Source organism: Mauremys mutica, chromosome 1 (genome assembly GCF_020497125.1).
Source record: "Mauremys mutica isolate MM-2020 ecotype Southern chromosome 1, ASM2049712v1, whole genome shotgun sequence".
NCBI lineage: Eukaryota > Metazoa > Chordata > Testudines > Geoemydidae > Mauremys > Mauremys mutica.
In genome coordinates this window covers 189,137,263-189,209,351 of record NC_059072.1, presented here as the reverse complement: position 1 = coordinate 189,209,351, position 72,089 = coordinate 189,137,263, and the positions used below count along the sequence as shown (strand labels likewise).

At 42.1% G+C, this 72,089-nt stretch overlaps 1 protein-coding gene and 1 long non-coding RNA gene across 7 annotated transcripts in view; both read left to right on the top strand.

The window, feature by feature from the left end:
- LOC123366955 overlaps window positions 1-9,623 on the top strand; it is a 19,345-nt gene extending 9,722 nt beyond the window's left edge. Inside the window, exons 2-5 of the long non-coding RNA XR_006578234.1 lie at window positions 78-183; window positions 2,794-2,823; window positions 3,402-3,497; window positions 9,396-9,623. This is a non-coding gene — a long non-coding RNA (uncharacterized LOC123366955). The remainder of the gene's footprint in view (window positions 1-77; window positions 184-2,793; window positions 2,824-3,401; window positions 3,498-9,395) is intronic.
- Window positions 9,624-31,103: 21,480 nt separating this feature from the next.
- On the top strand, window positions 31,104-67,677 carry C1H21orf91 (chromosome 1 C21orf91 homolog). 6 transcript variants are annotated; one of them, XM_045002403.1, is made up of 7 exons: window positions 31,104-31,125; window positions 32,113-32,276; window positions 35,042-35,250; window positions 44,070-44,200; window positions 59,671-60,204; window positions 66,780-66,842; window positions 67,380-67,677. In XM_045002403.1, exons 4-7 carry the CDS (start codon window positions 44,077-44,079, stop codon window positions 67,538-67,540), a joined length of 882 nt encoding a protein of 293 aa, XP_044858338.1. In that variant the 5' UTR covers window positions 31,104-31,125; window positions 32,113-32,276; window positions 35,042-35,250; window positions 44,070-44,076; the 3' UTR covers window positions 67,541-67,677. The 6 variants fall into 6 exon arrangements, with proteins under 6 accessions (XP_044858338.1, XP_044858334.1, XP_044858335.1 ...); XM_045002399.1 differs by having other exon boundaries at window positions 31,113-31,265; XM_045002400.1 differs by lacking the exon at window positions 32,113-32,276 and having other exon boundaries at window positions 31,113-31,265.
- Window positions 67,678-72,089: the final 4,412 nt, after the last annotated feature.

Sequence of the window (72,089 nt, the reverse complement as noted above, 5' to 3'; positions counted from 1 at the left end):
AACCTCTTTTTATCATTTTTATGTCCCTTGCTATGTGTAACTCAATTTGTGTCTTAACCTTTCTGATTCTGTCTCAGCTTGAAAACTATTGACTGCATCTGGTATCCTAACAGAGGAAGACAACTCACTTGTGAGGACTGAGGCTTGAGGGAAAAATGCTATTTCAAGGAAAGAAGTTAGCTGGTAAGAAATACACCTTTCTAAATCAGAAACAGAACCCAGTAACATTTCTAATACAGCTGAAGGTGACTCAAGTTTTTTTTACAAATGTAAGTTCTGTGATGTGAGAGCTCAAAGGATCAATGAGCCCCTAATATCTTAAGGGAATGGCATAGGGCAGCCCATAAGAACACACTGCCATGTAGCATCACAGGTGTATATTCTTCTGTGCTGGCCACCATCAGTGGAAGTTAACTGGCATGCCTTTGGAAAGTGTAAGTTTCCACATGCACCAAAAAAAGGAATGAGAGCACATTGATAGCTATCACCAAGGATTATTATTGATCATTTCTACGACTTGTCTCATACTTTACAACTTCAAAAAGCTAAATAAATGATAATTAAACTGAACCCATGTGTTAAAAATGCTATCTACTGTGTAATGGCAGTGAGTTATGGTAAATGAATTAAAAAACAGTTAGATGTTGCAGAGCAAGATGTAGTAGCACTGTCTGCTTAGAACAGCTTGGGGAATATGTTTTAACTGCAAATGAGCAGAGGTTGAGTTGTTTGCTTTTTTTGCTGTCTTTGTCCTTCATACAACCACAACAAAGGGCAGAATGGGTGAAGGAGTGTAAAAAACAAAGAAAGTAAAAGTAAAAGATTGTAAATATTTTCTTGCCTTCCTCTGTAGCGTGGGGCACGGGTCACTTGCTGGAGGATTCTTTGCACCTTGAGGTCTTTAAACCATGATTTGAGGACTTCAGTAACTCAGACATGGGTTAGGGGTTTGTTACAGGAGTGGGTGGGTGAGATTCTGTGGCCTGCGTTGTGCAGGAGGTCAGACTAGATGATCATAATGGTCCCTTCTGACCTTAAAGTCTATGAGCTAAAAGCACTGAGTTGAATTCACTATGACTGTCAGAGTAATCTATAGGTGATGGTGTGTGAACAGCCACTGAGTATTAGTGAAAATGTTCCATGAATCCCAAAAGCTAGTACCAGTAGTAGCACCAACTGAGACCCCATTGTGCTGGGCACTGTTCAAACACACCGTGAGAAACAGTCCCTGCTGCAAAGAGCTTGGAAGTTAAGGGAGAGATTTTCAAAGACATGAATGGCAGTGAGACGCCTAACTGCTGTTTGTGCCTTTATCTATCTAAGATACCCCCCATTACCATAGTGTAGCAGCACCTCACAATTTTTTTTTTAATATAGTCATCCTCACAACACTCCTCTGAGGTCAGGAGACAGAACTGAAGCACAGAAAGAGTAAATGATTTCACAAGGAAGTTTGTGGCAGAGCAAGAAATTGAACCTGCATCTCCAAGATCCCAGGCTAGGTCCCCAACTGCTTGGCCATTCTTCCACTAAATGGTCTTTGAAATCTCCCCCTAACTAGGCAAGACAGGGAGCAAGGAAATATTACTATTCACATTTTATAATTGAGGAACTGAGTCAGAGAGAGATTAAGGGTCAGCTTCAGACTTTTACTTATCCAGGATAACACCTTCCTCCACAAGTAGTCCCATTAACTTTAATGAAACTATTCTTGGAGTTAGGGACTATTCCGCACAAATAAGGGGCTTAGAATCTCATACTGAGTGATTTGCCCAGGTCACCAATGAAGTCTGTGGTGGAACTGTGACTTAATCCAGATAGCCTGAGGGCTTGTCTATACTCAGTGGGTTTTCTACTGGTTTAGTTAAATTGGTGCAAAACTTACTGTAAAGCACTCCTGAATCTCAGTCCAGTGCGTTGTCCACGAGATCCTCCTTCCTCCCCTATTCTTATGAAAAATTGTAGTAAAAATGTTTGAAAATTCTTACCTGAAGGAAAATAGGAAGTAGGAATAATCTGAGTTGTGAAGAAGTAGATATGATACTGGTGATCATTCATAGAATACACATAATAAATAGTAGAACCAAGGCCTTTATGAAAAATCTAATGGCTGAAAATTAATTTTTGAAGCTTGTTTTTAGAATACTTAGAAATAACTGATATTTGCAGAATCAAGATTGGTTTGAGAAAAATATGTCTAAATTCATAAGGAATATTATTTAGAGTTGGTCAGAAAATGAAATTTCCATCCTAAGGGAATTTCTGACACGTCAATCATTTCCTTTCTTCTGGAATCAGGACAAAAATTAGAAATTTCAGAATTGCAGGTGGAACAGAAATTCCAAAATATTTATTTTCAGAATTATCAAAACAACTTTATCAAAATGAAACATTTTGATAACATCAAAATATATGAAAGATTAAACAAATATTAATGTAATAAAATAATTATTTTCTATTTTAAAAAGTCAAAATAAAACAAAAGAGTTGAAAAAAAAATTCTGTTTTGGTTTGAGGATCATTTCAAAAATTTTCCATTGAAATGGACATGTTCCTTTGAAAGGTTTCAATTTTGATGAAATAGCATTTTCCAACAGAAAACTCATCTGCTGAAATCTTTTGACCAGCTAATATTATTCAAAATGTATGCGCGCGCTCTCTCTCTCCCTCTCTCTCACTTACATGCAAAATCTTGAAGCTAAACTTGAATCTGAATCTGAACTGAACTTTTCTGAAGTTGATAAAATATTGATTGACATATTTGATTAATTTTCATTTTTCTGCACCTCCCAGGCCTTCAGTGAGGATAGTCGTAACATCAAAGTGAGTATGATTTGCTCTTTGGGCATTACTGTTGATGTGGCTATTTATATAGACAGGCACTGTTGTTTATGGTCTAATGTTATTTCACACAATTTGCTGCTTATGTAAGTAATGACATGGTACAAATTCAACCATGGTGACCTCTGTGGACCTCCTTTTACCAGAAGTGAATTATTCTTTCTTGGTGTGCAGCCAAATGCCTTCAAGGCCCCAGCTAGTGTGGGTACCAACTCTAATTGAGCTTCCTGAAATTTGTTAAAGCTTTTGGGTCACATATTTTCAAAAGAAAGATAGTACCCTGGCTATTTTTTCAAATGTTGGGATATTTGTTGGCAAATAGAGGCAAGTACTAACATAGATATTTAGATACAAGTAGATGTGAAATATATAGAAAATTATCTCTGATAACTATTCAGTTATGCAGAAAATCAGAAGTTGTGACAATAACACTCCAAGTTGTTAAGAGGGCTCTCTGGATAATGGATTTTCTGGTTATGAGGCATATATATCAGACTCAGTTTAAAAAACAAAGGATGATCGGGTAGCAAGACTATATATTTATTTTTTTAATATTCTAGGGCAGTATGTTTCCTCAGTGTAAGGCAGTCCCATACTTAATTGAACCAGGTACGCATGGAAAGTGAGATTCAGCCAGTGAAGATGGTCAGCACAAGGTAAATCCACCACATAAATCCTATGTGAGCCTTTAAAATGGGGTTTAGTAGGACTAACATGTTTCACAGACAAGATGGAGAAATGGGGATGGGAATAAAGAAAAGAGAAATGGGAATGGAAGGTATTTAAAAGTCTTGGCAACTCTTGTCAATAAAACTATTGAGTAATGAGTAAATGGGTTAATTATTTTGTAATAGATAAAGTTAGACCATGCCAGCAAAGGGATGTATTTAGAGATATCGGGCATTTATGACTGTTTCATAGAGATTAAAGTTACACTGGTTTAATGGGAGCTATTTCAAATTGATCTAGTTATACCAGTGCAACCCCTAATGCAGGTGCATTTAAACTGGTTTCATCCTTGCTTGATTGAGCTAGCATGCTAAAAATAGGATGTAGATACAGCAGTGCAAGCAATGGGTGGGGCTATCTGCCCAGAATACAATCGCGTCTGAAACCATAGATATGTACTTGGGGCCACTAGCCTCTCCTGGCACTCATGCTGCTGCATCTATATTCTGTTTTTACTACACTAGCTTGATCAGGTATGTCTCCTCGAGCTGAGAATCACACCCTCAGCTTGAAGTGTAGACAAAACCTAAAAATATGTCGATACCAGTGTGTATTTTTCCCCTAAAAAAAGTCCCTAACTTGCTTACACCAGAGTAGCTGTACCATATCATCAAACTTTACAGAGAACAAGTCTCTACCTGATGGTTCCCTATCATCTCTGGAACAGGACCCTTCCAGGCTCTCTCATCACACTAGGAGTGATCTTCTGAGATGCATTAGAACCTACCTGTTGTGTTATCCAGGGAGAAGCTGCAGACCATCCTAGGGACGTACTCCTTAACTGGGCCAAATGCATTAGTATAATGACCTCGATGGCCCTGTTCAGCACATACTTCAAGTCAAGATCAGAGAACACCAAACATCCCTTTCTCACCACATGTGGCTGTCCTTGCACAGAGCATCTAATGGAAACATTGAAAAGCAATGAAGATGTTTCTCACTTCATGCCATATTAAAAGGCAATAATACACTTTTAAAAGTTCATTGGTTCCTATATTTTATTTGATATCTTAATTTCAAATGTGAGCAGCAGTAAGCTATTACTTTAACTTCAAACCCAGGCTCTATAAAATACTGTATAATAATAGAAAGCATAGCCAATATGGAAGGAAGGAAGGAAAGAATAAAAGTAATATTGGTAAGTTCCTTAAATTAAACTACATTCTAAGCTTTCCAGATAGAAACAGGAGAGTAATTCTCACCTGGTCATTATTTTCACCTGTTCCATTGAAAAAAGCATGAAAAACAATTTTGTATTTCTACAGTCTCATGGGCTGAAATGAAATAGGTACATAATTCTTACATGTTGGCAAGCAATCCTTTTCTTTTTCTACTGTTCTGTCTGATTGAAACATCTTTAGGTTAAAGAACAGCAAACCATTGTCCATCAGGGAAATAGAGGGGACTCACAAATAGTCTTTTATAATGTAATTGTAAATAGAAGCCTGTTGCTTTTCACATAGATCCTCCAGAGCAATATGGACTGTATTCACCATCTATAACTTTAAAATATCTGTCTGCCAGCCCCTTTCTTTTCTCACCCAATCAGGTGAAAAGGCGATGGAAAATTGCTGCAGTAGATTTTGCCTCTCTCTGATTGAAACTTAATAGTACATTCTGTAAGAAAAGAAAACCAACAAATATTTCTCACAATTGACAGACAACTCAGATTAATTATATTAGTTCAGAATTTTCCACTGTAGTTTAAAAACAACAATAGCAACAAACAGACACTGTGAGAAGAGGTCACAACTTTATAACACCCAGCATGATGTATCCCAACATTCCTGTCCCTCTCTGAAGGACAGACTGAATTCCAAACAATGAAAAATGTAATGAAAGTATCTGCCAAAAGAAGGGGAAATTGCAACAGTAATGCAAGAAATGAAATTATTTTATTACTCAGGTCAATGGGAATTTTGTGTGTTAGGAGCTTGCAGGATGGGTTCCTTTATGGATATTCAGCAACGATTATTTTGTAAACAGATGTAATGTGCCAAATCCTGCCCCCTAGCAAGGACTCTCTGTGCCACTCTGATGATGCAAAGGGGCTTAAAGCTGTGCTAAGTGACCAAGTGAAGATTTCCTCAGCATGAGTATAGCTAGCCTTCTGCCACACTTCAACAGTCCCCAACTCTGGACTCCGTGAGCATGCTGAGGAAACAAAGAGACATTACAAGCCGCAGCAACTGAGAGTAGCCTTAGGGCTGTTATAAGTTGCACTGGGGACCAAAACAGTTCCCAGCTTCCCTGCTGATCAGGGAAGGGGGGTAGAAAGGTGTTGAAAGACTGCTTTTGCTCCCTATAGTGTGCATGGAGCCTTGCACTGGCTCCCTGAGCATTCAGTCCTGGGTGTTGTGGACTGCTTGTGCACCAGACTGAAGAAAGCCTGTCCTCTATGCTCATTTGAAGTAGGGTGAAGGAAGCCTCCTTTTAGAATGTGGCTGAAGAAAGCCTGGTCCTGAATTTATTCTCGGCCAGTATAGAAAAACATCTCCGTTTAGAAGTGCATACGACTTTTAAAGAGGTACGCTGCAGTACCTTTTCTATACATATCAGCTAAAGGTCTGGGCCATAGACAAGCTGTGGGTCAGAGAGGCTTCAGAATTCATTTCCCTCTCCCAACCCAGGACAGTACCAAATTGTACACAATTTACAGCTGCACTAGCAGAGACTGCCAGACTCCCGTGTAGGACCCCAAGATACCTTTCAGCGAAGAGGAACAGCTAGGGTTAATTATCTGGACTTTTTCTGTTAGAATTTTGAGTAGCCAGTTCCTAGTTCTTTCTTGCTTTGTCCATCCTTTACTAGCAAGTGTCCATTAAGGGCTTGCCTTTGTGCCCATTGAAGTCAATGGTAAAAGTCCCATTGACTTGAATGGGGCAAGATCAGGTACTAACTTCTTATTTTTTATAGCTACCACAGTTAAGTTGATAATCTAATACTGTAAAAAGGCAATGGAACACTGAGATAGTAGGGAAATTTTACAAAACAATTGCTGAAATGTTTATCAACAAGTAATGAATCAAATCACCATTGTATTTTTTCCATGAAAGCTCTCATTAAAATAAATGAATAGTAATGATATTCAATCAGAAACATAATTAGTATTAATCTTCAAGTCCTGTCTAACAATTACAGCCTGCTGCCTTCTAACTTGAACAATGAAAGTAATGTGGGATAAAACAAATCTTCATTGGTCAGATTCTCACAGATGTAAATTGGGTAGTTTCACTGAAGTCAGTGGACCTATGCCATTTTACACCAGCTAAAGGTCAGGCCCTATATTTCTAAACAGTTTCTCAGTAACCGGAAAATCCTGCTACAAAACAATAGCCTTGCTAGTGTAAAAGCATAAGATTTTTAAATATTTGCACAAATAGAGTTCTTGGTGAAAATGTGTTCACACATGAACATGCAAAGATCATGCACAAAACTATTACAAAACATGAATAGTAATGTTAAATATACTGCCACCATATAAATATCTCTCATGTTTTAAGATGTCACCATAAACCACTTGTCACCATTTACTACTTGTCCCTCTCAAGTACACACTTGTCTTCCTACATCTGGGAGGAACCCTATAGCCCAACCACTCTTAGACTGGTTCTCTGGGCCGTGGCCCTTAATTTACCAATAGCGTTTATTCAGCAGACCCAGCCACGTTTAACACTGGTAAGCCCTTTTCCTCTGCGGGGGGGCTGTGATAGAATAAATTGATGTCTACACTAGCACTTATGTTGGCAAAACTTTTGTTGTTCAAGGGTGTGAAAAATACCCCCTCTGAGCGAAATAAGTTTTCCTGGCATAAGTGCTCATGTGCATAGCGCTATTTCATGGGGAGACACTCTCCCACTAACATAGCGACCGCTACTCGCTGAGCTGGTTTTATTATGTCCATCGGTATAACGCGGCTACACAAGCACTCTTGTCAGCTTGTAAGTGAAGACAAGGCTTAAGTGGGCAGTAACACAGAAACAGCTTCTTCAGAACAAAGTATTATTTATTTGCCAAAGCAAACACAGCATTTAGGAAAAAGGGTTAAAATAACAGAGTCCTATATGCATTTTGCCTTTCCTAAGACACCTCCCTATCTATAGCTCAGGTAAGTCCAGCTTATTCCAGATATCCCCCACACATACACCTCATCCTGGACCCTATCTTAGTGTGAGGGATACTTTGCATCTCTGCAGACCCTGTCTCTGTGTTTCCTTCAGATTGTGTATCAGGCTCAGTCTACTGATAACTCATACTCCCCTTCCCTTTCTGCTGGGCATGGGCGGCGAGTTCCATAGCCACGTGGTGCTCGGGCACCAGCAATATTTAGAGCCCAGGGGCCCAGCTCCACCAATATTTGGGGCTGGGTGTCCTCCCCAGCCCCCTCTTGCCTTCCCCGGCTCTGGAGCATGGCTGCTACTGTGAAAATGACACGCTGTCTCTTCCCTGCAGCTCCATGTTGCCTCCCTGCAGCAACTGCTGCCGCTGGGTCCTAGTGCCCCCCTCCTCACGGCCAGGGCAAACTGACTCTGAGCCTGCCCTTCCCCCTCAGACCCTTCCCTTTTCCGGCAGGACCCTCCAGCAACACAGGTGTCGCCCCCCCCCCCCCCCGCCTGCAGTCACCGCTCCTGCCCCATGCTGGGCAAGGAGGCAGCCCCACCCCTCACCCTCCAGTGAAGCTACAGTCAAGGGCAACAGCAGGGAAGGAGGCACATGCAGCACCCCCCGGCACCCACCATGGGGGAGGCGAGGGATATTCCTGGACCTGAGAGGGGCCCTAGGAGCACATGCAGTGACCATGTGCTGCTGGGGGGGGAGGAAAGGGGGGCTCCTCCCCCAGAGCTTGTTGCTGCCGGCAGGGAAAGGGTTGGGGGGAGTCTCCTCTCTGGCCCCTGTCCCGGAGCAGCCTGCCTGCACCCCAAACTCATCCCCAGCCCTGCCCCACCCCAGAGCCCACACCCCCAATCAGAGCTTTCACCTCCCCACCACACCCTCATCCCTCTGTCCCTGCCCTGAGCCCCTCCAACACCCCAAACACCTCATCCCCAGTCCCAGCCAGAGCCCTCATCCCCCTGCACCTCAGCCCTCTGCCTGAGCCCCTCCAGTACCCCAAACACCTTATCCCCAATCCCAGCCAGAGCCCTCACCCCCCACACCCTAACCCTCTGCCCTAGCCCTGAGCCCCTCCCACACCCCAAACACCTTATCCTCAGTCCCAGTCAGAGCCTTCACCCCCCTGCACACCCCAAACATCTGATTCCCAGCCCCAGACAGAGCCCTCACCCCCTACACCCCAACCCTCTGCCCAAGACCTGAGCCTCTTCCAGACCCCAAACCTCTCATCTGCAGCCACACCCCACACCTCTGCACCCCATCCCATCCCATCTCCAAACTCCCTCCCAGAGCCTGCACCCTGCACCCCAATCCTCTACCCCAGCCTAGGGCCTGCACCCCAGACCTCCTCGCCCACCCAAACTCCCTCCCAGAGCCTTGGGCAGGTGGGGGGTCGGTTCTGGGCACCACCAAAATTTCTACAAACCTGCCACCCCTGCTTCTGGGTGAATCTTGTAACTTTTCAGTATCTTTTGCTCTTTCTCTTCTCAGCCCTGGGGAAAATAGCTGTATAACTTTGCTGGCACTGAGAAAATAGTTTCGTTACAACTAATAATGTGGCTATTATGTTGGACTGTTTGCTGGGATGATTCCGATCTAGGTGATTGTTTTGCCTTTTCAACAATCCCTTTTGATCTCACCTGATAGCAAGTCACCATAATGCAGCATATGTATGCACAATATTCATAAAAAATAATACAACTATTTTCCAGTGCTGCTGTGGAGAAGCAGTCATCTCCTGACTGAATTCCAGTGTGATCAGAGGAAGAGGAGCAGAGAGGCAAACCCAGCACTGAGTTCTGTTAACAGAGCAAGTGGGGGCTGAGGTAGGTTTGCTGTCCTGTCTTAGGCCAAGATCCTCAAAGGTGTTTAGGTACATAACTCCCTTTGAGGATCTGAGCCTGTGTCCTTCCAGAAGGAGAGTGAGAGAACAAGGGAGGAGTAGGGTAGGACAGAGCCTGCCCCAACTGATTAATCTGATACAAAACTTCCACTGTCCACACACTCCGGCTCTTGTCACCAACCCCTCCAAAACCTGGCCATGCCATAATGGGAATATTTTTCCTTGTTATTTAGATTGAGATTATTTAAATGAACAAGCAATGGGCTGAGAATAGAAATTACAGAATTTCAGAAATTCACTTGCCAGATCACTCATCCCATATGCAAACACCACTGTTTGTTAGATGTGACTTTTCCCTTTGTCCCAGGTGCACACACCTTTCATAGCCATTTGGACCAAGAATGCAGGTTGCCTGTGAAATATATCTTTTGCTCTGACACCATTTTCTATCTGTTATCTGAGACATTATGGAGACATTCATTTGCCACAGATCTTGTCTGTATGCCCTTACTTTTTTTGTCTTCTATTAAATTTATTCAGAGAGATGCCTTCTGGTTTTATTCCAAACTACAACTAATGCAATATCTTTTCCTACTCAAGGGGGAAACATCTCAAAGCCACGCTTTTTCTTTTATTTTCTTAGCCCATTTGACTTAGGAAGTACTCTAAGTCATCACAAATGGAATGTTATTTATCACCTGAACCTGTCAAAAAAAACCTGCCAGAAGAGCAACACAGTATTTTCAACAGCAGTGCTTTCATGGGAGTTGATGTAGGTGAGGTAACAGGGCACAGCTGAGTTATGTTCATGACATATTAACCAGCCGGTGTCATGAAACAAGTTTCCCATGCATTGTTGACTGTGGGAAAACATAAGCCAGTAGTGTGATTCTTTTCACTTCACTCATAACCATCCTGCATCCCCCATTTGCTTAAACACAATCTGATAGTTAGCATGGGATTTATGTTTATGATGTGTTTGCTCACAGAGGACTCTGGACAATGATCAATAGAAACTTGTTCCCATTTGACTATTCAACAAGGTCTGCATGTTTAACAGGTAAAGCCATGTCATCGGGATCTGTGTTTCTGGGGTTCATTGTGTGCCTGACAGATGAATCTTTTGAACTGTAGCCCAGTGGGCTAGCTTGCCTTTATTATATTCACTGCTTTGCATTATATTCAGCAGTAATGAAAGAAACTTACAGGCCTGTATCCTGTAAGACATTAGCTTCAGCAAGTTAGCATAAGGCTTGAGGCCTATGAACTTTCAACAGATAAACAGCCCCGTGGAAAATTCCAAGTATTTGGGGAGCTGAAAATAGAGTTTAAGGGAAAGTTCTCACCACAGGTACGTGATTCAACCACAGAAGTATCCTGGCAATGAACTGACGTACATTACAGGTACATGAGATACATCTAAGGCTCGCCTGCTTGCTTGCCTATATATTTTTTCTTATAAGCTTATTTTCTTATGGGTTTGATTATTTGTTTTGTTATAATAGGTTTATAGGTTTATATTAGAGTATATTTTGGCTGTCATGCAAGAGACCTACCGGTCACATCCTGTATGTTGAGCTAAGGCAAAGTTAGCATACATATGTTTGGGACCTTTCACCTAGATAGATGGTGATGATCCAAAGCATAAGGTCCATGTATGGCTGCAACCCATAACATAGAGGATGCTCTGAAGTAGGTTGGCATAGGAGGCTGCCTAAGTTCATATCCTTTTAAACTTAACAGGTCTACCACAACTTGGAACTTGGAAAGAAATGAAATAACTGGTTAGGACAGAAATAAAAAAAAGTGATACCTAATCACAAAAGTGCCAGGGTAACAAATTTATGTATATGATAATAAATTGAAATTATTGATATACTAACCTAGAACAAAGACACTCCAACATTAGTAAGGTGAGGAAATACAAATAAGGAAAAGAGGGAAAATGCCCTACTGAATATGCATCAAACATAATTGTGTCAGTGTAACATATAAAAATGGCATCTCAGCACAGAGGCAATAGGAGAAGGAGATGTATTCCTTGGGAGGTGCCAGAATGATGGCCACTGGTGATGATGGGGAAGGTGATGGTGGTGAGGAAGATGATGGCTCACATTTCAGGTTGTTCTACAGGAGAGGGTGAGAGTATGGATGTGCAGATGTACATTCTGTAGTATCTCTATCTACCGTACTAGTCCACTATCCTCTCTCTACGGGTATGTCTTTATTGCACAGTTAACCCAGGCTCTAACCCAGAGTTTAGCCCAACCCTATCCCCCCTCCTGCTCCCATCCCCAGTCCCACCATCACACAGGAAAACCACTCACCTGGGTTTGGAGCTGTTGAAGACGGAGCTGGGTTTGGAGGTGCTTGAAGCCTGAGCCAGTTTACCTGGCTGGGTACACAGGTTAGAACCCAGGCTCTGTTTTAACTCAGATGGAGCCCACCTCACTTTTGCAGTGAGGATACAACCAAAATCACTCAAGTGCTGACAGTCCTCCAGTCCTCTTCCCATGACTCCTCTCAAAGGACAGACAAGTTCTCCCGCACGTGACACAATTGATTGGGGAAAAATTGTAGAGCAGATCAGTACAAAGAACCATGGGATAATATGCCCATGGATACACATGGGCAAGTGCAGAAACAGTGAGGACACAGTAATGTGAGCAGAGCTTTGCAGTGCGGACACTCATACCTGGGCTAGGCTCACCTGGGTGTGGATCACCTGGCTTAACCCTGCAGTGAAGATATACCCCGACAGTGGCCAGAGGCTTCAGAGGAAGGTGTCAGAACTCTGCAGGAGGCAGATGTGGGATACTCTGCTCCCTATCCAGGTCTCAAGCTAGTCTATGCTAGTTTGTGATTGGCTGAAAATCTGAAGCATGAGATTTAATATCCCTTCCAAAATGTTTATCTTCATTGAGGGTTTCCCTTTCAAAGCATTCTTTTAAAACTAAAATAGCAATAACTTGGCATTGTTCTTAATTACAAGCTTTGCAGATAGTTAGGGCCAGATTTTCAGTTAAGTGTGTGCAATGCCTAATTTACATATGCAAATACCCAAGGTGTGCATGCAGATTAACTGCACGTATATGTATGTGCGCGCACACACACACACACACACACACACACACTGCCATTTAGGTGCCTAACTAACCTACCTCTCTCTCTAAGTACTCTATTGAGTTTCTGCATACATAAATTATACGTACACACCAAACTTTGAAAATGTACCTGCCCCATGAGTTTGGAATATAAAGGGCAAAATCCTCAGCGGGCGTACATTGACATATTTCTGTGGAGTCAATGAAAGTTGATTTAGACCAGCTAATGATCTGGCCCTAGATCATTAAATACACCTTTGATCCACTACAAATGACTGTGATTTTTAACAAGCTTTTGTAGCTAACTATGCAATCTTGCTACCCTCTTGTGGACAAATAGGCATTACTGCAGTACATCACTTATTTCAGCTCTATGAATTATTGCGTGGGCTTGGTAATACTCCACACAGAAGAAACAGAGGGATCTGCTTTCTGTATTGAAGTATCTTTTTTTCACATGGGATGTCACTTTTAAAAACACACAGATTTTCATATGGAAATTTTAGCACACATCAGCACAGAACAAACCTGTAGCCCCCTGTCTACACTGTAATTTTTCCATGCTTAAAATTTTACTATGCTCTGTTTTTCTATGATAGTGTTTTAGCTTGGTCCATTACTTAAGTTCATCTGGAAGCCACATTTTAATAGTATTCCTAGATTGTGAGAGAGCCCTGCAAATGTTTAAGGCTAACACGTGATTTGGGGACAGGATTAAAACACATCTTAATGATATTAGTAACAAAATTAATGTTAAACATTCTCCTGTAACTGGTATTGTTATCCTAATGGTGTCCTTTTAAATGACATGGTATCTGATTCTGCAGGCCTTGCTCAAGCAGAAGTTTCCCAGACTTCAGTAGGCATCTGGCCTGAATAGACTCCAGAGGCTGCCCCACAGGGTGGAAACCACATGCCCAGATATCTAATCCAATTACCACTGCGAAGATCCATGCCTTTAGCACTAAAAGGGGGAGAACTTGTTCGGATAAAGTAAGACTCAAACTTCAACATGGTTGGAGGCTCAGAAAAATTCCATTATTTTTCCTTTCAATGCTCATGTGTGTGAGCGGCTGCATTTGCCCCGTACTGGACTGGGAAGGGTTAACCCTACACTGTGGGCTGAGTAAGCCATGCCCCTCAAATCTACTGGGCATGCTCCAAATGCATCAGCATAAAAGGGAGCAGCTCAGCTCGGCTGGGGCTGACCGATGGAGAGGAAGGAGGTCTGCTGCTGGCTTTAGCCAAGAATCAGCCGAAGCCAGAGGCTGTGGGAGCCGGAGCTGCCATAACCCAGGCAGACACCAGGCTACCCACAGAGGTCCCGCAGAGTCCAGAGTCACTGGGGACAGTGCAGCCCGGGGAACCCAGAAACAGCTGAAACACCCAGACTGCAGCAGCAAGAAACACGATAGGAAGCAGCCCAGGGGAAACAAATAGTGGCCCAGTTAGTGAACTAGAATACTGAGTCAGTGTGTTTCAGTTAGACCCACACACACCCCCACACTGACTCAGTGGCATGTGCTCCTGCCACTACCAGGGCCCTGGGCTGAGGCCCGGTGGAAAGGGATGGCCTGGACCCCCCTACCCGGGCTGCTGCTACTCCCCTTTCTGGGTTTGGCCCCCTTCCCTGACTGAGGCCTCTTGGCCACAAGGCCTTATTGCTCTGCAAACAGGGGTGAATTCATTGACTGTGGCCAATGGGCCTTATTGCCCTGCGGACGGGGATGAATCCTTGGACTTTGATCACTAGTCCATACTGCCCTGCAAACTGGGCAGTTCTAATTGACTTTGGCCCTGAGGCCCTACTGCCCTCCGAAGAGGGGTGAACTTATTGACTCTGGCCACTGTGCCACACTGCCCTGCTAACAGGGATGAATACAGGACTTTAGTCCCCAGGTCTTGAGGCCCAGTGAACTGGGGCAAATCCATTGACCCTGGCCACTAGGCCTTACTGCCCTGCCAAGAAGAGGAATCTACTGACTCTGACCATTATGTCCATACTGCCCTGCTAAGCGGGGCTAATACATTGACTTTGGCAATTAGGCCTCATTGCCCTGCTAACAGAGGCCAGTATATTGACTCTGGTTATGGAGCTATAGATGCAGGTGACATATACTTTGCCCCTACACCCTAAGGGAGCCGAGGCGCATTTGCCCTGCACTGGACGAGGTCCCCTGCAACCCTGTCACAATGTGCCTCTGCATTTTCTGGCTCCATGCGGGACCCGGACTGAAATACTATGAGACACAGTTGTCTTGATAATCTTGAGCTGGGCAATACCATGCACCACTGGAAACCTCACAAGATAACTTTGTTCTCAGGAGACTTCCAGACCAAAGATGTCTGGATAAGCAATGAAACTGTTCCAAGCTTATCTGACCATTGAATCTCATGGAGTTATATCACCATAACTCTGGTGAATCAGACTCAGAAGCTCTAAAACTTTTGTGTATTTGGCAGTGAATGGACATTAGTTGGCTGGTTCCTGCTGTGATGCCTATCTAAAGTATGCTAATTAACAATAGCTTGAGGGCCATATGGGGTTAGTTGACACTCTCTCCATTTTTTTTTTTATAAAAGTTACAGATCTACAGAACTGATTCCATCCCTCTGCCCCACCTTTAGTATGCCACTTGATATGTAAGAGCCCAATTTCACAAACTCATGAGTAACTTTATGTACGTGAATTTATGGAAATAAGGCATATGTTTTTAATGGTGAGAGTAATTAACCATTGCAACAATTTACCAAGGGTTGTGATAGATTCTCCATCACCAACAAGTTTTAAATCAAGATCAGATTTTTTTTTAAAAAGATCTGCTCTAGGAATTATTTTGGGGGACGTTGTATGGTACATGTTATATAGGAGGTCAGACTAGATGATCACAATGGTTCCTTCTGGCTTTGGAATTGATGAATCTATGAATAGTCTCCTTTGGGCTAGAGAGGAAAGATGGTCCGCTGCCCCTCACTCCATGCCCCCTCCCCACCCCACTATCAGTCAGGCATGGGTCGCCTCTGGTCCGCTGATTAGGGGGATAATCTGGGACCTGAGTTCAATTCTTTGCTCTGCCACAGATTTCCTGTGTGAACTTGGTCAAGTCACTTGACCACTTAGCCTCTCTGTTCCTCATTTCCCCATCTGTAAAAGGAAATAACAATAATTCCGCACCTCACAGGGGTATTATGAGAATAACTATATTAGAAATTGTGAGGCAGTTAGATACAGTGGCAATGGGGGCCATATATGTATCTTAGCTAGATAAACTTACTCGCCTGTGTTTATTTGCAAGATTGGGCCCTTACACTTTAACGGCCAGGGACTGCGTGTTTGTCTTTGCCTAGCACATCAGGAACCCAATACTAAGTACAACTATAATAAAAATATTTAATATTCATCTGTCATTGACATCTAATGTCAAAAGGTTTCCTAAACTATTCTATTGATTGAATCAAATGGAATGCGCTTGGGTCAAATTTACAGAAAGCAAATTGCTATAGTACTTACAACTATTTGGAGATATATATACCGGGTATATATATTTTAGTCTAACTGGACTTGTTACCCATGCAACCACCAGAGGGCATAGCACAACTTGCAGAGCTAATGGTAGGGCTAAGAATGGCAATAACTGTGTGTGAGTACTGCATCATTTAGTTGCAGTCATTGTTCATTATTGAGGGTTTGGGACTCTTTATTCCTTATCTCATTCAGAATGTTATCCCTTTAATAACTACATGACATTCTTCTTTAGCTATTTACTGAGCTGCCAGATGTGTGCCTAAAATGAACACAATGGACTGAAATAAAGGATGGAAGCTATGTTATTTTAAATACCAGTGATTTGGTTGCAGAAATATTGATCAGATTAAATGGAGGATCACATTAAACAGTGAATTAATTTTAGTACAAGTGGTTGTATTAAACTGCTCAGTTGATCTTGTGTCTTTTTTTCTAATGTTCTTTTCTGATCAGCTGCACTTAATTTGTGGTCATATAGAATTACAGCAACAACAATGTATTTTTAAGAAATCCTTAGGACCAAAAACTTGCTTCTGTTTTTTTTGTTTTGTGTTTGTGTTTTTTTAGGAGAAGCAACACAGACCAATTAATAAACAAAAAATCTCTCCCAGAAAACCCAACAAACTCTGATGCAATACCTGACCTGAATTCTTTTGGACAGACATGAAATGAAGTAAGTTTTCCCTTATCTCTTATTTGCTGTAGTCTTCTATCTCAGCCTCCATGATCTCTTTGCATGTGCATGGTAATCTGTCTAGATCCCAATCCAACTCTCTCTGAAGTCAAAGGAAAACTCCTGAAGTCAGGAACCTTGTTTTCTTATCTGTCGCTAGGGTCTTGTCTACATAGTGTATTTGTCCATGCCAGTGGGGTGTGAATTCTAGTTTGCACTAGCATGTTGCGCACTCACTAGCTCTTGTGGATCCTGCTGGAGCACACAAGAAGTTCCCTAGTGCACGTTAACATAGTAATGTTTGGGACTATGGCAATGTGCACTACGAATTTTTAGTGCACATCTGCGGAATCCACATGGCCCAGTTAGTGCACAGCATGTGAGTGCCGACCAGAACTCACACCTGTGCTCACTAAGGCACTGTGTAGACAAGTCTTAAAATGCCATTCTCAGCATTGGCATTATATATAGTAATTTAGAAAATGTATACTGATACTATAACACCTTTCATCAGAGGGCCTCTAAACTCTTTAGAAAGATGAGTGCACTAAGTTTTGCAACTAGGAAAATAATACACAGCAATTAGCTTGATAAATTAATGGTCTACGTGCAGCATACTTTTTTCTTTAAAGGGTTCTTTATAGGATGGATCCTGTGAGGTACTGAATGCTCCAGCCCTGATCCAGCAAAGCTCTTAAACATGAGCTTAACTTTAAGCACCTGAGTAGTCCCTTTGCCTTAGGTGTCTTTTTGGGTGAAAGGCACTATATAAGATTATCGTCACATTGTTTTAGGCATGCAAATTAGCCAGAGAATGCATTTTGCTGCAAATCAGTATCTCTTATAAGAAATCTGTTTCATCTTCCTTTCAAAGTTCCATATGGTTATGGGACATGTGGGCTCCCAATTAAATATCTGACAAATTCCTGTAAGAATGGCATTTGATTTTAATACAGCATGAAAGTCTGAGATGATATTGACTAACCCATTTATGACTCTATTTTGCTCCACAGCATGTGAGTTCACTTATTTCTCACTTGAGAATATATTGTTGCTTGTGTAGGATTCGGAAGCCCACCATCAGAAAGAGAAGTGTCTTTATATGCTAGAAATGAGCTCAAGCCACAAACTTCAGACCTGAGCTTTTCTGGAATTCAAGTGTTTGGATCTGGAGCTATGGATCAACCCAATATAGTGCAAGGGACAAGTCAGTTTGTCTCCAGATTTTTTAAAGTTCAGATCAAGGCACAAATCTTGGCCCCATTGAAATCCATGATAAAATTCCCATGAACTTCAATGGGGCCCAAATTTCCCCTCAGAACTGTGCAGATCCTGGGCTTAGGGTCAGGCTCATCTCTGTTAAAAACAGATAATTAAACTTCTTGGGCCAGATCTTCAGCTAATATAAACTGATGTAGCTCCATGGTCTTCAATACAGGTACATCAACTTCCACCAGCTGAGAATCTGTCCCCTTTGAAGGAGATGTTCAAAAGTGCCCAACAGATTTAGGAGCACAAGTCCCATTGGCTTTTTAGCAGGACTTGTGCTCATAAGCCCCTTAGGCACTTTGAAACTATCCCTTATTATTCTGGGGGGGTCACAATTTTCAGAAAAACTCTTCTTAATTTCGTAAGTGCTGCCTTGTGTGGCGATGTGAGATACTGCGACAGATCATCCCACTTATGTGATACTCCTGTCTCATCACATAACACGGTACAATGTGATTGATGCTGCCTGTCATGATGTATCACGCTGAAAGGTGAGAAATAAATGTAGGGTTGTGGTTTTAGGGTAGGGGTCGGCAACCTTTCAGAAGTGGTGTGCCGAGACTTCATTTATTCACTCTAATTTAAGGTTTTGTATGCCGGTCATACATTTTAACCTTTTTAGAAGGTCTCTTTCTATAAGTCTATAATAGATAACTAAACTATTGTTGTATGTAAAGTAAATAAGGTTTCAAAATGTATAAGAAGCGTCATTTAAAATTAAATTAAAAGGCAGAGCCCCCTGGACCAGTGGCCAAGACCTGGGCAGTGTGAGTGCCACTAAAATCAGCTCATGTGCTGCCTTCAGCACACATGCCATAGGTTGCCTACCCCTGTTTTAGGGGCTTCACTGTTTACATAAAAACAGTCAATGGATTATTCACAGTAGGGATATGTTGTTTGTGGTAAACATTTTAACTGGGTTTGATTTTGCTGGGGGTTTTTTTTATTAGTTATGGCCCATAACTTTCAGCTTGCTTTCCTCTTTCATCCACTGGTGACAAGATGATGTGACAGGTGTTCTGAGCATCTTTCTGAGCTCCAGAGATCGCATGTGTGGGTATTTTTATTCACTCATCCATCCTCTGTCATGAAGGCAGCAAAGAAGAACTGAAAATAACTCCTACAGCATCCATCTGTGCTGCCCCCAAATGTACCTTAAAGGCATTCCCTTCATCCCAGAGCTTTATATGCTACCCCCTTCTAGCGTAGAAGCTAAGGCCCACCTCTTGTAGTGCAATGAGTTGTTACAAGACCACCAAATTGGCCCAACTTCCAGTTTTCACCATACAAATGCTTTGCTTTTCTATAGTGCTTTCCATCTGAGCATCTCAAAGTACATTATAAACATAACTTCACAACCACCCCTCTGAGCTACTTAACTATAATCTACATTTTACAGATGAGGTATGTGAGAGAGGTTAAAATGGTACGCCCAAGGTTCAACTTTTTTTGCAGAACAAGATTAGAACCTGAGCCCCCGACTATCAGTCCTGTAACTTAACTTCAAGACTTGCCTTTGGCTAGGACAGTAAAAAAAAAATATTTTTCAAGTTTTCTTGTTTTTTAAAGTATTTATTCATTTTATTTCCTCCCTCCCTCCCCTGAGGAGAGGCGGTGGGGCAGCATAAAGCATAAAATTAGAGAATGGATAAGTATATTTAAAATTGCAGATTGAGCTGGTAGAAAATCTAAAATTCCTTCCTGGGAAATCCCAGTTGTTTGATTTGTTTTCATCTCAAATCAGAGTGAACAGTATTGAAATTTTTTGCAGAATGGAAACATCTGAAAAATTTGGTCTGGAAATGTTGAAATATTCCATTTTGGCTTGGTTCAAAATTAATCTTTGTCCCTGTCACGGGGTCCTCTCACTGCTGGAGTGCCTCCTTCTGGCCATGTCTGGGGATTAGCTCTGCCAGCCTGATACCTTCTTCTTTCTCGACCTGTCGTCTCACTCTCTCGCCCTGCAGCCCCTCTCTTGTTCCTCAGTAGCTGCCACACCTCATCTTTGTGTATTAGCCCATCAGCTAATAGTCCATCCCTTCTGCAGTACTATCAAATTTTTCCACGCTGTCCCAGGCAGTCCTTAAGTCCACTGCCCTGACTGAGCCACTCAGTCAGTGACTAGAATGAATGGTCTCAAACAGTCTCCAAGTTCACTGCCCAGATTGTGCCACTCATTCAGTGGCTGGTAGGGGAACCCAGGAGCACCCGTACACTGGGTTCCAGTCCAGGGACCCTCAGTCTACCAGCTGCGGTCTGTACTACCATGTACCTTCCTGCCGCTCCCTGCTCCACTTGTCTATCCCATGCTCTCATTCGCCACCCTTCTGGCTAAACCCCTATTTCCTAGGTCTGCTAGACAAACCCTTCCTCTTGGTTACAAACTCTTTCTCTTCCTTGTCCCAGGGGGAGTGACTGCAGCCCACTTTCTGCTACTCACTGCCTGGTTTTATAGAAGCCCTGCCTGTTCCTGCACAGTCCAGCTTCCCTTAATTAGGGCTCTCCTCTCGGCCTAAATACCCCCAGTTTGTATCCTAATAGGTTAATTGGTCTATCTGACCTACTTTAACCCTTCCCAGGTGAGTGTGGGCAGCACACCCCATTACAGTCCCCCTGAGCAACCATCAGGACATAGGAATTGTAGTTCAGATGTCTCAGGCCCTCATTCTCTTCTATGGGCTGGGCATCTTGGCTACTTCTTCCATGATGCATCACCACAGGAGAGACTATGGTACATCATAGGAGATGTAGTGTAGCTAGGGAGCCTGGCCCACAGAGGATAATTGGGGCACAAGGCATCCAGACTATAACTTCCATGAGGCATTGCAGCAGCTCAAGCAAATGCAGCTTAATGTAAAATCAATCTAAATGAAATGTTTCAAATCAGGTGCAACAAATCAGGTGCTCACTCCCAAAAAACTAGTTTGATATAAATAGACCTTCTGTATACAGGAAATATACCAGATTTTATTCTTCATGTCAGTTTTTCTATCCTCTCTTCATCTCCCCCCCCCCCCCCCGCAATCTCTCCTAAGCAGAATGAGAACCCAGTAACCTTCAAGTATGAGTAAAATGTTTAAGCTCATAGAGCTTGATTCACCACATGCTCTAGGGCTGCTGTTCCAGCAGGGGCATTCACCCTGGTGAAAGCAGGCTACAGACAATAGTGTGGAGATTTTCCAGAGCATGTAAGGAATTTACAAGCGCAACTACTATTAAAAATCAATGGGAACTGGGTGTCTAACTCCTTTGAGGTCAGTTGAAAATCCCAGCATAAATTCTGAGCTGTTAGCATTTGCCTTACAACTCACTCATTATTTGTTAACACAGCTGAGAGTCATAAAGGTTTCATCTCTCCAGGATTATAGAATCTTCTACTAAAAATCCATATACTTAATCCCATGCCTGTCTAATATTTCTTATTTGTATGTGTTCAGTTCAAACTTCTAGTCATTGCCTAGTATATATAATTTTTGTTTTTATGTAGTATCATTTAATGGAAAAGTAGTTACAACACCATGTGGTAGCTGGGTTATGATGTGGTAGGCTGTTCCTTAGTATGGCAAGGTCAGCTTTCAAGCATTATTCTCTCTCATCCATATCAATGTATAAAGGAAACACACACTGTTATGTGCTTGTATGAACCCCACAGGCTTTAAAGTACTGAAATCCTCATGAGGAGACTGATACCGCAACATTTCAGCTAATTTGTCAACAGCTCATTTGTCAGGAAGTGTACAGTAAAACAAGTGCTAGAAGTGAAGTATTGTTCTGCATCAACAATATATTTCTAAAGTAAGTGTGGACTGGACTGGAATAGACACAGGAGCTGTAAAAAGGAGGAGCTGTGAGCTTTCACATGTCCATAGTTGCAATTCAGGACTCTGTTAGGTTGCAGTGTTTCAGTACAGTCCTGGACAGAATTTCTTCATCTTTATGGCAAACAGGGAAAGTCTCCAAGGTTTTTATGTGTGTTGCAGGTCCTTTATTTACCATTCTTACAGCCTATTCCGGCCTAGCACTGAAGTGCAGTACAGGCCTTAAAGTCACTTTCAAAGTGTCATGTCCAAAAGAGTAATAAATTCTGCAGAATTCCAGCCCTTTGATAATTCAGCTGTAAAATCATCCTTACTTTCAATCTGGAATATGGAGAACTCATCCACTCGTTAACAAGCTTCTTTGTTCACAAGTAGAAAGCCAGATTGGCTTTAGCTTTGGCTGACAGTTCAAGCATGGTAAAATGGTTCAGAAACAATCTATTAGTGATAATCCTTTAATAATTTTGCTTAGAACTATCAAGGCAGGGATTATGTGCATTGTTTCAATTAACGTGCCAATTATGCCTTCCTTATATTTTATGAAGCAGTCTTCCACTCAGACCAACACAAATCTTATTTTGATGGCAAAAATAATTCTTGATCCTCTAACATCAAAGATAATTTTTCTAACTACAGCATTTTTCAAAGGCTTCAGCAACATGCAAGAAAAAAGCTGAACTCTCTTTCATAATTCAGTATGCAGAGTCATCATCTAAGTTTCCCTTACTTATTTGTTTACTTACTTGTTTATATTATACTAACAAAGAGGACCCAGTGCATAGTTCAGGAGTATGAACACTGCTCAGGATTCATTTTGTAGCTGCTGATGCAGAAGTTCCACTTTGGCAGTCAAAGATTGTTGTTGGTGTGTGAAGTGTCCTGCAATTTGCTTTATTACCCTGCAGATTTGGTCCCATTGTAGGAATAGATTTCTATTTTTTTCAATGGCTCTGCACCATCACAACATAACCTTTGAGAAGGTTTTTTTGTTTGCCTGTGAACTAAAAGAAAACTAGCAGAGTATTAATTTCTAATGTATACTAACTGGTAGTGAGACACCCTTAATCCCAAACTTGCTGCAGGCAGCACATATCTCTTAGTTTGGACAACAACATTTCAAGGTACATTGACAGTGGAAAATGCAACAAGCTTAGCTTGAGGAGCACAGAGCCTTTTTAATTAGTCCATAAAGAAGTCAAAGATTGTTTGTCCAGTACTTGCTGTGCACTCTGGCATATCTGAAAGCTGATGCTTTCATCAAAACAGCCAACCAAAATCCCCACGGGCTTTATATCACAATGTCAGTGCATAGCTTCAGGTACATAGGAACTGCCATCCTAGATCAGATTAGTGTCCGTCTAGTATGATGACCTCTCTCTGACAGTGGTTGGTACCAGAGGCTTCAGAGGAATCCCTGTAATGGACAGTCATGAGTAACTTCTCCATAGGGGAGGTTTCTAACTCCAGGCAGTTAGTGGTCATTTATGCACTGAAGCATGAGCTTTTATATCCCATATAAAGAGGTGGTTTTTTTTCATCCTATCCAATGTAACTGTACATCTGCTAATTATTCATACAAATGTCTGTTCCTTTGTTGAATCCTGGTAAGCCCTTGGTCACAATTGTCTTATGGCAATGAGTTTCACAAGTTAGTTATGCACTCTGTGAGAGACCTATTTCCATCTAGCAGTTTTAAATTTCTTGCCTTTGCATGTAATTGACTGTACCCTCTTTCTTGAATTCTGAGAAGGGGAGATCCCTGTGCCTGATTTACTTTCTCTGAACCCTACACTATTATTTCATATCTCTCTTTTCTGACCTCTCATATTCATTTCCTCTGCATCTTGTTAGTGTCCCTTCATGCAGAGGTCATCATTCCTTTGATCATTTCTTTTGCCTTTCAGTACCTATCTCTGCTGTGTTGTTGAGTTTTTTTATGAGGTGACTAGCATTGACCACAGTATTCTGGGTGATATATGAAAATAGGCCAAAAATGACACAGCCAGGTGCACTCAGAGCTAATTTACAGCAGTGGGTAAACTTCCAAATGCATCTGAGTCAGTGCAAGCAAGAGCCTAAGCAGCCTGCATTGGTGTAATTACACTTGCTCCTGAACCGATAGTCACTTTTCTTCAACATTCCTCTGTCTCTGCTTCTGAGGTGCTACTGACATCATTGAAGTCAATGGGAGTTTTGCCATTCAGTAGGCCCAGGATTTCACCTCCAGTGTGCAGATGCTGCTGATCTCGATGGTATCAAAAAAGATGCATCCCTTTTCACCATCCTATGTCTGCCTTGCATATCTAGGTTTTAAACCCTTTGGGGAAGGTACAGTCTCCTATGTTTCTACAGCACCTATCACAACGGGACCTTAACCTTACTAGGGGTTTGTAGGCACAAGCGTAATAATACAAAGAAGTTCATTTTAAAATTAAATATCCAAAGAACACAATTAGATATAAATATAGCATAATTTTAGAACTGTTTCCTCTTGCCCATTTCTATCAGTAGTGCCACAAATTAATACTTATATAGGTACAGAAAATATTAGTCATGCCCAATGCAAATTGGGACCCTATGGGTTGTTTCATATCCCCTAGTTAGCAGTAACAAAGCCATTTGTTTTTAACAAGTGCACAGTCCGTAATGCCTTTTAGAGAGAGTGCACATTAATCCCCAAATTGTAGATATTTTAATTATTATTAGCTCCTACATATTACTGGATGACAGGCCACAGTGGATATATAAGGAACTTGAATAGCTGATATATGATTTAGTCCTATCAGCAGCAGGTGAACAACATTCCACCCTACAGAGCAGTAATACTATAAATACACTGCTTTATGTAAACGAATTCCATAGAGAGGAAAATCAGGTCCAATCTCTCATTTCCAGCAGTTTTGCAATGGTGTAACTTCTGATTTATACCAGTACAGGTAAGAGTAGAATCAGACCCCTTATTATTAAAAAAACAGATTAAGTTCGTGTATATATCATTAACCTTTCCCACACTAAAATATCATGGAGAAGTATTTATATTCATACAAAAACCTTTCTTGAATGAAAGATTATCCCTGTTGGAAACTAATGAAGCTGTGTGGCTGAGATAATGATAGAAATATCTATTTCTGCAGAGGGCCTATGAGCCTAGCCTGCTGCTATTGAAATCATTGGCTAAATCAGACCCATTACCCTGCCCTTGCAGGAGGTTATAAACTTGGGTCCTGATCCTGCAACTGACTTCTGATAGGTACCAATGCCCAAGATTTCTGTTAGGTGTCTTCCATTTCCATCTACTGTAGCATAAAGTTATACATGTTTCCAATGTCATTTCTAGTTTTGGAGCAAAATTCTCCCCTCAGATCCAAACTGTGGCTATGGGATCATGCTGCAGATGTAAGGAGAGAGTTTTATCCGTGCTCTGAGTTTTTCTCTCCCTGTTCCCACTTCAGTTTCAAAAGGGAAACAAATATTACAAAAATTATAGTAATTGGAGCACTCACCAGCACTTCAGAAAAAAAGTATTTTCTTCAACATCCTTGCTGCAATGTCTCATTAGTTGCCACTACATTATATTTAAGAATCACAGAACTATTTTCATATTTCAAAATAAAAAGACCCACCTCATACAAGCAATTAGGGCCTGATCCAGAGTCCACTGAAGTTATTGGAAAAGCTCCCATTGATTTCCATGGACTTTTGTCCTTAATGAAAATAGAGATGAATTTTCTATACACAATTTGATCCATGCAGTCTGTATTGTAAACAAAAAGGCTATCTTGTGATGATGAAATTTGAGCTTCTGCCTGCATAGAACCTGTTGCAAAGCCCACTGTAGTCAATGGGAAAACTCCCTTAACTTGAATGGGTTTTGAATCAGGCTCATAGACTGCATACAGTATGTAACCCCTGCAGGTTCCTATAAAAATAAAAATTAAAGGGAGGCAGAATTAAACACGTTTTGTGTGAATCACACTTTCTCTAACCACAGGTCCAAGATGATGCATTTTAAAAAAGTAATTTACAATAAGAGAATTGAATTAACACTAGTGTGGGTGGAAGGTTAGCTTGCGCCTAAAAACAAGTGTCTCTTCTATAATAAAAGAGAGCTAAGAGCTATGGTGATAAAACTTTGTGGCAAAGCATGAAGGATCACCGCAACCTATCTCATCCCTTATTTTTATTGGGCTAACAGGCCCCAGTCAGGATCACCTCCGCTGTACTATCCACTCCTGCCTGTTTGTGGATGTCCAGGCCCTTGGAGAGATCGCTGAACAGGCCACACAGCTGTAAGCCACTGATTTCTTACCCACCCTATTTCCACAAGTGGAGGAGAGAACAGTTACAGTCCTTAATAAAGATGTCATCCTAATGTTTTACAGAGTTTGACTGTTGTACAAACTCTTCATGTGGCTGGAATCTGGGGGATTGACTTAGGGGAGCTCTCTGGGGGCAGGGAAGCGGGAGAATAAAGAATATTTTTAGGTGGTTTATTTCATGCTCTAACAGGAGTGTATTTATGAGCTGAGAAATGGGAAATAAATGTAACTGTTAGAATAAAAAAAAAATTGACCATGCAACCATTTTAATTTGCTAAATATCCCAGACTGTGCTTTTCAGGGGCTTTTGTGAAATGTGAATAACCTTTTCTGATACTATATTACATTCAAAACAGGAGCTAGCTTCCCACGGACCATGACAATTTGGATTTTGGAAACTAATAAACGGCCAGTTAAAAGCAGCAGTAATGATATTGCCAGTCAAGAAGATATGACAGGTGTGTCTAAGTAATAAGCTCTTTCCTGTTTAAAAAAGAAAATGAAAAATGCCTTTGCTTTCAAGAAAGGGTTATCTGCATAAGACACGCCGAATAGCTTACCCAAGCTCCATGTTGAGCAGATGGAAGGAATAATAACACTGAAGCTATGAGGAGTCCCTACAGGGTGGGTCAGCTGGAAGGTCTAGTTCATTATCTGTTGAAATGTAAATTTTATGTTGCCATGGGGGAAGGGGAAAATGGATTACGCCTTTGTTTAAAAAGACAGGACTCCATGTTTCCTATACTTCAGCAGCAATGACGTTTGCTGAAGCCTTCACTCCCTACTACGGAATCAGGAATCAGCATCTAAGCTTTCATCAAAGAGAAATTAAATTTCTAGCCCTTCTGGCTCTGAAGAAAGATTCCAAAATGTGAGCCAAGTATTAACTGATTTAGTCTTGATTCTCCCTACTCTGAAAATGGACAGCTTGAAACAGTAGGCCTGATTTTGTTACATTGAAGCCTCTTTATGATGCTGTGGCAGTGTAAAGGAGACCCAAAGGGGGAGAAAATGGCCCCCATGCAAACCTTCCCACCCTGCATAGAGGACCTTCCTTGCCTATTTTGAACTGTCTTAAAGGTTCTATGATGCCCTAGTCTCAGCCCTCTGTGTAGGGAGCGGATTGGTAGTATCTCCAACATACCCTCAGAGTCCACTCCTTTGTACTTTGTCTATTCTCTGCTTCCAGGACTCCAAAAAGCCCTGCTTTACAGGTGAGGAAGGTGAGGTGGAGAGTGGTTCGATATCTTGCCCAAGGTCACACAATGAGTCAGAATAGGACTTTGGGCCTCCTGTGTCTCAATCCCAGTCCACTAAACCACACTCCCCCATTTAGAAGGAGAAATGTGGTGGGAATTGTTCCAGATGCTGCTGTGACTTACCGTATGATGTCTGATGGGTGCTCATGAACTGTAAATTAAAGACTGATTCTGAGTTGTACTGGGCAGCAAATCTGTTTTACTGAATCTATTTGCCTTTTTACTCATGCTATTTAGTATGAATTTATCCCTCGTGGCAAAAATCAGATTAATAAATAAATTTTATTGGTAGGATTAAACTTCAGCTCTGAATTTCCTTGAATTCTGAGGGTTTAAATTAAAGGTTATTTTAATAGAAGTTTTTTGGTCTAATCACTTGTGGCATTTCTGAGGCAATTAACTTTTTATTCTTCCAAGAATGCCACAACCATAAAGAATATTCATTATGTCCCTATGTCCTGCAGTATTTGGTGGAAGACGTAGGCTATGCCTACACTAGAAATACTACAGCAGTACAGTTGCAACATGTTATAGCACTGTACTGTAGACACTACAGCAATGGAAGAGGTTCTTCTGTCACAGTAGTAAATCTACTTCTCCCAGAGGTAGAAACTAGGTTGATGGAAGAATTCTTCCATTGACCTAGCATTGTGTATATTGGGGCTTAGATTGGTTTAATTACATTGCATAGATCATGAAAAATGTTTACAGCCCTGAGCAAAGCAATTAAAATGACCTAACATTGTAGTGTAGACCAGCCTAATGTGTGAATGACAGTAGAGTTGCAGAAAAATAAGATGAGGACAGTTAGCTGCATTCACAGAGAGAATTGTGTCTTAAGTCATTTGGGGTACACAAGGCCAGGTGCGGGGGACAAGAAGCCTTTCCTCCTCCCCAACCCTTGTGCAGGGTTTGAGCACCATCCTGATTGTTGTGCTTCCAAGACTTGACCTTACAAGGCACTGAGTGCTCAAATCACATTGAGGAAGTTGATCAGCACGTGAAAGAATGCTGAGTTCATTGCAGGAGCGTCCCTCCAGTGCAGAGCTCCCAAAAAGGAGAGGGGCTATATCTTGAGGAATGCAGAGGAAGCACACACTCTATCCGATAGCAGTGCCTCTGTTTTTCAGGCTCTTCCACTGTAAAATCAGTAAGTAGGTTTTGTAAAATTCACTTGCACTGCTGGAAAAATGCTTTGTGTGGAGGTCTCAAATATATCAAACCCAGTAGCTAATATGCCTTCCATGAAGTTGATGGAGCTCTTGTTTCACAGGAGATGGAGAAATTGCACTTAGGATAAACCAACAAGCCTGTTTGTAGGGACTTCTAAACCTGAAGAAATCAAAGGCCAGGCAGGAAAGAAATAAGTCAAGAAATGGTGGAAATAAATAAAAGGCTGCCTGCTGAGCAGGTTACAATAGTGCTGCTTTGTCAGTCTCCTGTGAAGGAATGTGTTTTCATGTCAGGTCAGGGGTGAAGGAGGCTGAAGTGTTGATCTGACTTTCTTCCCAGAAGGATCAATGTGTCACCTTGATTTAAAATTAACACCATTTGGGGAGATTAACTTCTAAGCTACACAGTGCTTTATACTAATCAAAATATGTGAAGAAAATTAACACAAAGTCTTTAGTTCTCCTCAAGGGAGACACTTTTTGGAGTTGTTTCCACTTGATTTAGTTTTTAAATGAGTATGGCTATAATTGGTAATTAAGCTGGCTGCATTTGGGGTATACAGATGAAGATGAAATGTGGAGTTGCTGCTTCTGAGGGGGAAAGAAGAGTAAACATATGGGAAGCAAATGAGGGTAATATGACACAACTCAGTTTCATTAACATTCAGTATTCAAGTCATGCAGCCTCTACTTCATGTTAACACTACATTTGCTGAACTTTGTGTTTAGATTATATCACAGTCAGTAACAAGGCTGTAGAAAATGCAGAGTTTTCATACATATCTGCCATTAGACCCTAAAAATTAGATGGACCCGTGCCTCAGTTATAACCTAAAGTTTAGAGATGAGCCAAGGTTACAAAGGTCAGATCTAGATGAAGATCCAAATTTCCCCAATGTCTGGAGGACATCTGAAAAGTACAGAATAATCTCAGCTATCACTGTTCCTTTGCTTTATACCAGGCAGAAATTTGCACTGTAGAGAAACATGTCTTAAAACAATAAATAGTTTATATGCATGCCCCACTTTCCAAGATAGTCAAGCATCATTCACATGAAGACCCTGGCAGGTTTAAAATATTTCAAGTCCTTTCACAGGGCCTGTTTCTGTTGGTCATTGTTTAATGCCTATACACTCTCAGATGGTGTGTCTCCCAGGTCATTTGATGCAGCTTTGAGTTCTTTGTTTTCTTAGTTCTTTGAACCACCAGACCAAAGCATTCTCTGTGCTTTGTTGGGGGAGAAGGGGAGAGGAGTTTAAAAAGACATGTTACTTGCATTGTTTCAGTATTGTGGATTTGCATTAATTACCCCCTATTGTCTTTAGTTCCTGCAGGAAGTGCTGTTTATCTTACCCATTTAGCCAGGAGTATAATCACTAACAAGCCCTTACAGATACATATAACATTTATAAAGTTAATATAATAGTCTTTGAATATTCCATGATTACATAGCATTTGTCACAGCATCATTCTGTGGTTTGTAAAAGGTGGTTTCACTGGATGTAGTTAAATCTAATGGTATGTAATAAATGAATTGCAATAACATGTATATGGTCAGTTTTAAGTTTCAGATTACAAATTGATTAGGGGAGCACTTCACATTTTAACTCAAAAGGAATTTAGTTGCAACAGGTTCATGTTTTTATTTGTTTCCTGAAAGATAATGTAAAAATTAGATGGTGGCAATCTGTTAATCTATTACAGGGGAAGTAATCTACTAGAGTTCTGGCTTTCTTTCCTGTGTGCCCAGTTTATACCTGAGAAAATAGTTTTGAAAACTGTGACATGACAGTATTTACAGGCTTTGGATTTTTTTTCTGAATATTATATGTGTGCATGTTTTTGTTTGACCATCAGAAATTGGATGACTTAATTATTTGCTGTTTAATCTTTCAGTTGTTATTATTTATGAATACGCATATGAAGTAAGTAATAGTGTGATGTTGTTATGCGTGAAGTAAGAATCTTCTTCTTTTCTTCTTAGTTGATGTGATTTTTACAGACTTTACACTGCGAATGGCTCTCTATGCAATAGGGATATAGGACTATTGTCAGCGAATGGGAGTTAATTATGGTCACTGACATTGTCTTTATGCCTCGAACTGTGTAACATGTAGTTATAGCAGTGGTTGGGATTATACTGCATAACTGTCTTGAACTGATAATATGGATAATTTGCCATGGACATCATAGGAAGTATAAAATGTATGAAAAAATACAAGTCATGAAAAGTTAACTTGACATATTTGTTACTAATTGTTTTATTCTCAGAATTATAGGGGAAAGTGATTTTGTGCACTGCCCTTATAGAATTGTGCTGTGATTGCGAAGCACCTCATTTGAGTAAGGGACTCAAATTTTCCACTCATGTCAACATGGAATGTAACTGTGACATCAGATAGCTGCAATTCTGTTGCTACAACAATCCAAGGCTGTAGTCAGCATGGCACCAGAACAGGTATTTTGGCTCTGTGGGGGTGTGTGAAGAATCTGTTCAATACTGGAGGTCTCGAGAAATGTAGCAACAGAGGAGGCAGAGGAGGAGGATATTGAACCAGACATTGCTGAGGACATCCTTATTCCCCTAGACAGAGATAGGTACATAGAGGTCTTGCTAAAGATGAAAATATATTTTATGAAAACTTAGTCTTTTCCCACTTTTAACACACTTGTAATGGGGTATATGGACCTTTAAGGCCAGAAGGAGAAGTCTCAGGAGCCAGGCTGCTCGTTCTAGGAATTCTGCAGCAAACAGAAATCTAGGAAATGACTGACAAATGTTTTGAGAAGATAAATGGTACCAAGGTAACAGCTGGGGTCTAGAAAAACCCAAGGCAATTGCTCTCTTTAGGGCCTGGAACCAGGAAGGAGTCTTGTAATGTAGGATGAGGCAGAACTCCCCCTCAGCTAATCAGGACAAGTTCTGGAAAGAAGAACAGAAAATGTTCCATCTCTTTCCTATTAGGAGGGAGACACATGTAGGAAGAGGGCTGCCTGCTAACCTCTTCCAGGCCAGAGAGAATAACATGGAGCTGTTTGACTCTGCCTCCAAACTGTAGTGTTGGAGAAACAGCAGACACCATGCCTGGGGAGAAAGGAATATTTGGTTGTGGAGATTTTGTTTCAGCTAGGAGAAGCTGTCTCAGTGTCATAGCCTGCCCATTTTAAAAAACAGGCCTTTGGGTCAAAGATTTCTTCAGCATGAGCCATAAATGCTGGAACTAGGGGTACTGGGGGTGCTATTGCACCCCCTGGCTTAAAGTGGTTTCCATCATATATAGGGTTTGCAGTTTGGTTCAATGGCTCTCAGCACCCCCACTATACAAATTGTCAGGGGCTTTCCCTACACAAGCGGCATCCCAAGTTTGGGAAACACTGCACTAAAAGATCTGGGCCCTCATGTTTAAAGGACAGTTTTCACCCTTTTAACACTTTTTTGTTTTAGATGATCCTAGAGGGAGATTATGTTCAAATGGAGACATAATTTCCATAGCACTATGATGTGACACACTAGACTGTGATATCACGGTTGGCTATAGTAGAACAAAAGGCTGGAATATGCTTGAGGGAGACCTTAATGGAGCACAGATAGTTTTGATACTATCAGAGGTAACAGAAAAATACTGACTATACTACATTTTCTATTAATGTTGTTTTTTCCAAGTTTGCTCCTGTGTGATATTATCTCTTTATGACCTTCCCACCCTTCAACTAAAGATTGAGTTCACTGTGGTATCTACTGTGATTTCCTCAGTCCTTATCAACTGGGAGATACAGTGCATTCTAAAGGCTCCTCTATCACATGCTGTGTAGAAAAACTGTGAAAGTTAGCACAGTGAAACTAGTGGGGTTCCCTTCAGATTGCTCTGTCATAAGGGCCTGGGGTTTGGTCCACTAAAACTGGCAGGCATATGTTCTGAGACCCACAAGGAAATTTCACAGATCTCACAATACTTGGGGGAGACGAGTATTTTTATGGAGGTGCACTACCTCGGAATTAATCTCTGGGCCCCTTTCCCACCATGACAGTGTGGCTCCCTCAGGAGATGGGCTGCACTCCAAATGCTGCAGCCTCTTCTCCCCATGTAGGCACATTCCAATGTGCAAAGGTGTGAGCAGCATGAGAGTCAGCGCTATCTCACCTGCTATCTCATACTTCTCTGCTATGAAGTGGGGTGATGCTGAGAAGAGCAGTCATCTCTCTCTACACCTTACCCACTCACAGCCCCCACTCCTGTATCTGGACTCCAAGTCCACAATGTGTCTGCAGAAGAGCTTCCATGGGATCTGGAGAAGGGGAGACCATTTGCTTCTCCCCTCCCACTACACATCCCATTTGCACTTTCTTTGGAAGCCCTCCGCTAATCCAAATGAAGGTGACATTCAGGCCCTAAGTATCTCCAGATGCCAGACTTTCACTTTCCAAAAGGGTGACTCAAAATATTTTTTTAAAGTGTTATTTTGGATTAAAAAAGAACCAGACATGATGCTCATTACATGGAACCAGCAGGATTTGAAATGAAATAGGATTAGTTCCCTATCCTGCTGAGTTGTTTTCAAGTACCCGGAATGGATTAACAAAACAGGGTAGCTCTTTCTGAATTTGATTCAGGACTGTCAGTCAGTACTTTTTCTTGACTTTGCTAGCCAAAACTTTTAATGAACCCATCAATGGAAACTAGGCCTTTGTCAACAATAAGCCTAATACTTTCTGACAGTCTTTAAAGATTAAGGCTCCGCTTGCACATACATTGATGTGTCCTTTTAGCTTTAATTAAGTAAAAAGCAGAGCTAAACACAGTCTTTACTATTCATTTAGTTCAGTATAGAAAACACATGTATTTAGCAGTTGAACATGGCACTGTCTGCAGCTTTTACATAATGAAAAATTGGTTCTATATGATGGTTTCTATAAGATGGCTAGAAATTTAGCACGTTTTTGTTTAGAAATGTTGGAGTATGTATTTTTATACAGCTCATCTCTGTGCCCCTTAGGGTTCCCAAGGTCAACAAGCCAACATATTTTATAGGAACTGTCCATCTTCATGAGGCATCTCTCTCTCTCTCTCTCTCTCCTTTGCCTACTGCAGCTCAGCATTGAAACTGCACTTCCTCACAGTGGTATCTGGTAATATTGTACCATTCGGGGCAACTGCCTCTGTATTTCTCCTCAGTGGTCTGCAAAGGCACCCAATCTCAGGCTTCCAGCTCCACAGCTGGTGCCTTTCTTGGGTGCAGACCCTCATCCCTCTCCCTTCTGACCAGGATATTTCCAGGCTACACAGTTCCCTGGCTTCACTGTGATATTCCCAGGAGAGACAGGCTGCTTAAGTACACCTGCTTGTTTTGCTTCAGAGATTGATAACAGAGTGATTGTCAATAATTATAAGTTACCACACAGCTCTTTCCATGCAAGCCTATTTTATTCTGAAGGTAAAAGCACTACAAAGAAAGCATATTAAAAACAATGAAAGAACCTGGACGCATGCTAATAAGCTTACCAGACACCATTCCAACTCTAACATGGACTCTGGCAAGAGAAGTCTTTCTTTGTGCTCACAAGTCCAACACAGCTCCAACCCAGAACAAGCACATAGTCTTATGGGGCCTCAGTAGGCCAAGATGTTCCAACTCTTCCCTAAGAATTGGGGCCCTCCGGTGATGAGAAGTCCTGTCCATTTGCTGGATCAGAAAGAAGGCCCTGAGCCAGTTTAAAACCGAGCTATTTATTCAAAACTCCATTCTTTGTCTGTTGGTCTCTGGATAATCCAGTTTGAACCAGTATATGTGCACCTCTTCATGGGGATGGCTTCAAAGGGCTGGTAACAGAGGAAGTACATTAGCATCACTCTCCTCCTAGAGAAGGTACATATAATTCCACAATAACACACACAATAACATTTTTAATACAATGGACTGCCAAAGGTATTAACCCTAATTCAATCAGGTTTAATTTAAGAGAATAAAGTTTATTTTAATTCCAGAAGGTTTATCCAGGATATTGTCAGTCTGTCACACTGTGATACGGCACAAGCGCTGACTCCTGGTGCTACGGGATGACTACATATATAAACAATAAGCCATGATGCTAGCGGTCAGAACTAGCATCACAGTGTTCTGTCAGTGCACTTTGACTCATGCACATGTACCGGGATGCCAGTACTAGCCCCACAATGACCTCCTGCCCCTCAATACGAGACACACAGCAGGACCAGAATAACTTAACTATTGGTGTGATGTCAAGGGTGTAGAGTAGCACTAGTTTAACTAAGGACATATGGAGGATGTGGTTCTCTCTTTCTACAGGGTAAACAAAGCATTTTTAGTAAGTGTTAAGATTTTTTGGATTGTTTACGTCTCTTTTTTTTCTTTAGGAAAAAATGAAATAATTACAAATGAAATGGAACTGATGAGCCCCTGCCGATATCATGTCAATGTGCACATGAGCACATAAGGAGCCAGGAGCACACTAACATCAGGACTACATTACAGCTTTGAAGCCTGTCACATGAGGCAGTACTATAAAGACAGGCACAGTCTACTTTATATTCTGTTGGTGCAGCTTGTGTTATCAGTTTTCTAGGTAAGTGCAGCGCATTTGCTAAGAGCCTAGACACTCACATACTTCAGCAGTGGCACATCTGTCTGAATGCTCTTTCAGACTTGTATGTGGTTTCAGGGGAATTCTGCACATAAAAGAAAAAAAGTCTTTCAGATGTTTATCATGGAAAGACACTGGCACGTCATTAAAGCTTCCTTGCTCGTTAAAACGGACATCAGTCTAGTTTTGCATTTTCAGGGTGAAGGGAGAGGATTTGCCTTTGGTTCACATAGCTCTTTCGGATCTCTGAAAGGGCACTGCAGTTTCATGATGCTATAAATGAAAGGTTGTGCATCTTTTAATTTAGCTCTACCACGTTGTCATTGCTGTTGTTATAATTTATTTGTATTACAATAGCACTTAGTGGCTCCCAATCAGAGATCAGGGCTCCATTGTGCTAAGTACTGTATACACAAGTGTTGAAAAGACTAGAGTTTACAATGCAGGTTTACAGTAAGACACAACAGGTAGATGAAATGGACAAATGGGCATATTGGGAGGTCAAGGTATGAGTAAAATAAGCAGTAGTCTCGGGTCACTATTGCCCAGTCATCATGTGACTGTGCTCTGTAGGCAGCATGGCAGAAATAAGACTATGGGAGGGATTAAAAGAGGACAAAAAATGACTTTACAGTTTTTCCCATATGGAAGGAGCAGACTGGTAGAAAGCACAAAGGTGATTGTGGGAGAAGTAATGTAAAGGCGTAAAGACCAACATTAGCGGCAGAGAGAAAGTGGGAGTTGATTGCTTGCTAAGAGAATAAAACTGATAGATAGGGTAGAGCCAAATAATGACGGGCCTTAAAGAAGAAGACAACAAGAAGCTTGTGCACTGGAGAGGAAGCAGTCACTGGGGGGAAGCCACAAAGATGAAGGAGGATAACATGGTCAGAAGGACAATCTAGGAAGATGATCCTATCAGCAGCATTTTGAATGATCTTTAGGAGAATTGCAGTAATCATGGTTAAAGGGAAGAGTTTACATTAATTGAGGCATGAAATAAGGGCCTGGACAAAAGCTTTGACAGTCAGAAAAGCAGGGCCGGCTCCAGAGCCCAGCGGGGCAAGCACCTGCCTGGGGCGGCCCTTGGACCTCCCGCAGGCATGACTGCGGACGGTTCGCTGGTCCCGCGGCTCGGCTGGACCTCCCGCGGGCACGCCTGCGGCAGCTCAACCGGAGCCGCCGGACCTGCGAACCGCCCGCAGCTGCGGGAGGTCCAGCCGAGCCGCGCGACCAGCGGACCCTCTGCAGTCATGCCCGCGGGAGGTCCGCTGCTCCAGCGGCTCGGGGGCGCCTCCCGGGCATGACTGCTTGGGGCGGCCAAAAACCTAGAGCCGCCCCTGCAGAAAAGGCTGGATCTTTGAAATGTTATACGAAGAAGCAGCAGCATCTAGATACAGCCTGAATGTGCTGATCTAGAGAGAGAACCAAGCTGAAGATGATACCTAGATCACAGGCCTGAGAGACTGGGAGGATGATGTGGTATCCACAGTGATAGTGAAAACAGGGTGAGGGAAGACTACTGGGGGCAAGATCAGCTCAATTCTGGCCATGCTAAATGTAAGTAGGTGACTAGGAGATGTCAAAAAGACAGGCTGAAGTGCTGGATTGGATGGAGGGAGATAGATCAGCAGTAGAGAGGTAGATTTGTGAGTCATTGGCATAAAGATAATAGTCAATGACAAGTTTGTGGATAATACCTAGAGATAGGACACAGAGTGAGGTGAGGGGCTAAGGAGAGAGTTTTGAGGGGATGCACAATGAAAAAGGGAGTGAGGAGGGAGAGGACCTACTAAACCAGATACTGAAGCAGAGATAGGTGAGAGGTCAGAGGTGAATCAGGAAAGCACAGTCACAAAAACCAATATGAGGACATGGTTTAAAGAAACAGAGAGTGGCTTGTCACGTCGAAAGCCTCTGAAAGATCAAAGAGGAAAAGGATAGAATAGAAGCCCTGGAATTTGGCCGGGAGAAGGTCATTAGACTTTAGTGAGAACAGTTTCATTAGTTTGGACAGAGTGGAAACTAGATTGTTGGGGGTCAAGGATGGAGCTGGAAGTGAGAAACTCAAAGCAGCAGTTTTAGACAGCAAATACAATTCATCTGAAGTGGCAGTGGCTTTGTAAAGGGTGTTAAGATCTATAGATGAAAAATGCTGCATAAGCACTGCTTCAGAGCAAAGACTTATTATTAAAAACTAGGATCTTACTCATGGGAGTCAGGAATTTTCAGAGTTTTTCCTGGAAAAACAGAGAATGGGGTAAACTAGTAAATATTGAGACTGCTCAGGTAATTTTCTTAATTAGGTTATTGGAACAACGTTTTACGAGAACTTGGAAGGAAGTAGAATCATTCCACTCCTCTGCCTCACATCCGCAGCTGCTGGAGTAGCCATAACTCCACTTTGTTTCATCATGTCTCTAATCCACTGTAATACCTGCCACCCCCTCGCTACTGTGACACAATGGAGTAGCTGCTGCTCCACCCCGGTCCTATATGACTCAGAGGAGTAATTGCAGGTTGGCTTAGCTACCTCACTTCTGTGACCCACTGGATGGATGTACAAGCTTATGGATTCACTTTTTACTTCAGGAGAATATCTGTTTCCCGGCTACCACACACATTTTTTTTTAAATCTGCTGGATGTTGAAATTTAGATGAAATCCTAAAGTAAAAAAACAAACAAAAAAACCCCCACTCTCTCTGCTACTAAAATTTTGTATTTAATAGCAAGATGATGACACTGTCAATAAGCAGGGCCGGCTCCAGGGGTTTTGCCGCCCCAAGCAGCCAAAAAAAAAGAAAAAAAGCCGATCGCGATCTGCGGCAATTCCGCGGGAGGTCCTTCACTCCGACCGGGAGTGAGGGACCCTCTGCTGAATTGCCGCTGAATAGCTGGACCTGCCGCCCCTCTCCGGAGTGGCCGCCCCAAGCACTTGCTTGCTAAGTTGGTCCCTGGAGCCGGCCTTGTCAATAAGGTCAATGGCACTGAAGTTAACGATTAATTTCTTCCTTTTAATGTCCCTCCAGTTCATTACAGAACTTAGTGGTATATGTCTAACCTCAGTCCTCATGCTCAAAGGAAACCTGCACAGCACTTTCAAAAGATGAACCTTGGAGCTTAAATTCATAACTCTGCCCGACTCTAAAAATCATGAACTGACTAGATACACTGGATTTATGGCTTATTACAACAATTTGTAACCCACTCCCCCCCTCTTTTTGTCCTATAACTGGAGGGGTGTTAATGGGCCACTCTACCTTGAATGGTCCCTTAGAATATGTGCTAACTACTTATGCTAAACAATCTGCTCCCCCTTGCATTTAGCTGTGATGCCCTGAGAACCTGTCCCAGACCCAAAGAAGAGCTCTGTGTGCCTTGAACGCTTGTCTCTCTCACCAACAGAAGTTGGTTCAGTAAAAGATATTACCTCAGCCCCCTTGCCTTTCTAATAGATTTTTATGTAATTTCTTTTTTTTTAATAAAGCAAACTGGAAAAAAAATCCATCGTGCACAACCAGATTGACCCCCGCATGGCTCAGCAGCAGGGTTTGGATCTTTAGAGCCACAGCAGAGCCACACCTACTGCTTGAGCTAACTGAACAGCTGATTGCGATAATAGACTGTTGTCCTCTATGGGGACCAGCCACTAGCAGCGGAAGAGAAACATATTTTGCCAATAGGTTTCACAGTTGTTGAGATACACTGCCCATGGAATGTTGAGACCCTGGACTCCTAGGTCCTATTTCAGGTTCTGAGGGGAGCGTGCTCTAGTAGTCATAGACCCTTCTACCCCTTTTTCCCCAGGCTATTCCCTCATCCTCAGCTCCCCTACACACTGTCTCCCTCTGCTCCTATCCCCTTTCCATTCAAGTCAGGCAATTCCCGCTCCACCACCATGTGGTACAGGTGTCAGCAAGAGGAGCACTGAAAGCATAGAAGAGACAGTCTCCCTCCTTTGTTCCAGTGCCTGCCACCACAGCAGAGCAATTCTAGGAAAAGTCTTGCATTTACTACAGCCCTAGGCTGGAGCATGTATAACACTGACAGACCCTGGTTGGCGGCAGGCAGGATCAAACCTGGAAGCTTAGTGCATGAGCCTCTACCGCAGAGGTGGGCCCCTGAGCTCCTGGCCAGGGAGGCTCACCCCCAGCCTCTCCCCTGCTGTTCCCCCTCACTGCGCCGCCGGGCAGCTCAGCAGGCGGGGGGGGGCGGGAGCAGGGGAGAGCAGGGAGGGAGGCTCACCTGCAGCCTCAGGGGAGCAGGTGGCAGAAGTGGGCGGAGGACTGAGGAGGAGCACCGGGCGGCCGCGCAGCCAGATGGAGAGAAGCGGCGCTTTGAAGGGGAAACCACTGCTTCTCTCCGGCTGCGCAGCTGCCCCTGCTCCTCCTGAGTTCTCCGCCCATGTTCGCAGGATCACATTCCGAAAGGGGCTGGGGGGGTTGGATAGGGGGTGGGGTCCTGGGGGATGGTTAGGGGCAGGAGGTCCCAGAAGGGGGCGGTCAGCAGACAAGGAGATGGGGGGTTGGATGAATCAGGGGCTCTGAGGGGGGAAGTCAGGGGGCGGGAAGTAGGAGGGGATGGATAGGGGGCGGGGGACAGGCTGTTTGGGGAGGGACAGCCTTCCCTAGCTGGCCCTCCATACCGTTTTGCAACCCTGATGTGGCCGTCGGGCCAAAAAGTTTGCCCACCCCTGCTCTACCACATGAGCTAAAAGCCAACTGGCTGTTAGCTAAGGCTGTAGAGCAGACTCACTTTTTATCTCTCTTGCTAAGTGGTCTTGGTGCCACTAGATGGGACAGAACACCACACCCAGGAAGTATGTGGATTACACATGCATTGTGGCGTTAATGCATGTGAAGTCTGGCCCGAGCATAGGAGATGTGAGGGGAATGGAGGTGCATGCAGGGCTGGCTCCAGGTTTTTTGCCGCCCAAGCAAAAAAAAAAAAGTCAAAGCAAAAATAATAATAAAAAAAGCCGGAGTGCCGCCACCGAAGCAAAAAAAAAAAAAAAAAAAAAAGGACCGGAGTGCCGCCCCTTAAAAAGTGCCGCGTGCCGCCCCAAGCACATGCTGGTGCGTAGAGCTGGCCCTGGGTGCATGCTCAATACAGAGTGAATCTTTGAAGAATAATACTGCAATCCTCTAACAAACCTCTACTGAGCAGCTATGAACCAATTTTTCAGAGTTCATAACATGGCCACGTTTGAGTGGATGTTCACAGGAACAGCAAAAAGCACATCCCTGACACCAAATTTCAAGTGTCTGCTCCAAAACATGGAGTTGCTAGAGCACCTCACTATAAGAATATAACATAGGCAATTGTTCCTTAATCTTATTCTTGCAAACAGCTAAGATGTTTTATTGAAACTTTAATAAAAATAAATCAGCCTGTGGCAGGCAACATGCAAGGAAAATTTTATCTCAAAACATGTTAAGTTTAGCAAAGTTAGGAGAAACTGAATTCAGGGCTTTATAGTGTAAAGTGTTAGGCAACTATCAGTTCTACTATCAATTATACAGATAATAAAGTAAATGACATTTTAAAAAAATATTTCACTATTATAATCTAATGTGGTAATACAGGTTTAGGTTCCTTGTAATTTTTATTCTTGACAGCATGGAATCAGATTCCCCACAAAAAATGCAGTGAAAAAATATAATAAACATAATTTAAGTACTGTAGAAACAAGTGTTTCTAAGGAGGAAGTATGACGCAGGAAATATCTTCCTATAATATTAAGCCTCTTTCTTGGTGATGAGTGTGGGTAGACACAATCCCGCTCTGACATACAGCCACTGTGACGTATATAGCTTTTTTGAACTGTGGAAACTTCTGAAAGATATAATCTACGCCTAACAGTTTAACTCACTCAGGTTAAGTACAAGTACAGAGCAGACCTGGTTTTCCTTTCACTTTGGATCACACAACCCATATTTGGCAATTTCCACCCTGTCACCCTCCTCTCCATCCCCACCTTATCTAACCCTTCTACTCCCTCTCAAACCTACTGTCCTCTCTCACTGTTTTGCCTCACTTCTTCACATTCCACATAAAAATAATTTTTTAACCCCTCTTTAGTAAAAACACCCTTCCTTCCTTAACTTCACGAGGTGCTGTTGTGAAAATAACAACCTTGTAAAGGATCAAATTTTGCTTCCAAAAAGCTTAATTCTGCAAGTGGCAGGGCATGCTGGCCCTGATCCACCAAAGTACTTGAACACATGCCTGTAGTACTGTTGACTTCAGTAGAGTCTATGGGACAACTCGTGCATAAAGTACAGAGGTACCAATTTCACAAATGGTTAAGGCAGTTGAGCTCTGTTTATTTTTCTTCTCAATGTTCAACAAGTTGACTCCTGCCTCCTTCCCTATATACAACTGCTGTATTTACTACACATCCTACTACAGTTGTTCTCAACCAGGGGTACGTGTACCCCTGGGGGTACATAGAGTTATTCCATGGGGTACATTAACTCATCTAGATAGTTGCCTAGTTTTACAACAGGCTACATAAAAAGCACTAGCGAAGTCAGTACAAACTAAAATTTCATACAATGACTTGTTTCTGCTGCTCTGTATTCTATACGCTGTAAGTACAATATTTATATTCTGATTATTTTATAATTATATTGTAAAAATGAGAAAGTAAGCAATTTTTTCAGTAATAGTGTGCTGTGACACTTTGGTATTTTTATGTGTTTTTGTAAGCAAGTAGATTTTAAGTGAGGTGAAACTTGGGGGTACACAAGTCAAATCAGACTCCTGTAAGGGGTACAGTAGTCTGGAAAGGTTGCGAGCCACTGGCCTAATCAATGCGAGTCCCAAATGTGTTCTCAGTTACACTGGTGTATCATTGGAATAAGAGCAGTAATTTCCATAAGCCAAATGCAAATTTAGACTGTGGTAATTACATATGGTATTAGGCCCCACTTGAGACTTGAATTGTATAGATTCTCTCCCCATTTGAATCACCCTCCAACCTGTTCACTTAGCACACTGTGTCCCCTGGAAATAAGACATAACAATATAATTCCAGACTGCAGAGGAATGACCCCAATGCAGGGATGTTTGCAGTGGTGTTATCTCTTTCACTGATAGAAGTTGGCCCAATAAAATATAACATCTCACCCACTTTGTCTTGCCAATGCTCAACCGGCGGGGGCCTAAGTGTGTTTCAACACAATATGTGACAAAACCCCAAAACGAGGGACACAGGAAACTGAGAAGACTGTGGGAGTCACCCCGTCACAGACAACGCATGCCTTTTCCTGGAACTTCAACTTCCCCAAGGGCTAGTTCTGAGGTAGATAACTTCCAATCACCAAAGTGAAGGGAGATGTGATGTGTATAAGACTCGGGCAACATTGGGAACAAAATGCTGCCAGCCCTATAAATGGGAGCCATGCCACCAGTGTGCATGGGGGGGGGGGCAGAGTTAAGGTTGCCCCGGGCCGGTCCTAGCACCCACACTGACTGTGGTTCAGTCTAGAGTCAGACCGTTTGCGCTCCCCCTCGCCCGTGTGGGGGAAGCAACGTCACAATGCGCTGGGTGAGTCCAACTGCTGCACATGGGGAGCGTTATTCCACATTCTACCTGGCCCGCGCGCGCGCGAGGGGAGGGGAGGGGCTTTCTGTCCTCTCACTTACCCCGAACCCGCACGGGGCGGGCGTGACGGGAGCCGGGGAGAGGGCAGGGACCACGGTAATCGACCCTCCCCCCCCCTTTCTCTCTAGAGCGATGGTCTCTCCCGGAAGCGCGCGGGCGAGGCCTCGGGGAGCCCGCCTGGCCGCGCCGCTAACAATAGGGGAGCGGGGCTGGGAGCCGCCGGCCTGAGAGACGCGGGGAGCAGCGCAGCGGTGAGGGGGGCTCTGCCCGCGGCGGGGCGGGGGGCCGGCTGGGCTCTGTCCGTCCGTGTCCCGGCCGCGCTGGGCGGGCCTGGCCCCGTTCCTCTGCCGCCCCCGCGAGTCCAGCCCGGGCCCCTGGGGCTCGGCTCCGGGGACCTGCTGCGCCCCGTGCCGGCCGCTTCGCCGCGTGGGGCGGGGGCGGGGGTCGCTCCCGGCCCGCCTCGCCTCGCCTCGCCCGCAGCTGCCGCCCGAGTTCCCCGGCGCGGGTCCGCGTCCTGCTGCTGGGAACCTCGGTACAGTTTCCAGGCGCTGGTTTCAGAGCCGGGGCTCGTGACAGGCTCTGTCCCGGCAGGCTCCTGGCTGCAGCCGCTGCCGGGGCTGCCGGAGGAAACCGGCCTGAACTCGTTGTTGTGCCACCAGACGCCGCGGGCGGGCCGGGGCCGGGGGGGACACACACCATCGCGTGGGGTAGGAAGTGCTTTGTTGCTGTCTAATGTCTGACCGGAGAGTTACGAAGGAGGACGTGGTTTAGGTAAACGTCTCTAGTGCCATTAAAATATTTATGCAGTGGAGTTAACAGAGCGCATATAGAAACCACGTTAGTCCTTGCAGTGTTTTCATGTTGTTTAAATGATGTGAACACATAAGATATGAAAAGGGACAGACATCTGATTGCTTGTATTGCTTTCGGAAGTTACACTCTGATGCATAAAACAATAATACTGCATACATGAGTTTGTAGCCTTTATTTTCTTCAGTGCATCTATGTCCAGAACTCAAACCACTTTCAGGAACCACACGGTTTCTATAGTAAATGTGGATGCATATTGACTGAATAGTGGGTTTTGTTATCTTGTCAAGAAATGCAGAATATATTTCTTGCTTCCTCATTTTGACAAAAGGGCTAGTATAATGTTCTAAAATAACGTTATCACCTTTTCCTTTTTTCTAGGGGCACTATGAATGAAGAGCAGTTTGTTAACATTGACTTGAATGACGATAATGTTTGCAGCGTGTGTAAACTGGGAACAGAAAAAGAAACATTCTCGTTTTGCCACGTCTGTTTTGAGTTAAATATTGAAGGTAAGAAATCAGTACAACTTAGATCAATAGTGTACTTCATTCTAAATGTCCCAGAAAGAGAAAAAGAAGGTTCTAACACAAAATTTAAAAAAGGAAAGTGACTTGGTGGCTTGAAGCCAGAGAGAAACAAACTCTTGTCTGTATCCCTTAGTGCATAAATAGTTATCAGCAAATTTGTAGATGTAATGCATAATTTTAACACTATTTCTAAGTAACTGATAATTTTAAGGATATACTTCCTCAAGGCTTTCAAACCCTGAATATTTAACATACTTTTTTCCATTCTAAATAACTTCTTCCTGAGTAGATAACTTCCATTATTACCCTTTGTCTTTCATGTTTCAGTTAGATTTCTTTATGTACTATAAAAATCAGCTTGGCTGGGCTTTTGGATAAATAAAAATTTGTCTACTTTTTTGTAATCACCTTTTCCGAATAATGTTGTATACTTGCAGTGATAAATAGTATCTAATAACAGGAAATGCTTTTCAAAATACCAAGAGAAATTGTGTAATGGATGTTTTTCTATTTATTTTGGGAAAGTGTATTTGTAGAGTGGTAGCGCCTGAAGTTCCCAGTCAGAGATAGGTGGCCGCCTACGCGGTCTTTTCTTCTATGATTTTCTTTGATTCCTGCCCATGAGCTCAGCAGCAGTGATTGGGCTGAATTAAGTCTTTCCACCACTTCCTGTCTTTTTGTGGCTTCATGGCTTTGTTCATCTTTAAACCTTTTTGTTCTGTCATTCACTGTGTCTATCCAACACATATTTGGTCTTCATCTATTTCTAGTTCCTTGTCCTCTGGTATGTATCACCATGTATGTTATCCTTTCCTAGCTCATTGCTGACAGGTGTCCAAACCATTGCAATGGTATTTCTTCAATCTTACGTGTTTGGCACTGTACAGAAACGTACTTCAGAAGGCACTCTGTGCCCCTAAGAGTTTACAAATGAACTAACATAATTACATAATTATCAGGTTAAAACATCAGTTTTCATAGGAATAATCTAAACAACCATATTGAGGGCAGGGACAGTGCCTGCAGCTTCAAGGGTCCACGTATGTGGATGTTTTTGTGAGACTGAACAGCCTTGTTTTAAAGTGTCAAGTTTTACTTTATTGTACTCTTCTGTGTATGAATTAAATTGCACCACAAAAGGGAGTGCTGCAAATTAGAACTCTTCCATTTTGATACTACAAAGCATTTATGGTGTATCACATTGCTGACAGACTTGGACAACAAAAGTAATCCAGTCTGATTATATAATGGATAGATCTACCCATCCCAGAAGTACTTGTTTAGTAGGGGTGATCCCAGGCCATGCCTGCATTGGAATGCTTTACTAGTATAAGAATACCATTATACGATGCTGGCAAAGAGCTCCTGGTCTGGATGCATCTGTACTGGCAAAGGTGCGCTTAGTACCGGTATAATAAAACAACCCCCAAAGAGTGAATCACGCTGTGCCTGTAAAAGTGCAGATTTTCCAGTAAAGCTGCTTCGCAGTGTGGGCTTTTGCTGGCACAGCGATGTTGGTCAGGGATTACAGCATGCCATGCTGATGACCAATATAGCTATGCTGGCAGAAGTCTAGTATAGATCTGGCCTGCATCAGCCATGGGTGACTGAAAGGGAACAAGTTCATTGGTATGCAATGTATAAAGCTAGTGTGCCTTTCTTGCTGTTCTAAGTAGTAGCATCTCGTCCTTCATCTTTTGTTCTGATATAGGAAAGAACTAATTGATTGCATTTAACATGAAGGAGGGGTGGAGGGTCACAAACTTCATCGCTTGTGTAGGCCAAAAATCCCGGTGTGCCATATTCCTGGTCTCTCTTTCAGGGATTCCCTGCATCTCTCCAATCTCCTCCCCCCCACCAGAGGTTCTCTGTATTCCCCATTTGCACCACGATGGCTGGTGTTTTGCTTCCCATTTCCTCCTCCCTAGATAGCAAGGGCTGTATATAGTAAACGTTCATTTTCCCACTTCCCCCATGCGAGGGGCACTTTCTGCTGCCCCATACCTGGGTCCCTGTTCTCCACTCAAATGAAGGACTGTGTGCACACGCCTCCATACGCACCCATTCCCCTCCCTCCTCCTCCTCATTTCTGTCTGGGTGATAAGTCATTCATGGTATCAATGTTAAACTATTGGGACGCTGAGCAGAGATGAGATAGGGTATTGTTATGTTGGAAGACGTTGATGGATGCTATCAACCAGGGTTTTTTAATCTATAGACTAGGGATTGGCAACCTTTGGCACACGGCATGCCAGGGTAAGCCCCCTGGTGGGCCGGGCCGGTTTGCTTACCTGCCGTGTGCGCAGGTAACCAAACCGGCCCAGCCCACCAGGGGGCTTACCCTGGCGAGCCGCAGGCAGACGGTTGCCGATCCCTGCTATAGACAATTGTAGAGGTGATTTGGAGATTTGCTTATGAGCTGGCAGCAGCTTCATGTGTTTCCCATTGGTCTTGCAGTTTATCCTAAATCAGTCTGGTTCCAGTCTGCATAGAACATTCCCTGAAATATTGGAATTAGTCAGATGCTGCATTCAAAAGTTACCACATTACAAAGAAATGCCATTGAGTTTTTGACCGAGCTTGTAAAGGCCTTAGAGGGTTTTTTGGGAGGGTCAGGGAGCACTGTTGAATTTGAGATCAAGGTCTCCAATACCTTTGCTGTTCCTCAAGCTTTATTGAATGCCAGAAGAGTGAAACTGGTGTGACTCCTTGCTGTCTATAATTATACACCTCTACCTCGATATAACGCTGTCCTTGGGAGCCAAAAAATCTTACCGCGTTATAGGTGAAACCATGTTATATTGAACTTGCTTTGATCCACTGGAATGCGCAGCCCCGCCCCCCCTCCCGGAGCACTGCTTTACTGCGTTATATCCAAATTCGTGTTATATCAAGGTAGTGCTGTATATAAAAATATGCTCTGTTTCCAGTTCTAACCGCAGTTTTAATGCGGACATAATACTAAAGAATGGTAGTTGTACTCCTATCTCCTAGAAGCCAGAAAATATATTGGTCAGTTTGTGTCGCTTTCATGTGCTTACTCTCAACTCATTTTGGTAAAAATTAAAATAAAACAGTCTTTAATGTTGTCACTCATTCAATAAAAAAGGTAGTACACATCTTAATCTAGCAAGCACTTGTGTTTAATACTTCAGTAGTACTGCACCATCTGCCTTCCCTTTTTATGTAGAAAGGGCTTCTTACTGTAGCTTCATCTTTTGGTGATGAAACTGGACAGTTGCTTTGAATTAAAGGATATTGTCAGTGTACTTCAAAACTTGGATTTTTTTTTCATAGTTTTTAAAATAACTGATAGACTTACAGATTTCTCTTTCTGGTTATATTTTAATGCCACCACCTACACTTTAGGATTAAAGAAAACCTGGTGCCATAATCCACCAAATATTTTTATTTGCAGTTCAATGCTCTTGTTGCAGTGTAACTGCTGTGCATGACTTGTGAACATAAATGACTTTGATATTCAGACACTTGCTTCTTGCTGGTAGGAGCTTTGATATAAAAATATTTCTGCTTTTATTGTGAGATTACTGTATGCGTTTGTCTCTCCATACTTTGTTTTGAGCAGGTGAGCTTGAATCTGACACAGTAGTGGATAAATATAGCTTTATAAAAAAAACTCAGATTTAATATGATTGCAACAAAATGCATTTATTTCTGGTAATTTTGTATAGTATTAGAGGTACTAAGACTGCTGCACAAAAGTCTTTGTTATATAGCCTTTATTTTTAAGATTTGTTTTACAACAAGCCTAAAGAAATAGCTATTTAAAACTATTTTTTGTTTAAGGTAAGTGTGATGTGTTTAGGTTCATATACTTATCAATCTAGTAATATTTATTTAAGTGTTGATGCCCTTATCGCCGTAGAATCTGAGGACTTCATAATTACTGCCTTTTGCCCTCAGTATACCTCTGTGAATTTGGGAAGTACTATACATATTTACAGAGGGGAAACTCAACTGAGGCACAAAATAAAACAAGTGATTTTTCTGAAGCCTCACTGAAAGTCTGTGGCTGAGCCAGAAAATGAATCCTGGTATCCTGAGTCCCAGCGCAGTGCCCTGATCACTAGTTCTTTTTTACCTTGAAGTGATATTAAGTTACTTTCACTACCACTTCTTAGACCATTGACTTTCAGAAGAGTTTGACATTTGGAATGTAGACGAGTAGTAGTGGTCTTCAGTTGTTCAAGACTTGGAAGGGGAACACATTGGGTAATCCACAAACTTTTATAACACAAAATGCATCAGGAATTTTCTTACTAGTTTTACATTTGTATCATTCTGTCATCAGTCACTTCTTGCACAAGAAATCAGCAATCATTTGTAGTTGCTAATTTTCTTGCACTGAATAGTTATAAATTATGAGATGCAGAATGTCAGAAATGTCAAGACTTTAAAATTTAGTTGCTGCTTTTTATTTGAACTGGATGGCATCAGGCACTCAGACATAAACTTGCAAAGACTTAGTTTATTGGGTGTTTTTTCTGTTTGTGAGTGCTAGCTATTCAGCATGGAAAGTAAGCAAGCACTTTTACGGTTCTTCAGAAACGAAAGTGATAGCTAGGAAAGAGAGATTTGTTCTAACTATTGTATATAATGTTTGGTTTAACTTAATATCTGAATTTATATTTAGATAAGCAGTTTACGTATAAACAAACTGTTCCCTCTCAATAAAATAAAGAAGCCACTTGTATTTTAAAACAAACTTTCAATACATGTAACTGTGCTTAGTACCTTTCCAAGGTAATAAGCATTTCCAGTGTCCACAGTAGCCCGTGTCAGCTTCCCCTCAACACTTTCTGGAAATGAGTTTTCATTTCCCTCATATTTCACAAAGGACCCAAGCTTTCTCTCTTGACTTGGTCTACTTTAAGGTCAGAGTTCTGTCTTCCCTGGGGAGTATTTGACAGCATTTTTTCTAAAACTGCCTGTACCAATTTCACACATCTTAAGCAAAACTAAACTTATTTGGCATGAGATTTAAAACAATAAGAAAACCAGAAAAAGATTGTAGAACATCAAATGTATGTAGATTAAATATTGCAGAAAGTACATATAGCTAGGGCTGACTTTTTAATAAACCATAAACCAGTTGGTTAGTATGGATGGAACATTATACCCATGCAGAGCCCCTAAAACTGAAATGAGATTCCAAACAACCGTAGAAGTTCATTTGTATAGATAACAACTGCATCCTTGGGCCTTAGTTAAGTAGAATTAAAAATGTAGTTTGTTTTCATCTAGCTGGTAGGTTGGGAACTTTCCAGTCTGTCATTAGGTTGTTTCCTGGATTGGTGTTAGGGTTTCGGTGCGTTTCTACTTCTGCTTTTCTGAGGCTGTTTTTAGGAGTTAAATGTTTATTAGCATGTTTGGACATTAGCTCAGATGGCAGTACATAATCACAAGGATATCTGTACTCAAATTTTAAATGTGTCATTCACAACCTTTTGTGAGTGAGCAGACGAGTTACTCTACCCCCCTCCCCAGTCACTGTTCTTGTTCATATTAAATGGCATTTTTGCTCATTTAAAAGAATTCCTTTGAACCACTAGAGATTTTAGCCTTTGAGTGAAATATAAATGCATGCTTTGTCTAAACTGTTGGTCAATATTTGTATTGAGTTAATACCATAAGCACTAAATCAGGCTCAGACCATTGACTAGGTCCTGTATAAATGCATATGAAGGCAAGGAGAGTTTTGCTATTGACTTCAGTGGAACCAGGATTTCATCCATGGTCACTCTCATGAAAAGCTTGCAGTCTAAATCAGTAGGGATCCACTTAGGTTTTGGGGTCTACCTGCTTTGAGCTCTTGGCAGGGTTGAGCCAAAATACAGAAGACACAGGAATATACACATAACATATGCAAAATATTACATTTGCAGCTTTGATTCTCCCTGTTTCTTGATACCTACCTATATAATTTATTTGAAGGGAGGAGGGTTATAAACCATAATTATTTAAAGAAAAACTTGGACTAAGTCACAGTTTAGCACAAGTATAGAAAAATTTTAAAGTATTGGTAAACTTCAAACATTATTTCCATTTGAATATAATCTTACATCATTTGTTCACCTGTCTTACACTTTGCTCAGTTTGTGTAGTCAGATTCACTTTCTAGTTCTTATGTGTTAATGTGCACTGTAAGGGAATCTTTGTATCCAAAACTCTTCTTTGGGGGAAAGAGGTGTATTTAGCTATATATAAACCATTTTTATTTTTAAAAAAATGGTTTTTTGCCAATTCTGAATTTTGTGTCTAAAGTAACTGATAGTGTCCCATAACACTTACTTCAAAATAGACATCTGATAACATTTAAAACCATGTAACTTGTTAGTTATGCTGAACAATGTCTGCGAAAACTATAAAAGGTCAATTCTGTTCATGTAGATCCTCACTGGGTGTTGAATGTCAACTCTTCTATGGCTTTAAAAAGAAGAAAAACCAACAGCTCAACCACACACAATTTAGTTGCTTTTTCACAACTACAGGAAACAGAAGATTTATGGATTGTACTAAGCTCAAAATGGATTTCCTGTGTCTAATTTCTAAGGGTTAGATTACTTAAGTAACGTCATGTGATTTCCTGGCTATCTCAGTTCTACAGATTTTCTCTCCCCTCCCCCCACCCTTCGCCCCCGCTTTATAACTCTGTGCTGGTTGTGGGGTAGGGAGGGAGACTAACTGAACTGTTTTCAGTATTGCCCATTAGCTAGCCTGGATCTTTTAACTTTAGCAGAAACCCTGCATGATCTGAGTTGCTTCCCATCCATCCAGACACATCCTCTGTAAACTAGTTTGGAGACTACTTTACTACTGAGCTCTGCTTTGCATCTCTGATGGATGCTCGTGGGAACCTTCTAATATCAGAAGCGTAAGACATGTGCATGTGCTTATTAAGAGATCAGATTTGGCAGTAAAGGTCTCTTCCAGCATTTTTCCTCCAGAAGTTGGATGTCTTTTTTTTTCTTCTTTTTTTTTTTTAAGACAAGCAATACAAAAATAGCTCAAGGTATGGTGTTCTGGTGTAATTCAAAAAAGCTTTTACTTCTTGCAAGCAAGGTAGTCCATTGTATGCTCCTATCACTTGATATGTTTTGGTGGAAGGGAAAATAACTGTTCGAGATGTACTAACTTAAAATCTCGTTAATGCAGAATTATTGAATACATTTGACAAGTCTATTATTGAACATCAAAAATGTCTTAAATAAAAGCTATACCATATTACATGATAAAATATAAAATTTGACAGCGTCAGATTGAAATTTGTTACTTAACCACAGGACGTGTGCAGTGAAAGTTTCCTTATCCACTCTTGCCAGTTTTTTTCCTCCTCCTCCAGAAGACTACATGTAGGGGTTTATCTAAAAGAATTTTATGCACTTTACTTATAACTTCACCACCAGCCCAGGAAAACCAGATATTGAGTAATGGCTGGCTTTTGGCCTCAACACATTAGTTCTTGTGTAAGCTACATGGGAATAGTTACTTTGATGTAGTTAAACCAATTTAACATACATTTCCAGTGTTATGTTTACACAGCACAGTGCTATATTCATTTAACTTCAGTATAAGTTGGTATCCCCTGGATGTCATAGCTAGGGCTAGATCTCCCAGGGAAGGCAGAAGCAGACCAGCTGTTAAGTGACTGAAGCATCTCGACAACTGTGGACAAGAAGGAGTGTCTAAAGCCACCTAATAGGCCAGGTAGGAAGGATTGGGTGCTCCAGGGTACTGGATTAATGGGATGGTAACACAGGTGTCGCAGCACTGTCCCAATGTATCCAGAAGACCATGGAATGCAGTTTGCCTCCTTCCTACACCTTTGTGGATAAGTAACCCCACCCCCAAATCCTGAATTAATGGAAGTTGGGGATAGGACACAGGCACCAGCACTATACCCAGATAGCAGAGTCTTATACTTCCTCCCCCGGCTCTTTAGATCTTAGGCCTGGTCTACACACTAAACTGCATCTGTTTAATACTCTTGGGGGCATTCTGCACCAAAAAATTAAAAATTCTGTGCACAATATTTTAAAATTCTGCGAGTTTTATTTGTCAATAAATAAATGCGGAGGCTCCAGCATGGCAGTGGGGAGCTGGCTGCATGATGGTGTGAGATCACCCTGCAGCCTGCCCACCACCCACCCCGGGACACAGACTGGGCCTGCCCCAGAAACACCCTGGGGCAGGGACCCCCCCACCGATCTGCCCCTCTGTGCCAGGTGTACCATGTGTGGGGCAGGCAGGCTCAGCCAGGCAGGATCCAAGTATGAAGGGGGGGATCCAGGTGGAAGTGAGAAGGTTCTGTGTGGGACAATCAGTGCAGGCAGCTCAGTGGGGGGGGGTCTAGGTAGGGGGTTCTGAATGCACAGAGGCTCATTTGGGGGGGGTGGCAGGGACAGTGGGACTCTGCAGGGGGTTGCAGGTGAAGTTTGGGGCTCAGCAGAGGGGTCTGGGTGTGGGGGAGTCTGGATGTTGGGGAAATGGAGCTTGGTGGGGGGTCTGGGTGCAGCTAGTTGGGGGGGTCAGTGGCATGGGGTCTGGATGTGGGGGATGAGGGTGGTGCAGGGGAGGTGGGGATCATCAGTGTGGGGGTTTAAGTGCAGAGAACTCATGGGGGGGGGGGGTCTGGGTGCAGGGGTTGGGGATCTGGAGGCAGGGGGGCTAGGTGCAGGGGGGCTCCAGATGCAGGGGTTGAGTTCGGTGGGGTGGGGTTTGGGTATGGAGGGCTACGGTGGGTTTTGGGTGTATGGGGTAAGGCTTGGTGGGGGGGTGTTTGGGTCTGGGAAGCCCAGGTGCATAGGGGTTGGGCAGATGAGGGAGTAGCTCCACACACAGCGACCCCCTTTCCCCACAGCTGAAGAGCGATGGCGCAGGAAGCAGGGGAGGAACCTGAAACGATATACCTGCGCTGCTAAGGAGTGGTGCATGACTGCTCTTGCAGCTTCCCTTTGCTTCCCTGTCAGAAAGTCATTTTTCTGCGGGGGGACATGAATTCTTCACTCAGGCAGTGGTGCAGAATTCCCCCAGGAGTATTAAAGTTTAATTAACAAGATGCTTTCAAACAGACTCTGTTAACACTTTAAGTGTGTGGACATCTTTAAATGGATTTGTAACTGAATTATCACTTTTAATTTACTCCTGTAAATTTAATTTTTCAGTGGAGGTGAGTGCCAAACTTACTAACCTTATGGTAAACATTTTAATTAAGAAACATTGCAATACAGACCTTCATTAACTGGATTAGTGAGCTTTATAGCATTCATGTATCTGAAAAGTGCATTTTATGACTAAAAAGTTCCTTCCTTTCCAGCTACTGATGAAATAAATTGATGTTCACAGTAGTAAAAGCAATTAGAACTGAGAAGTCCTATTAGACGCTTGCTGGGATCTGAAGGTAATGGCAGTAGCTTATTCTGTTACATTAATTTAAATTGATAGGGTGGAAAGACCAAAGTGTCTTAACAGCTACCTAATGAAGTAAAATGCAACAGAAGTTAAGCAAAGCAGGCTGCTGATCACTGAAACTTGGTCATGTAGGCATGTGAAATAGTCTTGGTGTTCAAAAGCACCCTGTTGTGTGTTAAGCATTTGCACCTGTTGAGTGGATTTAATCTTACATCCTTTGAATTTGGGATGACCCCCTCTAGGTGAAGTGATCAAAACACCTGCAAACATGGCTGAGAGCTCTTTTTGTTTAAGCAGCAAAGAGTCCTGTGGCACCTTATAGACTAACAGACGTTTTGGAGCATGAGCTTTCGTGGGTGAATATCCACTTCGTCGGATGCAAGTATTCACCCATGAAAGCTCATGCTCCAAAACGTCAGTCTATAAGGTGCCACAGGACTCTTTGCTGCTTTTACAGATCCAGAGTAACACGGCTACCCCTCTGATAGTTTTTTTGTTTAGATTATCACCAAGTTTAATCATCACAGGGGCTTGTGATCTGTTACTGCCTAGGTTTTAAGTTGTCAGCCATTTTTGGCTGTTTTTAAATGTACAACTTAATGAATTATACCTGTGATAGCATGGGGTTTGGCTACTAGTATTCTCTGTGTTAATTGCTACAGCATTCCTTCCTTCCCAGAAAACTGGAGAAAGGGCAAATAGGCAAGTGTATACATATACCCGTAAAAGCAACTACTGATGGATACCTGACCACTAAAGACTAGACTAGCCAAGTCATGCTGGGGGCACAAGTGCAGCAGGCTAGCATGTAAGAATTTTGAGGCACAAGGACCAGTATTTTAAACAGTAAAATAAAGAAACCCTGGGACAAGGTTAGCCAGGGAAGCTCTGGTTAAAAAGTTGGCTAGTGAATATTGCATCATTGCAAGATAAACTTATGCTGTAATTTACCATAACCTTGATGAGCCTTGCTTTGCTTGCTTATTTGTCCCTTTCCATAGAGTGGAGGAAGAACTAATTTAATTGCTACCTGGACCGAATACCTGTTTTCTTGATAAAACTGACTAAGCTGCTTGGTCCATGACATTCTTCAGTTTGCAAAAAGTTTTTGATGAAATACCAGTAAAAGGAAAAAATAAATCTTGAGGATCTGTGGAGTGTGTGTTTCCAAGAGTGGCATTCCAGTTGCTGTATAAAGCAGATGGCCAGTGGTTTTGGACTACAATATCTATTGCACGGAGAGTACTTTTTTCTGTAGGCCTGATTCTGGATGAGTGTCTGTTGTTAGCCGGCAATTGTAAGTTCCGAGTTTTCAGTCGAAAATGCCAAAGAACATCAGTTCTAGACCTTAGACAGAGATGCTGTGAAGGAAAGCACAACTTATCACTTAACTGATTTAAAAGTTAGTTAGAAACTGTTGCACCAAAATCATATAGTAAGATTGGGAGTGTGGATGTGTGAAATCTTGGAATGCAAAGCATTTATGTAGCTTAAAGGTGACCTCAAATGATTTGTGCACCTTTTTTTCCTTTGCTGCTTTGTTGTATAAAGACTACTTCAAATTCCAAATTAAAAAAAAATGTTTTTAAATGACATAAGAAATTTAAATTTTGGCTGTCTGTCTTTTTCATAGACAACGTTGTGCTTGCAAAAAACAAACAGTTCTGTAATTTATTACAGAAATAAACGATCATATGGTTTAAAATTATGTGGTTGCACAACTGGCATAGTGCAGGACACATTCTGAATTCTTCTCTTTAATTTCTGCTTATATAACAATTGTCTGAAGCTCACAATTTCTAATATCATACTCTGACACAGAATAGATACGTTTGGTCAGTGTGATAGTTATTTTAAGTCCAGAGCAAGAAAATCAATAATGCATAAAATTGTATTTGTTAGAATAATAAAGTTATCAGCCTAGAAGGTTGTTGCAATAGCCTGACTGAATTGACTATATAAAATGATGGGACTAGGGTTGTTCTCATGCTTGTGTGCACTCTCTGGCCTAATATTGAAGCTGTTCCAGAGGGTAAATACTGTGGGCGGGGGGAAGCAAGCATGAGACTCTGTAGCCTAGTGGCTTGAACACTCACTTGGAAACCGGGAGACCCAGGAACCAGTTCCTCTGCTCCAGTGAATTTTTTAATGGTATATCTACTGTGGAACCGCTTCAGCAGGGGAGACTGAAGGAGACCCATCTCAGACTATCCCATAGCCCAGTAACAAGGGCACTGACCTGAGAGATGGCAGAGCCCTGTTCAAATCCCTTTTCTCCCTCAGGCAGAGGCGGGTTTTGAACCAGGGGTGTCTCACGTTCCAGGCAAATAACTTTTACCACATTGGTTAGGTTAGTGTGTGAGAGAAGTCCTCCTCCTTTACCCCAGCTTCTTACAAAAACAACTTAATGCTAAAGCAGGGTTTGCAGCTGAGAATTTGAAGTGGATAGAGGCACTTCCCTGCAGCCTGGACATAGGCACCTCTCTCTGAGACAGGCCAAGGGCTTAGTGCACACACTTAGCTTGGGATCTCCTATTGGGCAATTTAAGTGGGGAACCACCTAGTGTGCTGACTTGTATGAATCCCATTCTAATGCACCTATCTGTCCCTCTTCATTGTATACGTAGCATAGTTGACAAACTCAGGCTTTGTAAATCCCAGACCCCTGAAAGTTAGGCGAGTGACCATGCCTAAACTACTTGATGAATAGGGCCCTACCAAATTCACAGTCCATTTTGATCAAAAAGTCATAGGATTTTAAAAATAATAAATTTCATGATTTTGGCTATTTAAATCTGAAACTTCATGGTGGTGTAATTGTAGGGGTCCTGACAGGAAAAAGGAGTTGTTGAAGGGTTTCAAGATTATTGTAGCGGGGTTGCAGTACTGCTGGCGGCGGTGCTGCCTTCAGAGCTGGGTGGCCGCAGAGCAGCGGCTGTTGGCCAGGAGCCCAGCTCTGAAGGCAGAGCCGCTGCCAGCAGCAGTGCAGAAGTAAGTATGGCATTGTGTGGTATTGTCACCCTTACTTCTGCACTGCTGCTGGCAGAGTGCTGCCTTCAGAGCTGGGCACCCGGCCAACAGCTGCCGCTCTCCGGCTGCCCAGCTCTGAAGGCAACACAGAAGTAAGGGTGGCAATACTGCAACCCTCCTAAAATAACCTTGCAATCCCCCAGCAAACCCGTATTTGGGTCAGGACACTCAGTTTGAGAAATGCTGGCTTCCCTCATGAAATCTGTGTAGTACACCTCTACCTCAATATAACGCTGTCCTCAGGAGCCAAAAAATCTTACTGCATTATAGGTGAAACCGCGTTATATTGAACTTGATTTGTTCCGCCGGAGTGCACCACCCTGCCCACCTGGAGCGCTGCTTTACTGCATTATATCCAAATTCATGTTATTTCGAGTGGCATTATAACGGGGTAGAGGTGTGTATGGTAAAAGCCCACAAAAGACCAGATCTCATGGGCTGTGACGCATTTCTCTTAGTGCGACCCCCCCCCATAAATTAAAAAACACGTGTGTTTTTTTTTTATTTTTATTTAACACCATTATAAATGCTGGAGGCAAAGTGGGGTTTGGGGAGGAGGTTGACAGCTTGTGACTCCCCATGTAATAACTTTGCGATCCCCTGAGGGGTCCTGACCCCCAGTTTGATGACCCCTGAGGTACAGCATTGTCTCTACACCCCACTCCCCCCCACACACACACCCCATATCTCTCTCTCTGTCTTTTGGGAAAGAAAATAGCATATGCCCTGGCTTTTTCTGAATGAAGGATTCTGTCCCTGTTTGCAGCAGATGTTTGACTGTTCTCATGTTAGCCCTCTTGTGAGGATTTCTGGAGGTCATGGACATAAGTTTGTCACTTAAATATTTGAGCAGTTTTAAGGAATAGCTTTTTCTGGACAGTGTCCAAATCCGTTTATGCAACCTAGTCTGTGGCCATCTGTGAGCAAATTGATGGAGTCTGCTGCCTAATCTGGAATATTTTGTGTGAGATGGAGTCTCACTAACTACTTTGCAGGACTGATGTCCTTCTCAAAAATCCTATGGTTAGTCTGTGTCTGGCAGACTTTTTTCAGCCTTGGTGTGGACCACATGATGTTATTTTGTTTTTAAAGTATTATCTAAATAGATTTGGGACATCAAGGTGTGGGTTTAAAATTCCTTTCCTCCATCCTCCCCATCCCCCAAACAACCATAGTTAAGAAACTAACTTTGTGGGGAAGGCGACAGGAAATTCATCCTCTATCAACTAATGACTTTCTTGTTTTGCATGGAGGAAACAAATGAGTATATTGTAAGTATTGGCATAACTCTTTAAACTGATCATTCCATATTACAGTCACCATGTATGGGTACTAGGCAAAAACTTAATCACGTAGAGAGATTGTATACTGAAACTTGCATTTATTCTGAACTTAATGATAAAACATTTTCTGTCTTCCCTCCCCATTTTCTTGCACAAGACCTTCAGGGCATCCTTAGTTACTGCTGCATTGGACGTTTTTTGTCCAGCCAACAAAAGGAACAGACTTCATTGTGCATTCTGCTTCCTATCCAAATCATTAGTAGCTTCTTTTCTGTGTAGCACTGTTGGCCAAAGAGAGAGTCTAAAAATACAGTAACTTGTATAATACTTTCCTTAAAGAAATGAGAGACTCGATGTTTTTATAAGCATAAAATAACATCAGCATTTCATGCTGAAAAGAGGCGGGGAGGGAGGTTTGATTTTTTTCGATACATCTCAAAAAACCGTGGCAGCTTTTAAGCAATGTATTCACTGTAACTTTGACTTACAGATCTTTTTATTCCCCAATGGCTTAAAGATCTAATGGCTTGCAGCAAAGGCTTGTTGCCTCTTGAGTTAAGCAGATTTGCTATATTTAAGTTATATTAGAAAGCCCTGAAAAGAAAAATGGTTTGCCTTTCTCTAGTTTAGTTACTCTATAGTCTTCTAGTGTAAACCAGAGCTCAGAAAAAAAAACCCTGTCTTCTGCCACATACTAGCCAATGGTAGATATGAAACATGGAGGGTGGAAAGATGTCAGTGAAGAGTTGAGGCAGTATCTTGGTGAGAAGCCCAACCTGTAGCTGCTGGATAAGGATCTGTCCTTGGACCTTACTTGGAAGGTCAGTCTTTCCTGTATCTGGCTAGTAGTGTCTTTTTAACCTATGTAGCTCCTGGAAGGTGAGAAATTTTGTTTCTCCTCCACCAGACCCTTCTGGCTGCTGAAAAGGGAGAGAAGGTCTCCACTGCTCATCTTTCTCCCTCACTTTCTGTTCTTTTGGTTCCTCTCTCCTCATAAACTGTTTCAGCACTACATGCTTTCTTAAGCCACAGTGTGAAACTGACACTCTTTAAGTTTCACTGCTGTCCACAGAGTTCAAAATCAGAAATGAAACTAACTTGAGTCTTGTTAATTTAATTCTGCTGCAGCTTGGGAATCTCTAAGTGGCAATAAAGAGACTAAGGGTGAAGCCAGTGCATAGTTGTACACTAGCTTCATGTTTGGAAGGTTATCTTTGAAACTGTAAGGGCTAGAAACTTAGTTTTGAGTAAAAGCTTGGATTCTGCAGAAGTTGATGTAGAGCACTCAGCCTTTCCACTCACCAAAGATGAACAGGTAATGAGCTTTCTCAAGCCTTGTGGTAAAAACTATTTAAAGAAGAGTTTTGTGTAGCTCAAAAGCATGTCTCTTTCCCCAACAGAAGCTCATCCAATAACTGATATTACATCACTCACTTTCTCTCCAAAACAAAAACAGTAAGTCTAATACTCTGATACTTAAGTGTTGATGCAGCATATATTTATAGCCTTTTTGTGCTCATTGAAGCCTCAGTTGTCTTCAATCCACTTACATGGAAAACTGCCAACACATTTTGTATGAGAGTCCTGAAAACAATATATAGAACCACAAATTTAACTTCTAAAATGTAAGCATTTTCTTTCTAAGTATTAACGATATTATGGAATAACACACAATTTACATAGTCAATGTCATTTCTGTCTTTACAGGGGTACCAAAGTCCAATCTTCTACACACAAGATCATTAAGGGGGCACAGAGACTGCTTTGAAAAATTCCATTTAATAGCAAATCAGGACTGCCCTCGGTCAAAACTCTCCAAAAGTACCTATGCAGAAGTAAAAAGTATCTTGAGCAAAAAAATTAACAGGATTATACAGTATGCACAAAACAAAGATTTGGATTCTGATTCAGACAGCACAAAAACTTCTCAACACCAGCTTTTTAACTTCAGACATCAGACAGACAGAAAACTGCTTCCACAATTTGACTCCCAAGTACCCAGGTACTCTGCAAAATGGATAGATGGAAGTTCTGGGAGTATCTCAAAGTGTTCACAAAGTATTTTGGAACAAAAAGAATCTACTGATTTCAGACTTGATATGTTGCAAGAAACAGGAGCTACATTCTGTTGCAAGAGTGTTTTATGGTCTAGTTGCAACCAAGCACCGAAGACAGAAAAAGCTAAAAGTGATTCAGATGCCAATGCCCAAAGACAACATCCCCGATACAGCAGGGACGAATGTAAGTAGAGGGGGAATTAGGTGGGTACACTTCTACTTCTCACTATGGTCTGTATATTCTGTAAAACTATCTGTAGTCTCTTAACAGTTGCATTCTCCCACATACCAGCTATAAGTGTCTAACCTACTGAAACAGTTATTTTATGTCTATAAAAACTAGTTTTCAGGAGTCTACACAACCAAGTGAATCTTTGTGATGTGTTCACTTTATATTTCCATGCTAGTCTTAACCCAACCATCACATATCATGTGTCTCCTAAACTCATGTGAGAAGAGTTTTGCTTATCCTTCATGTTTCAGACATGACAATGACGCACAATCCTGCCAGTGGAGGTTATTAGCAGATTACTGACAGTGACTTTTTCTCATTATTGTTCCTAAAATATGTAATTCAGAGACCAAACTGCCTTGAATGGTAGAATGAATTTGTGGAAACGAGTGAAAACTTTACATAGAAATCAAAATAATGTGCAAAGTAAAATAGTTGAGATTACACTCTAAGTATCCCACAGTACTTAATTATGTACTGGTAACGATTATAGGTATATACTGAAGCCCTTATGCACTAAAGCTTTCAAACACCCTTGGACTTTGGAACCGGTCTTATTCAAAGGCATATTGACTAGGAGAGTGAAGTTAACTCCCAGCATAACTCTCATATGCATGGGAAGTAATCTGCTTGTGTGAATTTACCTTCTATATAGCAGTTTTTCTCAAACTGGGGTCGTCCGCTGCAGGCCAATGGGGGCAGCTGGAAGCTGCGCCAGTAAGTCCCTCAGCCCATGCCGCTTCCAGCAGCCCCCACTGGCCTGGAGCAGTGAACTGCAGCTCCCACTGGCCGCGATCGGCCGGACCTGCCGACAGGGCATGTAAACAAACCGGCCCAGCCCACCAGGGGCTTTCCCTACACATGCAGTGACCCCAGTTTGAGAAACACTGCTATGTAGTATAACACTACACTGTGGCCAGTAGTGGAAAAGAGTATTTAATTGGGGAAGGAAGGCACTTTATTTAAAAGGGGTCTCTGACTAAAGCCTTTTAATCAACTGCAGTATAATTCTTGTCATCCTTGTAGTGTAGAGAAATGCTAATTTGTGCTTCTGATTGATCTAGTCAAATCAGAGGTGAACAGCAAGAACTCTATGGCTGTAGTATTCTGGTCGAGTGGTACATACACAGTGTGACCACACAATATAATATGAATGCCTCAGGTTTTCTCTCTTGATGGTGCTCATATACTATGCAATATCAGCAGATGATATAATTCAGGTGCCTAAATAAGGTTGTTAATGTTGGCATATTGCTCAGTATCACTTCAGGTTTGTGTAACTATATAGAAATCTTCCATTGCATTGATGTGGAAGAAACCTGAGCATTCTCGCTTTCTAGCAGAAGAGGGCTTTTTGAATGGCTGCTTATAGGACAGGGAGAGAAATGATGAGTCCAGAATGGTCAGGTGAAAGCTTTGTGTAGCTTTAAGTTAATGCTTATAGCTCGGGTGCTGTGTTTGTCATGTAGATCATGGAAGTAAGACAGTGTGGGTGACCCCATTTCTTGCCATAGGGTGTTGTGAAGGCCAGTACTATAATGGGGTTCAAAAGGGAGCTAGATAGATTCATGGAGGATAGGTCCATCAATGGCTATTAGCCAGGATGGGGTGACACGGCATGGATTACTTGATGATAACCTGTCTGTTCATTCCCTTTGGGGCACCTGCCATTGGCCACTGTCGAAGGACAGGATACTACTGGGCTTGATGGACCTTTGGTCTGACGCAGTATGGACGTTCTTATGACTAAATAAGTCATGGATAGGTCACCAGCCATGAATTTTTGTTTGTTGCTCGTGACCTGTCCATGACTTTTATTAAAAATATCCACTACTAAATCATAGACTTACTTATGGTGAATGTAGGTCATTGCTGCCATCTAACACTTGTTACTGCTAATTGTCCTTTCCACATCCATTTAAACAATCTGAAGTGTCTGAAAGTATGCTTGGGAATGAACTGAAGAAAATGCCCTTTGAAAAATGGAATTTTGCTTCCTAAAAATGAGTCTTATTTTTCACTGACTCTGTGATCTAATCAGGATTGATTTTTTTTCCCCATGTCACTTGAATTCTAAAATTAAGATGTATGGAGAATTGTTCCTGTCTATGCTGCCATAGGTGACTATGCTGACCCTGAAGGCAGTACAAGCATAGGAAAACAAAAAGAAGGAAGGGATAGTTGAGGCCCCTAATGCATGGAAGGCTGGATATAGATCCCTCTGATATCTATTGATGCTGCTGCTTCAGCCTAAATAGAACATATTTGGGGGCGGATTCACTGGGAAGCAGTACAAGGCATGATTTTCCCAGTCAGAGTACTGCTTCCATTGAGAACAAGGCGCAGTATTTGGTCCGTGAGATAATTTGGAGGTTCTGCCTGTACCACTTCTGAATTGCAGATTTTATGAAATTGCAGCATGAGTTTAATGTCATGGTAAAAGTGTGTGTGTGTGTGTGTGTGTACACCTATCTTCATCATGGGTTAACATGAGGGGAAGCTGTTACAGGGTGAACAAGAGGATGGATCCTGCTTGCCTGATGCAACACAGTTGATTACCCTTCCTGTCCCTTCCCCCAATGGAAGAGTGAGCCAGAGAGGGACATTGCACTTGGGACATTCTGGTGTTTTCTGAGTGATCTGTATTCCTTGCTTTCTCTCTTCAGGAAAGAGCAGTGATGCTAGAATCAGTGCAAGCCTGTCTACTAGTATGTGTTAAGCTTTCATAATCACCACATTGCCCCTGAGAGAGTTGAACTGTAAACCAGAAACTTCACACCTTTTGCGTGGGTTGTGGGATGGGGCATATCTAAACAACAGAATCTGAAGCATCAGTACTATGCCCAGAGGGACTAGGCAGCTGGATAGCAGGTTCCAACACTCAGAGTAGGTACCAAGTTCGTCTATGTCCTGAGAGGGTGCCTCCAGACCCTGAGATTGGGGCAGTGGCTGGATTCTGTTCCAGCTTTGGGAGCTGGAAACACCGCCAGGTTCCAAAGTGTCAGAAGTTTGGATTGCCCGTTAGCTGGAAGGGGATGCTCGCTAGGATCTGATATACTGACTGCCCTTGTGAGGACTAATGAAATAGTGGGGAAGGTTTTTGGCTCTTGGGAAGGTGTGGTGAAAGAAGAGATTAGCTAAGTGTGTGGAAGAGAACTGAAGAAACAAAAGGGAGAGGACAGAGGTAGAATTCAAAATGGAAGGAGGGGACACAGATAAGTGTCTTCATATCGAGGTCTGGCTGTAAGGAGAGATGGTATCTGTTTCTTTGGGCTACTGCTCTCCAAGAAATCCAAACAAAACCTTCCCCTTAAAACTGAAAGTATTCTTCACAGTATTAAATATGAATAAATTAAGCACCATGCTCATGAAGTTCTGAATTTCAGACATGGATTCCAGTATATAATCCTAACTGTTGCAGTGTGTCATATTGCTGATATCTAATGAAGCAACAAATCTCAAAGCAGGCAATAATCGATTTGACCTACCTGTTTTTTGGAATCCTGATTCACTTAATACCAAATTGACAATTTACAGCAAATAAGGAATTATGTAAAGCTTGACCTGGCCTGTGAGTTAGTCTGGCTGAAGTTAGTCATCCTGAGACTTACATGTCTGACCTCTTACTGTTGAAACAAAACCAAAGGTATGAAGCAGTTCTTGTGTTACAAATAGCTTACTTCCTGATGGCTCTGTGTAGCAGGAGGCTTAAAAGGGCTTTAAACTGTAAGAAAATTAATACTAAAAGATCTAATTTTCCATTTGCAACAAAATTTCCATACTCAAAGGGCTTGGCTACACTTACAAATTTGCAGCGCTGCAGCAGGGTGTGAAAACACACCCTCTCCAGCGCTGCAAATTGCGGCGCTGCAAAGCGCCAGTGTGGTCAAAGCCCCAGCGCTGGGAGCGCGGCTCCCAGCGCTGTACGTTATTCCCCACAGGGAGGTGGAGTACGGAGAGCGCTGGGAGAGCTCTCTCCCAGCGCTGGCGCTTTGACTACACTTAGCGCTTCAAAGCGCTGCGCTTTGAAGCGTAAGTGTAGCTAAAGCCAAAATTTACTGTTGGTTTGTAAGTCACCAGTTGTTTTGAGGTTGCATGTTGATTGTGTCACATTAGTAGATATTAACGTAATTAAATCTAAACATTTTGTTAAAAAAAAAAATGCTGTCTGTCAAAATTGAAGTATGCTGTTCTCAGAGCATCACCTGCCCTTATAGTAGCAATATAGCTCAGTCTGTCAGCACTCCTACTACAGATTTCTTTTTTTGTGGATTTATAAATGCTGGTTGCTTGGCCAGTATGTTTGTTTTGACTATTATTTCCGATATGGATTACATTAGAATACTGTCACTCTCAACTAACTTTTCTCCTAGTTTTTTCTGCAGTATGATATGTTTGTTATGGGCATTACTGGGCTGTTACAGACGGGGCTCGAAAATGTTAACAAAACTTACCAGCCATTGGACTCCAGCTGCTAGCATAGAGGGTAGAGACAAAAATGGGGAGGTGTGAGAGAGGTTGTTGAAATACCACTAGCAAGGTCCATGTGAGAAGCCTGTTACCAGCTACTGGGAAAGAGTTAGATTTCTACAACATTGCTGTACCTGGAGTCTATTTAGGGACTCTTGTCTGCTTCTGGCTAGTAGGTTTCTTAAAATTATTCCTGGGGAAATTCTGTGCCTAAAAATTCTACACACAATGTTTTAAAATTCTGAATATTTTATTTGTCAAAATAACACAATATAATAACAGTCAGTTTCACTTATTTTGGTAGTTTATTTCAAAATACCTGTCAGCAAGTATGTCAATAACAATACAGAAGACCAAAAAGATTCAAGAAATTTTTTGACAAATAGATTTCTTACTAGGCATATTACTCAAAGCTGTTAATTCATTTAAACTACAATACAGAAAAATACTTCCCACAGTGCAAAGACTTGGGGGATTCAGGGGTAACAGAGGAGCTGAAAGAGAGGGAAGTAATTGCTGGGAAGGAGCCAAAGAGTGAACCTGGAGGAGTGGGGGTTGGGTGTAGATGGGAGAAGTATAGAACAGGTTTTTTTGCAGGGGAGGGAGGATTTAGGGAGCCTCCCCCATGCAGACCTATTTGACCCCCTAGCCTCTTCCATTTAGTCAGGCACATCTGACCCTGTCCCTGTTTGTCTCTGCACCCCCCACCCCTGTTCAGCTTCTGGCTCAATGTCACCCCATTATCTCCATGGTCCCCTCCCACCATTAGCCCTTCTAAACCCCAGTCTGTGTGCCACACACACACCAGCAACCCTGTGTGCCCTGCTCTGTCCCCTCTATATCCCGTGCCTCCTCACTTGGCCTTGTGGGCAGGGCACTGTGAAGAAGACAGTAACTAAAAATGGGGCAAGAAAAAATCTTCTTATGATGCATCACAGTCGTCTTCTCAGGCAAATTAAATTCAGCCAAGGTTGATTTTCACTTTGACTTTACTTCAAACAAGTGCCAGAATTTTTTTTTTTATTTTTATTTTTTAAATGGGTGCAGTGTGGTGGTAAGTCTGCAGTAAGCAACTCTGGTGCTGCTGCTATGCAGCACCCTATGGGCATCTGTGCTAATGACAAGGTTTGTCACTTTCACTCTGCTGCCTCTGAAATCTGAGCAGCAGCAGACCCTACCCAGCCTGCCCTGCACTTGTGACAACATAACACTTTCCTGTGAGATTTTTTTTTTTTCTTTTCAGACAGATACTAAGCTTTGGCCTCGCTCTCCTTCCATTGACTTCAGTTGAAGCAGAGTTTGGCACCCCTGAGCACTTTTGAAAACCCTTCCCTTTATTTGTAATGCTCTCTCCCTGAGGACAGTCAAGCTGCATAGGGAAGAAGAGACATGGAAAAAAATAATCATGGAACTGGTAGTTGAAAAGCAAGCTGGGTAGATAATAGGAAACTGACAGCCTTCTGGCACTTCAGAGGGCTCTAAGGTGGTACAGGGTTTGTCTTAGGTGCTTGTGAGAAAGAAATACATGACTTTGTTCTGAGTTCCTGAAGGTTTGAAAAATGTTGCCATTGGGCTATTTGTGTACATCATAGGCCAGCGTGGCTTTCTACCTTGAAGAAATCATGGCCAGAGGCAGTTTCTGCAGGGTCACAAACTTCATAGCACTTCCTATTCATGCTCACCATCTAATTGTGGAGGCCCCTAAAAATATGAAAATTATGTTTTTCTAAGTGTGTGTGTGTGGGGGGGGGTTAATGTGATCATGTAGTTTTAAAACTGCATATCCACTCTTGCAGCTTTAATTCTGGCACTTCATAACATTGAATGTTTGACTCTTCAGCTTTTAACATTGAACTAAGTGGTTTTGTACGAAATAGATGTTTGTCTTAATAGTGCAATTATGCTAGAAAAATCTCAAATGACAAATTGCTGCTAATCAACATTAATACAGCTATTATCATTAAAGGGTACAAATAAAAAATCTTGAGGATTGGGAAAGTTCATAGATGCTTTTTTGTTATCCCTGGTTTTGGTGATGGATTTTGTTCATGTTGCAGTGAATATGATGACTCCTGAAGAGGTAGAGCAACTGAATGAAAAACTCCTCAAGCAAATCCAGGGTGAGAGATCATTTTTAAATACTTATTGATTTTTTTTATAGTGCACAAAATGTCATTTGAACTGAAACTCTACATTTGCTTAACTGATAAAGTTTTGAAATCTACATAAGCTTGAATTCCAGAGCAGAGAAAGGAAAGACACTTCTACATTTTATAATGTACTTACCCCTTGATAAAAGGTTACAGCTCCTAGAAGATGTGCTACTTCAGTTGCTCGTCAGGTATTTGTGCAAAGAGTTTAAACTATATTTTAAACTAACAAGCTCATCTAGCTTAACTTTAAGTAAAATTACAAATACATTAAATGGGGTTATTTAACAAATGCAAGTGTTTAGATGTTAACATCTACTGGGGTGTTGTGTACCAAGGAGTATTGTAGCTAAAAATATTTTAATGTTTTCCCAGTTCACATGCTCTCCATTGTGCACCTGTAAAATATCACACTGCATATTCCAAAACCAAGTTTAACATTACATTTTCAGGTAATGGCTTTTTAATCTGACTGTCCCTTAAAGTAAGCTATTAACCTTCTTACAGATGTTTTTGAAGAGTTGACTCGGGAAGTGCAAGAAAAGGATTCTTTGGCCTCAGAACTCAACGTCCGCCACATTGCTATTGAGCAGCTGCTTAAGAACTGTTCCAAATTACCATGTCTACAGGTGGGAAAAGCAGGAATGAAATCAAATGTCCCCATATAAATGGGATGAGGATCTTACTAGTATTAACTTTCCTTAACAGTTCCATTAAATAAAGCTGCACAGACTTCTAAGAGCTTTTGGGGAAATGATGAACAAAATTTTTCTTCAAACTTAAATAAAACAATTTGTATGCAACAGCTTTTGGAGTCTAACAAATGCAAGTGTTTCGATGTTAAAATCTACTGTTTTTGTTCACTCTGGACATAGTTTTTCATGCACAATTGGCAATGTCCCCTGAAGCCGGTGTCATGTCTTACTGATACAGAAATATTTGTTCAATAACAAAGAATGACCAAGAGAGCTTTACAAGGAGAGCAGTATTCATGAAATTCCTTATTTATTATGAGCAATATTTTATTATTGAAATTTTATACTGAACAAAAGTTACTATTTTAGGTACTTTTTCAAATCTCTTTATAAAATGTTTGAATAATTCTGTGTAACATTTATGCCTTGTGTATGGTTATCTTTCATGATGCAGATGTTTGAAAAAAACACCCTGTTTTCTAAAGACAAATTTATTTCCCATTAAACAAATTGTGATGGTGTATCACTTTTTAGCAACTTTATAATCCAAGAAGGTGATTTCATCAGGCATGGATTGTATTTTCTGGCAGAATAAACTTAAGCACAGCACCTCTTTTTTGAAATTCCATATTATGGTTTTAGTGTATGGAGTTGATTTTGTATGTGTGAAATATTTTTCAATGCTTAATAAAAGTATATGGCTTCAAAGAAACTAAATAAACCTAAAATACCTCATTAACTGTCTCAATACTAGTGTTTTAAATAGACTAGGAATTTAAGAGATTTGGTTGTAGTATAGCTGTGTATCTTAAGCCTGGTAAAGAGGAACTAGTGCTGGGAGCACCAATAATACTGTGCTTACCACTATTAAAAAGGCACAGTCTCACTCTTTACCTAAATGTTACATATTAGATCCTTTCTTCTGAGACATGTAAACATGGAGTGGTTTGTTTTGTTTTTTGCAGTAGCAACAGAATGAGCAAAAGTTACTAGTAAAGACTGTTCCCAGAGCTGAAATAAATGAAACTGATGCACACATACTGAAGATGGCATGGTGCTGGCTTTCATAGTCAGAAGTAATCTACGTGGGGGGAGGAGAGAGGTGGGAGAAAATACTTGTCAGAACAAACTCGAGGGCAGTATTGTTTTCTAGGGTTTGAATACTAATGTGACTGTCACATATAGTTCAGATTTTGCAGTTGTTCCTTTCTGACAGGTGAAAGCCTCTGAACACCACACATTAGGAACTTATGAATTGTTTAGTGTCACTGGGGTATTTTGTGATTGAAGGGAGGAAGATCTGTAATATCACATGGCTTGCATACAAAATGAGGCCTAGAAGTACAGTGGTGCATTAGCTAATCCATGAGTATCTAAAACTATCAGAGACTATGGCTTCTCTATAGACAAGACCACCTTTAAACCTCCTTAAGGTAATATCGAGAATTATAAATATAAATAGGATGTTGAGCAAGGGGATTTTTTGGTAGTGTATTGATAAAGGTCTCTGGTTATTTTCCCCTTTTAGAGCAGACTAAATTCAACAGTTTAGCCTATGCTTTCATCTAAATCAAAGCAGTAGTTTTGCTGTTAGATTTTTATGTAGACCAGGGATTGGCAACCTTCGGCCCACGGCTCATCAGGGTAAGCCCCCTGGTGGCCTGGGCCAGTTTGTTTACCTGCCGTGTTAGCTCCCAGTGGCCGCAGTTCACCACTCCAGGCCAATGGGATGGCGAACCGCAGCCATTGGGAGCCCCAATCGGCCGAACCTGCGGATGCAGCAGGTAAACAAACCCTGCTGAGCTGTGTGCCAAAGGTTGCTGATCCCTGATGTAGACTGATCAGTCTGAAATATTTCACTAGCAAGATGGAGAAGATATAAGAGGAGTTAATAACCACTATGAAAGTAGGCTGTTGCTCCTTCTGAGATGTATGTGCTACTTGTGTACTTGAGAGATAGAAAAGTTGTCTGCTTGAGAAGCCAAGCAGCTTTTTAATCTGCAGTCTAACATATAGCCCAGTTTGTGGGTTGTTAATAGGTGAAGGATACCCACACCTGCCCAAAACTTAACTCTAGTTGCCCTCTTTGTTCCTCTCTCACACTTAGTACCCTTGTTGATGCTGTAAGCGGTTATCCTTAACAGCGCTAACCAGTTGTGGCCTCCCCATCCTATTCACAGAAGGTGGAGGAGAGCTCTAGCCTCTATTTAGAATGTCTATACAGGTTGAGTTGACATAGCTGAGGGCAAGCTCTTAGTCTAGCTACCTTAGATCCCAGCTCAGTGAAGCTGTGGCTATGTGAGCTGTACAAGCCAACCTGGAACCCTGTGTAAGGGCTTGCAGGGCAAGCCTACACTAAGGCAACTTCACTGCTGGGACCTAAGCTAGCTCGGCTGTGTCAGTTCAAGCTGCAATCACACCGTGCCATTGCATATCTGTACTCTAAAGGGCTAAGTGTTGCAACACCTAATTTGTATTCACAAACCCAGAGATGGGTGCACAGGTTCCCTATACAATAGGTGGGGAGACATAGGTGCCTGAGAATGAGATCCACAAAAGCCAGAGCAGGAAGTCATCTACAATAGCCAACAGCAGGCAGTGCTAAGAGGGGTATGTCCTAAGCTCTGTCCCTCATTAGGACTTAAGTGCTTGGGATTCACAGCCCTGAACCCTTTCCTGCAAGAAAAGTGGCAAAACAACCTTAACTTTATCCAAAATGCCAGGGAGTGGGAAGAAAGAGGCCTCCCCCATAACCTTTAACCCAGGAGTTAGGGTAGTCTCCAGAAATGTAGGAGACTCAATTCTCTCATCTGTCTCCCACTTCTCAGATGAGTGGTGTTAGGCTACAGGGATATTGTCACTTTAAATATGCAGAGGGTCAGAGTATGAAAGAAAACTACTTGATAGTCTGATGGTTAGGGAAGTCACCTGCAAAACCAGGTGAATGTAGGAGCTGAACCTCTCCCTGCTCGGGCTCATACAGAGGCATGGGAACTCAACATCTCACTCCTGATCAATACCACCTTTGTGGATTTCACCAATGGCTCATCAACCACAGTACTATAGAAAATAGCTAACAAGCTCTCCCTAAGAAACAAATAGACTAAGGCTATGGCATAGAACCCACTCTTGACAAAATCCTGGTAGAAAGGAGAGATCAAACTGTATTTTACCTTAAACAAGATGATTGGAGTCCAGGGAGTAAGGGTAAGTAACTTCCTCCTATAGAAGCTGAAACTAAAAATCCACAGATAACATACACTTACTATATAATAATGCTCAAAAATACAAACAACAATGGAGGACAATAATTCCATATTTTTTATTCAGAATTATACAAAGCAGATGCCCTTCTCCACACAACACACAGCCCATATGGAAGCCTTTAATGAATTCCTTGATGAGGCTGTGTATCTTGCCCACCCATCAACAGTATAAGTTACTGGCTCATTTCACTGATAAATAGTGATGCAAAGATTCTTGCTGCAGGTTGTTATACCTAAACCAGGACAGCTTTATTAAATCAATCCAACTGCAATATCATACCACTCAGAGGAACATCTGGTAGCATACTTGCTAGGTCCTAGAGCAGGGGTTGGCAACCTTTCAGAAGTGGTGTGCCAAGTCTTCATTTATTTACTCTACTTTAAGGTTTCGCATGCCAGTAATTTATTTTAACATTTTTAGATGGTCTCTTTCTATAAGTCTATAATATATAACTAAACTATTGCTGTATGTAAAGTAAATAAGGTTTTTAAAATGTTTAAGAAGTGCCATTTAAAATTAAATTAAAATGCAGAGCCCCCCGGACCGGTGCTCAGGACCCGGGCAGTGTGAGTGCCACTGAAAATCACCTCGCGTGGTGCCTTTGGCACCTGTGCCATAGGTTACCTACCCCTGTCCTAGAGCCTCAAAGGTATTTAGGCACTGAATGCCCATTGATTTCAATGGGAGTTAGGTGCCTTACTATCTTTGAGCATGTGGGCCTAGCTGCTGAAATAGTCTTCAGCAGAGTTGCTTTGGATGAGCTTGTTAATGTAGTAAAACTAAATGGAATGCAGTATAATATATAGCTAATTAACAGGACAAAAACCACTATCCAACTACACTGCAAATATTCAAATCCATCATCTGCTCCGCTCAGAATTCAACTTGGAAGTACTTTCACTTTCTGAAGTACCAGGCCTTCTCAAACTTAGTAGAGTATTATACTGTTTATTTCCTCTAGGTGGGCAGCTATGCTGTATGCCGTTCTAATGAACCCTGCCCAAGAGCTAATACAGATGTCATGAACCAAAAAAAAGGACTGGCAATACGTTTCACACAAACACACCCTATGGTGGAATAGAGCAATATGAGAGGTTAAAGAAATGAACTTCGACCAACAATTATGTCTCACTCACTAATAAAAATTATCTTTAGACTGCAGTGGTCACCCCCAAAACACTTTACAAAAATCAAAGCGGCCCCCACTGATCCATGTTGGCTCTCGGCAGAGAGGGAAGCAAAAAAGGACACACAC

Coding starts and splice junctions, on each gene's coding strand:
- C1H21orf91 (XM_045002403.1), top strand. CDS start 44,077: ATGAATGAAGAGCAGTTTGTTAACATTGACTTGAATGACGATAATGTT. Junction 44,201..59,670: donor TTTTGAGTTAAATATTGAAG/GTAAGAAATCAG, acceptor CTGTCTTTACAG/GGGTACCAAAGTCCAATCTT. Junction 66,843..67,379: donor ACTCCTCAAGCAAATCCAGG/GTGAGAGATCAT, acceptor ACCTTCTTACAG/ATGTTTTTGAAGAGTTGACT.